Source organism: Lucilia sericata, unplaced genomic scaffold (assembly GCF_015586225.1).
Source record: "Lucilia sericata isolate MDLA Ls3-8-SP2 unplaced genomic scaffold, ASM1558622v1 Contig000055F_arrow, whole genome shotgun sequence".
NCBI classification, from domain to species: Eukaryota; Metazoa; Arthropoda; class Insecta; order Diptera; family Calliphoridae; genus Lucilia; species Lucilia sericata.
The window spans coordinates 360,543-432,631 of NW_023994091.1; the positions used below are offsets into that span (position 1 = coordinate 360,543).

Consider the following 72,089-nt stretch of genomic DNA (forward strand, 5'->3'; position numbering starts at 1 on the left):
CTATATAAATGGTTTTATTTCCTTTTCTTAAGAAGACTCGGCTTCCGGTTTCTATTTTTCTTGTGTTTAAACACAAATTTTATGTTCTTTTAGTTGAAAATGTTTTTCTTGGTGGTTGTTGTAAGTTATGATTAAATATTTTCTCATTTTCTTCATTTGTTTTTTTTTTTTTTTTTTTTTTTTGCATAAATTTTGGAATTTTTATGAGTTACAATTTTATGGTGGATTTATGGTTTTAAAGTTGTTATTTATGTATGAGTAAAAGTATTTTTATTTAATTTTTTTTTATTGTTAATTTTTTTTATTTATGATTTTATTTAATGTAGTTTTTGTTTAATTTAAACATTTTAGAATAGTTTTTAGTTTTAACTATAGTCATCGTCAAAAAAGATAAGGGAAGATAAAATGTTCCTCGAATATTCTGTACTGATCACCGATTTGGTATTGAAAATGCCCAATATCGGTCTAATGTATGGGAGCCGGACTTCATATGGGAGCCATGGTCAACTGAGGACCGATCGGCAGCATCAAATTTATATAAAACTTAGTTTTGACGATTTTCTTGAGACAATAAAACATTTAACATTAGGAGCTCCAAAGCCCTATTAGGAGGGTATGGTTGTATGTGGGCAAGGTGAAATAATGGACTAAATTCAACCATTGGCTAAATTTGACTATGTGTCAAATTATATCAAATTATCTTTAAAAATGCGGCCTATAGCGTACGCATTTACTTACCTTGACCTACAGATGGACAGACATACATACATAGCTTAATCAACTCAGAAAGTTATTCTGAGCCGATTAGTAAACTTTAAAGTAGGACCAACATGTTACAAACATCAGCACCAACGCATACTATCCTCACATTATATTGGTGTAGGGTATAAAAAGTTTTATAGAAGAGATCGAACATCTACATATACATACTTATACATATACATACTTATATACTATCATGGTGTATTGCAATCCCGGGGTAAAGAGGTACTACCAGTACCTCTAGTTTTCCGGGACTATAAACTGGGGATGTCACTTCACTCCTTGGCTAGTTCTTGGTATGATTTGACATGGGGTCTAACAAGAAAACCACATAATCTGGTACTACGGATGGCCAGTTGCCCTCAGGACTATGTCCTGGCTGGTCAGTTGGTTGAGGTTCCTTCGGGATCCACGTATTGGCTGTGGTTTAAACCCAAATTCGCTGGGAGATTAAGTGGCTGTTAAAGGACTGATGTAAGGTAAAGTGCTGTTGCCGAAACAACAGATACCCCACAGAGGAGTGACTGTGGGACTAAGCGTTGGAAATGTGTTGGTGTTAATTGTGTATGGTACGGGATGAATGTGGGGTATGCGGGCCTCACCCACCCGGTTACCTAGAATAAGTGTGTCGTATGTTTTTCTCTTATGAATGTGTCGGATGAATGAGAAGTGTGAAAAGGCGGTGGTGAGTCGTCAGAAAGCTCACCCAGTGGTTGGAAAAGACCACCGTGAGATAGGCCAACACGGCAGGTACTCACGCAAAGCACTTCGGCATTCGTGTATATCTGGAAGGAACTACTTTTTATTTTTCAAGTTGGTGCCACGTCCCCATACAAAGTAAGTATTAAAAGTACTCTACAACTTTGACATCCATATGAACAATTGTAGGCAAAATGGGCGGACTAGATATAGTGGGCGTGGCAGTTCCCATATACATAAAATATTGCATTAGTACATATTTCTGAGAGAATATACATATAAGTATGGGTCCTCAAATTTTGTAAGAGTCCTTTTTGGCGGATTAGCAATAGAGGACGTAACACCCCCATATGAATTACGTACGAAAAATTGTATATCTGAGAATCCATTAGAGATAAAATGCTCAAATTATGCAGGCACAACTTTGACATGCATTTGAACATTAGTGCAAGAAATTGGCGGACTAGAAATAGGGGACGTGATACCCCCCATATGAATTATATACAAAAATTTGTATATCTGAGAATCCATTAGATTTATAATGCTCAAATTATGCAGGAACAACGTTGACATCCATTTGAACATTAGTGTAAGAAATTGGCGGACTAGAAATAGGGGACGTGGCACCTCTTGCCCCTCATATGAATTAAGTACCAAAAATTCGTATATGTGAGATAGAATCCTTATATTTTGCAAGAACAACTTTGACATCGATGTGAACTACAACAAAAAGAAAATTTATTATAAATTTTCTAAAAACATTATTTTCATGAAAATTAAAAAAAAACATAATTTATAGAAAATTTACAATAAAATAACAATTAATTTAAAACTGTTGCTTCTTCTTCTAAATCATTTAATTTCTTTATTTACACAACAAAACAGCACATAATGAATAATGAATCAAAAATATAATATTTAGAAAACATTTAAATCTATTTATAAAAGTCAAAATGCACTTTGCATGACAATTGCAATTAACAATCTATATTTAAAGAAAAAAAAAACTACACTAACAACAATAATAATTGAAAATAATAAAAGCAAAACAAAATTGAAAAAAATAAACAAATATAAATGAACTTTTATATTTTCAAACACAAATGAATAAAAAGAAATGAATGTTCATGTATGTATGTATGCATGTACTTGCGAGTAAGTATTCAAAGAGAAAATGAAAACGTCAACAACATGACCTTCACCCATTAATAAAATGAACTTTCAAATGAAATGGTTGCCGGTTTTGTTTATATTTTGTGTTGATATTTGTTATTGTTAAAAATATGACATGGTATTAGTAAAAAAAAATTCTATCAAAAGTGGTTAAAATGTGCATCATACACCCAGTAAACATTTGCATTAAATTGTATTTTAAATTGCAATTAATTATAACATTTAATATTTAACCAAAGTTGTTATTTTGTGTTTGCTGGGTTAGTTATTTATAACTATTTTATATGTATATTCAAATAATAATATCAAACTATTAAACTATAAAACAATAAAATAGTAGAATAGATTTTTATTTAAATTCCATATTTGATAAAGAGGAAGAAGGGTAAAGCATGAGTTATTTACAAACAATTAAAAAAAAAACAAGAATAATTGTGTGTTTGAGGACAAAACATAAACAAAAATAGAATAAAAACTATGACAATAATTGATTTAAAACAAGTAAAAATAGTGTAGCCGGTCAGAACCGATTTAGGTGATACCCTATAGTATTTGGTTCAAACTTTCAATGGTACATTTTCAAGAGATTTTTTTTATTATAGCTGGCTTTGATGTCTGACCGATGCTCTCTGAATTTTATAGATTAATCGAAGTATTTACGAAATTTCCGAAGTAATACACCTAAGCCGCTAATGAACGTGTTGTGCTATCCTTTTCATGGAAAATTTTAGTAAAAACAAAAACCCTTTATAGTGATCAATGAAGTTATTATCGTTCGATGTTCAGAAGCTCAGTTTCCTAGACGTTATTCCTAAGATTTTTCAAATCAGTGTTAGTGTGGTAAGTTATAACCAGAATAATATAACTCCCAATTTATTTGGATCTAATTTCTGCGAAAGCCTGACAATGACAAAGAACTGTCCTCTCCACATGCTCTACATCTCTCTGGATCTTTGTGCTTCTACCCAACGTTTCATTATTCCAAGAGGTCATATGGGATTCCCTCGCCCATATTTTGAACTTGACATTCGTTGCATCGAATGATTTTGTGTTCATCAAGAGCTCTATTCTCTTTAAAGTAAATTCGCTCTTTCGTTGCCGACTACTTCCATGTGGGCTGGTACCTACCCCTATGGAGTATTCGTTTATAGATTTAAATACTGCCTTAGATTGAACCGCCTTAATTGTCTTCTGGCAGTCAGCTGTTGACCCCTGTTGGCATCAGATATATTCTTATCCAATTCTATCTGAAAGCTAATGTTGTGATTAGGTAGACAGTAGTATATTTCTCCCCCTGAGGGCATGTTACCTTGATGAAATTGCAATCCCGGGGAAAAGAGATGCTACCAATACCTCTAGTCTGCCGGTACTATAAACTGGTGAATATCAAATATATCCTCGACCTTTTCTTTGAATGATTTGACATACGGTAGAACCAGAGAATCACCTAATCTGGTACTACGGGGAGCAGTTGCCCGCAGGACCTTGTCCTGGCTGTGGTTTAAACCCAAATCCGCGGAAAGAGAATGTCGGTTAAAGGACTGGTGCATGATGAAATCTATAATTCGGTATAAGTTCGGTGCTGTTCTTGCTGTCATTAGATACCCCACATAGGAGTGACTGTGGGGTTAAGCGTTGGAAATGGGTTGGTGTTAAGAGTATATGATACAGGGTTACGGATCTTACCCTCTTGTATTCCTAGAGTATGTCGGATGAAGTGTTCTGAGTTGAATGGTGATGGATGGAAGGTGAATTTTCCTTCCTCTTCCAGATATGTTAAATCTGGAGTCTGGATCTGTGTGCATCTATCCGTTGTAAACAGAATTGATGTTTTTTCATCTCAGAAGTGAGGCAACAGGACAGCAATGGTCAGGGATTGTACATGTACCGGCAGAGCCATGTACAAAATTGCCACACTCGTGTAAGATACACAAAGGGGCGTTGGTGAGTCGTAACAAAAACTCACCCTGTGGGTGAAAAATACCACCGTGATATATAGTACCACAGGTCCACTTTGTCCCCCAGTTTAGAGCTTTCCGTGTAGCAACGAATTCCTACGGATATTTGTAAAATATAGTACCCCAGAGTCGTTTTGTTCCCCAGTTTAGATCTCGCGGTGTAGCAACGGTTTCCTAGGGATATTTGTCTAATCCCGATTAGACAGCAATTCGTTAGCACTGTTGCATAAAATAATTACTTCTACTTATTCTGACACCTTAAGCAGAAGTTTTGATATTAACTAAGTCCTCTAGACTGCAGAAGGATCAGGCAATTATCGTTTGTCATTTGATGTGTGAGATCGTGAAATATTTAACATTCTCGATCGTTAACATTTGTATAATCTAACCTGCTTTCTAACAGTATTCACTCCTGCCATATCTAGTAGCTTATCTTGTGGAATATTTACCAAGATAGTCGATTTGTAAGCGAGCATATTATGTCTGAATGATGATATTTGCTCTGATCATGGAGTCAGTCTGAAATCTATAATTAGCATTAACACAAATTGATTTTCTATTAATAAAGATCATCTATCTGTTATTTAGGCCACTAGCAATGCAACTTATAGCCAAAACGATCCTAGTTCGATACAAAGATCAGTGATCATTACTGCTAGTAATATATAGTCAGGTTTACAATATCGGAATACACTTTTCTACTGGATTGAGCTGCACTAAACTCGAATCTTGCATCATTTCATCGATATAGAAATTAATATGATATCTAATATGATGATCAGATCAGTGTTCTGAATTCTTATTATTATCGATTTGATGGAAAAAACTTTAGAAATTAAGAAACCAAAAGATATGTATGTTTTAGTTCAAAACTAGATTTACCTAAAGTAGGGTCTTACTTGTCATGATCAAACGTCCATACAGACCGAAACTTTTGCCACTGTTGATTTGTGCTAAATGAATTAAAATAAATTTTATTTAGATTTTTCGTTTTTTTTTTCATGTTATTTTTTTCATCAAGATAATCAATTTGAAGTGTTGAAATAAAATTATGGCATTATTAAAAAATTAAAAAAAAAAAGTGTATAATTTTTGTTTTTTGCACTTCAAACGGATTGCTACATCATTGAATAAATTGTTCATGTTTGTAAACGTAAAAATATTTTAGATTTTATATTTGTTAACCAACAATTATAATTAAAATAATAATTTCATATTCATTGCATTATTTTGTGCAAATTGCAATTTTCATTTAATTTCATTATTTCGGAAGTAGTTAGATGAAAAATAATTTTTTGTTGTTATATTTTTCCACTTTAATTAATTGCATTTAAAAATAGTGTTTCCATTTTTGTATAATTTTTTTTTTGCGAACTTGAAATCGCGTGCCAGAAATTATCTTTTTTTTAAATATACTTAAGATTAAACAGAGACGTGTTTCAGAAAGGGTTTGATGTCCAATGTACTAATCCATTATCCAATCCATTTAACCCCTTAAAAGTTAACCACCCTGTATCATGTGTAGTACAACGTTTAGCCGAGCTTAACCAAACTGCATTTCTTCTCTTTTTTTAATTTGTTATAATTTTTGTTTAAAATTTATTATGTTTAAAATACAATACAATAACCTGCAAAAAAAAAACACACCAAATATATTTAAAATAAAAGCAATACCCTGCCGGCTTAAAAGTGGTGTGTCATGCATTTCAAATAAAAATATTATTTTTTTTTTTTTTGTTTATATTATTTTTCGTTTGCAATTTTTATCAGACCTAAAAGCATTTTTGTTTATGGTTGTATGTAGTTGTTTTTATTTATTTTTTAATTTTATTTAAGTTGTTTTTTGGCTTCTTACAGAAGCAATTCGAAATAAATTTTTTTTATTTTAAATCTAAATGCAATGAATGTTTTACTTTTTTTATATGTATATTATATACATTTTTTATCTATTTTTAAGAGAAAAATTTTAATTGAATATAAATACATACAATAATATAAACAGACGTTCATACATACATATGTCTATTTATTCGTGTATGTAGTTTTTTATTTGTTATGTTTGTGTCAATGACCCTTCTAGTAGTAGTCCACTTTATTGTTATAAATTGATCTTTATTTATTGTTTTTATGCTCCCCTCTCTGATTTGCAAATAAAAAATTAACATGAAGACAAACATAAATACAATAATTTTTTAACAATTAACGTTTATTTCTATAAATAAATCGTGAAACATTTTTTTTAATTATTTAAAAATATATTACATAACTATTAATATACACACATACCTACGTATATGGGAACTAACTCTTCAATTTGCTCCATTAAGACCACTACAGTTTTCTATAGAAAATTTGCACCATTAAGAGCACAGTTTTCTATAGAAAATTTTGCACCATTAAGAGCACAGTTTTCTATAGAAAATTTGCTACATTAAGAGCACAGTTTTATATACAAAATTTGCTACATTAAGAGCACAGTTTTCTATACAAAATTTGCTCTATTAAGAGCACAGTTTTCTATACAAAATTTGCTCTATTAAGAGCACAGTTTTCTATACAAAATTTGTTCTGTTAAGAGCACAGTTGTCTATAGAAAATTTGCTCCATTAAGAGCACATTTTTCTATAGAAAATTTGCTCCATTAAGAGCACAGTTTTCTATAGAAAATTTGCTCCATTAAGAGCACAGTTTTCTATAGAAAATTTGCTCCATTAAGAGCACAGTTTTCTATAGAAAATTTGCTCCATTAAGAGCACAGTTTTCTATAGAAAATTTGCTCCATTAAGAGCACAGTTTTCTATAGAAAATTTGCTCCATTAAGAGCACAGTTTTCTATAGAAAATTTGCTCCATTAAGAGCACAGTTTTCTATAGAAAATTTGCTCCATTAAGAGCACAGTTTTCTATAGAAAATTTGCTCCATTAAGAGCACAGTTTTCTATAGAAAATTTGCTCCATTAAGAGTACAGTTTTCTATAGAAAATTTGCTCCATTAAGAGCACAGTTTTCTATAGAAAATTTGCTCCATTAAGAGCACAGTTTTCTATAGAAAATTTGCTCCATTAAGAGCACAGTTTTCTATAGAAAATTTGCTCCATTAAGAGCACAGTCATAATGAACTTGTTACCCATTAATTTTATGGCACAAGAGGTTGCCCTCAACTCGACAATTATATTAAAAACAATCGGATTTTGGCATATAACCTAGTCTGGTCACTCTACTATATTCAACTGTATGGGAGAAATTCCTAACAACATGATTACATTCTTTTGACTGAAGCTTCTCACTGCCGATTCAAAATGAGATGGAAGCAGACAATCGGGACATACAAGGGGCTGCAAACTGGAATATACGATGCTAATATTTGAAGAGTAAGTGTTGTTTACACTACATCAAATTTGGTTCTATAATGGCGGGCATCCCCAAATGGGATGGCTAAACATTTCTCAATAGGACTGTATTGGATTCCAGGTCATCAACATATGCCTGAAAATACCATCGCGGACTCTCTTGCTCTTGCATTTTAGTCGTTATGGCGCTTTCAATCTGTAAACCCTCGATTCGTGGTAAGCTGTAAGAGCTTACGCAAAACAGATGGTCGACTGAGGCCACCTGTATACAGACCGTCGTATAATCCACAAAGATCCCGAGCCCTACTTCTGAGAAGATATCTAAAACTTAACTGCTACTGGCCTTTCGGGCCCCCTTGTTAGAAGACTAAACTTACCCAGTAACGACTACGGCAGGAGCTGTCAGGACGAGGAGGAGAGAGTTTCATTCACTTCCTCTGCAATTGCCCCGCCCAGCTGATCATAGATTGAAACTGATAGGTAGCAATTTTCTGCATGACCTAATGGATCTATCAAAGTTAGACATCCACGTGATAAATTCCTTTATTATGGATAGGGATCCAGAGTAATTAAGTCGAAATGTACTAATACGCTGACCGTTTCACTGTTTTCAGGTATCACAAAATGATCAACAAGTGTTTCCCAGTGATGACAGCACTAGGACAACCTACTAACCTATGACTACAGTTCTTTATAGAAAATTTGCTTCATAAGATCACAGTTTTCATAGAAGAGAACAGTATCATAGTGTGTAAAATAACAATTTATATAGACAATGATTGTCCTAAATTATATACATAAATGCCAGTGATTTTTTAATTAACATTAGATTCAAATCAATCAAGTTTAATTTCATTTAAAAATCAACTAAAAGATATTAAAACTGATAGACTTCGAAAGAACAATAAAGTCTGATGTAATTTTTTGATCATTTCAAACAAAACTGACTCATCTAATTTCCAAAAAATTGATCTTCTTCTTATTCTTAAATTATTTTTTGCAGGAAATTCCTTTTAACATACGTGCTGCTTTAATTTGTTTTTATTCAAATTGATTCATCCACTTGGATCAAATTTAAAAATTTTTGTCATTATTGCTGCGCTCTATTAATGTATTGAAATTTACAATAAAAAATTTGCGTTATTTTCCATTTTTTATTTAAACAACTTTATCAAATATGTTTCATTTTCTATTTTTCATGCGTTGTGAGTTTTTTTTTTCAACATAAAATTTCAATGTTATAACAATTTTTGCGTTTTCAATTGTGTAGAGTTAAAATAATTAACTTTTATTTGCAAATTACTCAAATGTATAATTATCTTATTAAATGCTTCGTTGGGCAATCTAAACAACAAAAAAACTTTTAAAACATATTTATTTAGCTGAATATTTGATTGTATTCCAAATTCTCTTTATTTTCATAATTAATTTGTAACAGTAAAACAAAAAAATATAGATTTGACCCAGATTTCCACTGTGATTGGTGGTAATACACTTACAATATTATAATGTAGAGAAAAGACAATATCTGGAATCAATGTTTTAATGTAAGGGTCAGATTTGTAGGTTTTTTGTTTCATAGAGCACAGTTTTCTATAGAAAATTTACTCCTTTATGAGCACAGCTTTCTATTAAGAGCACAGTTTTCTATAGAAAATTTGCTCCATTAAGAGCACAGTTTTCTATAGAAAATTTGCTCCATTAAGAGCACAGTTTTCTATAGAAAATTTGCTCCTTAAAGAGCACAGTTTTCTATAGAAAATTTGCTCCTTAAAGAGCACAGTTTTCTATAGAAAATCTGCTCCTTAAAGAGCACAGTTTTCTATAGAAAATTTTCTCTTTAAAGAGCACAGTTTGATATAGAAAATTTGCTCCTTAAAGAGCACAGTTTTCTATAGAAAATTTGCTCCTTAAACAGCACAGTTTTCTATAGAAAATTTGCTCCTTAAAGAGCACAGTTTTCTATAGAAAATTTGCTCCTTAAAGAGCACAGTTTTCTATAGAAAATTTGCTCCTTAAAGAGCACAGTTTTCTATAAAAAATTTGCTCCTTAAAGAGCACAGTTTTCTATAGAAAATTTGCTCCTTAAAGAGCACATTTTTCTATAGAAAATTTGCTCCTTAAAGAGCACAGTTTTCTATAGAAAATTTGCTCCTTAAACAGCACAGTTTTCTATAGAAAATTTGCTCCTTAAAGAGCACAGTTTTCTATAGAAAATTTGCTCCTTAAAGAGCACAGTTTTCTATAGAAAATTTGCTCCTTAAAGAGCACAGTTTTCTATAGAAAATTTGCTCCTTAAAGAGCACAGTTTTCTATAGAAAATTTGCTCCTTAAAGAGCACAGTTTTCTATAGAAAATTTGCTCCTTAAAGAGCACAGTTTTCTATAGAAAATTTGCTCCTTAAAGAGCACAGTTTTCTATAGAAAATTTGCTCCTTAAAGAGCACAGTTTTCTATAGAAAATTTGCTCCTTAAAGAGCACAGTTTTCTATAGAAAATTTGCTCCTTTGAGAGCTTAGTTTTCTATAGAAAATTTGCTCCTTTGAGAGCTTAGTTTTCTATAGAAAATTTGCTCCTTTGAGAGCTTAGTTTTCTATAGAAAATTTGCTCCTTTGAGAGCTTAGTTTTCTATAGAAAATTTGCTCCTTTGAGAGCGTAGTTTTCTATAGAAATTTTGCTCCTTTGAGAACTTAGTTTTCTATAGAAAGTTTGCTCCTTTGAGAGCTTAGTTTTCTATAGAAAATTTGCTCCTTTAAGAGTACAGTTTTCTATAGGAAATTTGCTCCTTTAAGAGCACAGTTTTCTATAGAAAATTTGCTCCTTTTAGAGCATAGTTTTCTATAGAAAATTTGCTCCTTTTACAGCATAGTTTTCTATAGAAAATTTGCTCCTTTTAGAGCATAGTTTTCTATAAAAAATTTGCTCCTTTTACAGCATAGTTTTCTATAGAAAATTTGCTCCTTTTAGAGCATAGTTTTCTATAGAAAATTTGCTCCTTTTAGAGCATAGTTTTCTATAGAAAATTTGCTCCTTCTAGGGCATAGTTTTCTATAGAAAATTTGCTCCTTTTACAGCATAGTTTTCTATAGAAAATCTGTTCCTTTTAGAGCATAGTTTTCTATAGAAAATTTGCTCCTTTTACAGCATAGTTTTCTATAGAAAATTTGCTCCTTTTAGAGCATAGTTTTCTATAGAAAATTTGCTCCTTTTAGAGCATAGTTTTCTATAGAAAATTTGCTCCTTTTAGAGCATAGTTTTCTATAGAAAATTAGCTCCTTTTAGAGCATAGTTTTCTATAGAAAATTTGCTCCTTTTAGAGCATAGTTTTCTATAGAAAATTTGCTCCTTTTAGAGCATAGTTTTCTATAGAAAATTTGCTCCTTTTAGAGCGTAGATTTCTATAGAAAATTTGCTCCTTTTAGAGCATAGTTTTCAATAGAAAATTTGCTCCTTTTAGAGCATAGTTTTCTATAGAAAATTAGCTCCTTTTAGAGCATAGTTTTCTATAGAAAATTTGCTCCTTGTAGAGCATAGTTTTCTATAGAAAATTTGCTCCTTTTAGAGCATAGTTTTCTATAGAAAATTTGCTCCTTTTAGAGCATAGTTTTCTATAGAAAATTTGCTCCTTTTAGAGCATAGTTTTCTATAGAAAATTTGCTCCTTTTAGAGCATAGTTTTCTATAAAAAATTTGCTCCTTTTACAGCATAGTTTTCTATAGAAAATTTGCTCCTTTTAGAGCATAGTTTTCTATAGAAAATTTGCTCCTTTTAGAGCATAGTTTTCTATAGAAAATTTGCTCCTTCTAGGGCATAGTTTTCTATAGAAAATTTGCTCCTTTTAGAGCATAGTTTTCTATAGAAAATCTGTTCCTTTTAGAGCATAGTTTTCTATAGAAAATATGCTCCTTTTACAGCATAGTTTTCTATAGAAAATTTGCTGCTTTTAGAGCATAGTTTTCGATAGAAAATTTGCTCCTTTTAGAGCATAGTTTTCTATAAAAAATTTGCTAGTTTTCTATAGAAAATTAGCTCCTTTTAGAGCATAGTTTTCTATAGAAAATTTGCTCCTTTTAGAGCATAGTTTTCTATAGAAAATTTGCTCCTTTTAGAGCATAGTTTTCTATAGAAAATTTGCTCCTTTTAGAGCGTAGATTTCTATAGAAAATTTGCTCCTTTTAGAGCATAGTTTTCTATAGAAAATTTGCTCCTTTTAGAGCATAGTTTTCTATAGAAAATTAGCTCCTTTTAGAGCATAGTTTTCTATAGAAAATTTGCTCCTTTTAGAGCATAGTTTTCTATAGAAAATTAGCTCCTTTTAGAGCATAGTTTTCTATAGAAAATTTGCTCCTTTTAGAGCATAGTTTTCTATAGAAAATTTGCTCCTTTTAGAGCATAGTTTTCTATAGAAAATTTGCTCCTTTTAGAGCATAGTTTTCTATAGAAAATTTGCTCCTTTTAGAGCATAGTTTTCTATAGAAAATTTGCTCCTTTTAAAGCATAGTTTTCTATAGAAAATTTGTTCCTTTTAGAGCATAGTTTTCTATAGAAAATTTGCTCCTTTTAGAGCATAGTTTTCTATAGAAAATTTGCTCCTTTTAGAGCATAGTTTTCTATAGAAAATTTGCTCCTTTTAGAGCATAGTTTTCTATAGAAAATTTGCTCCTTTAAGAGCTTAGTTTTCTATAGAAATTTGCTCCATTTAGAGCTCATTATTCTAAAGAAAATTTACTCCTTTAAGAGTTCAGTATTCTATAGAAAATTTCTTCCATTTTGAGCTCAGTTTTCTATACAAAATTTGCTTTATTAAGAGCTCATTATTCTAAAGAAAATTTACTCCTTTAAGAGTTCAGTTTTCTATAGAAAATTTTGCTCTATCAACATCAGATTTTATGGGGTGCAGTTTCTTGTAGAAAGTTTGTTCTTTTTCGTCTTCAGTTTTCTATAGAAAATTTGTTCTATTTCGGTAAATCTTCATCCATATGGGCCCAATTTTTGTATACAACATATTCCCCTTTGCTACTATTGCATCAAGCAAGAACAATTTTGATTTTTTTCCCATATATTATATTCCTGCTTTTAGATCTTTCCCCCTCGCATAGTGTTTCCCTCTTTTTTGGGTAAATGAAAGTCCATTTTATTTTTGTAATTTCAAAAATTCAATTTTTTTTTTATTTTTCTTTTCATATTATCATTCTTTAAATATATTTATGTATATATTTTTATTATTTTTTTTTTAGCAATTTATTATTACAGTAAATTGTTTGTTTTTTGTATTATAATTATTAAGATTACTATTATTATGCAATGTTTGTATTTGTAATATTTAACAACAAATGGTTTATTTTTTTATAAGGTTTCTTTTCATGTTTTTATTATTATTATTATTTTTGTAAGATTAAAGTAAAATAAGTATTTTTTTGTATATAAATGTATAATATTATTTGTTTTTATAATGTATGTATATATATATTTTAAAGGATATAAAAGTTTATATAATGTATAATTATATATTTAATTAAAAAAAAATATGTTTAAATAATAAAAAAAATCAATGCTATTTTTTATAAATTTGTATATGTCACTATTTCTTTTGGGTGATAAAATTATAAAAAAAATAAACTATTGTAAATATATGTATGTATTTTGTTTCGTAGCAATTAAACAGTCTTTGAAAAAAAAAAAACAATTTTTTTTAGCTTTTTGTGGTTTTTGGGGGGTTTGTTTTAGCGGATTTTAAATAATAAAAATATATAGATAAAAATTTATAGAAGATAAACATTGTTTTTTTTTTTTTTTTTGATAATTATACGTTTAAGTTTTAAGTAAATTAATTAATAATAAAAATATAATAATAAAAATATATAAGGTTAACAGTAAAAGTTGTTGTTGTTTTTTTTAATTTATTTTATTTAGTTAAAAATAATAATTAACAAAGTTATGATAGTAATAGGTAAAAAAAAGTAGTTAAATTATAAAGAAAATATTCCATATTTATTTTTTGTATTTAATTTTCATTTTTATGTTTTTTTATTTAGAGGTAAGTTTAAAGGTTGCTTTTGTTTGTTTTCAATTCATTTACTATTTTTGTTTTTTTTTTATTGTTTTTTTTTGGGGATTTTTTCTATATATTTTGGAATATTGTTTTATTGAGAGGATTTGTTTTTGTATAATATTGTAAAAAAAAATTATAAAAAAAAGTGCGAGGATTGTTTTTATATATAATTTTATGTATATATATAAAGGTTGTTGTATTTTTTGGTTGCAATTTGTAACAAAAATATTTTCTTTTTTATTTTATTTTTTTATAAATTATTTTTTTTTCTTTAGAATTTCTATTAGGAAATATAAACCGAGATTTCTATGTACAGTTATTGAAAAAAATTCAAAAAAATCAATCAATCAATAATAATAATTCAATATTTTCTAGTTTTTATAAAATGTTTTTTTCTTGTTTTTTTTTTTTTTTTTTTTTTTTTAACAAAGCTTTAGAAGTTTTTTTTTTTTATAAAAAAATAAATGCTATTTTATATATACAGTTTTTATATTTAAAAAAAAAGCAAAAAAAAAAAATAAAATAAAAAGTTTTTTTAAAACCCCATTAAACCTTAAATTAAAATTCACTTGTAGTTTATTAAACGGGGAATTTAACAGGGATTTGTTTTATAGTTTAAACTTTTTATATTCATTTAAAATCTAGTGTATTTTTTTGAAATCCTTTCAATAGTTTAGTTTCATATATATTTTATATAATAATAATTATAATAAATGTAAATATTATCTGTTTATAGTTTAAAAATATTATTTAAGATTTTTTTTTATATGTATAAGTATATAGTTTAATATGAAAAAGAAACAAAATATTAAAAAAAAAACTTATTAGCAAAAAACATCGACAGTTAATCAGTTGGGTATAAGAACGCCCAACCTCGTTTTTGTTTGCTTAATTTAAAAATGTTAAATAAAAAAAATTCTAAATCAAGTAATAAAATTTAAACAAAAAAAAAACAAAACTTGAGCTTTCCAAATTTTTACATTAAAAAAAATTACTTAAACTAGCCTTAAGCTGGTTTAGTTAAACTAGCTTTAAACTAGTAGTTTGATCAAGTTTTGTTATCCTTTTTTGTGTTGACATCAATCCTAAAAATATTTGTCAATATGCTTAGTTTAAGTTAAGTTTTTTTAAATTTGCATTTTATTTCCATTATACAAAATTAATTATATATTTTAGAATATATATTTATTGTTAAAAAAAAAAAAAATAATAAAAAATTTTATTATTAATAATTATTATTTATATATATATAGTTAGTTATATAATTGAAAAGAAGAAAATGTAAATATGAATTAAAAAAAAAATCAATTCAATTAACACTTTATTATAATAATAATTAAAAATTAATATTTTTAGTTATATATTTATATATATATAAAGTTGTTTTCATTTAAATTTTAATTAAAATATAAACAAAAATAATGCTAAGCAATATTTACTTTAGAATTACATATTAAGTTTAATAAAAAAAAACCGAAAAAAAACTAAATCACTTGTGGTCCAAAAAAAATATTAAACAAAAAAAATAAATGTTCAAAACTTTAGGAAGCATTTTGTAAAAACTAAAATATATTAAAGCCGTTAAAGAAAAGAAAAACTATAAAAAAAATATAAAACCAAAAAAATATATCAATTCAAATCCAAACAAATTAATTCAATAAAAGCACGCGCTTGCGTTCTACTCTCAGGCTCAAAGTTAAAAAAAAATATTATTTTTCCACACTCACTGTCCGTGACTTCACTTTATTTATGACTTTCGTTGTTCACTTTGTTCTAACACTTCACTTTTTGTTTTCATGCCCAATCGTTCAGGCGATCTTCTGTCTATACTCTACTCTTCCACTTCTAGCTTTTTTCTTTTAAGCTCTGTGGCGTCTAGCTTTAGTCCTTTTTCTTTATAGTAACTCCTAAAAGCTTTTAGTTTTTGTAATTAAACTGTTTCAGTTAGTTGCTGGTAAAATTTTTTGTTAAATTTTTGCTGTTTTATTTTATTTCAAATTTCCTTTTTTTGTCACCAGCTTAAAATCTTAAGATTTTTTGTGGCTATTGTTTTTCTTTTTCTTCTTTTTTTTTAATTAAATTATCACAAAAAAAATTATTATTATTAAAAATTAAAAGTTAAGCAAGTAGAAAAAAAAATATTACAAAAGTTTTTAAAAATATATGTCAAAAAAAAAGTTATTATTTCTTCCATATTTAAAATTAACAAATTAAAAAAATAATTCACTTACAAGCTATAATAAAAATTTAAAAAAAAAAACTCAATTTAAATTTTCAAATTCAAAAAAAAAAAGTAAAACTTTTTGTTAATCAAAAAAAAAAAAAAAAAAAAAACTTTTTACCAAAAAAAGCTCTAAATAGCTTGTTAAAAAGCTCTCTAAAAAATAATTTTTTTAAAGATAAAAGCTTTTTAAGCGTTCCAGACGCTTTTAAACAAAGCTTTTCGTTTGTTTTTTTTTTCTTTCTTCTTTCTAAAGGTGACAGTTATTTTTTTTTTGATAAATTTATATCAAACCTTAAACTTAGCTTTATCAATCCACCTGTTGAGCCGCTCTCAACTGGGCTAAAAGTTCTTGTTTACGTCTAAGTTCTTCCTTAAGTTTAGCTTTTTGCTCCAACAGCTGTTGATCTTCACGTGTCAAGGCCTCACATAGTTTGGCAGCCTCACGTAAAATATTCACCTTGGGTGCCCGTTCCTTATCCTTAATGCTGGGTATTTGTTTTTTCAAAGCCTCAAAGAGATTTTTCAAGCCAATACGACGTTGACGTTCCATATCATTATGTAAATTACGCTTCTCAATGGTATCGGCGGTCTCATCTACACTATAATGACGTTTCAATATGCCATTGGGCAATTGTACAGCGGTAACCAAATGTTTGGTTTTCTTGCCACGATGTTTCTTAGTGGGTGGCATGCTGGCCACCGAAGTAACCGAGACACTCAATTCACTGCTATTCAAAAGATTTGAATTTTGTCCAGCATTGGCCAATAAACGTTTACGTGATTTATCATTAGAACTTAAGATATTAATGGGTGCACCGCTAGCAGAATCGGTTACTACTACAGCCATCATTTGTTGTTGCTGTTGTACGTATTTAGTGGTATATTGATTTTGATAGGGTGTGGCGGTCGGTGAGGGGAAACGTGAATTATTGACAGACTTAACCGGACTACTGCTGGCTGGGGTATAGGGGAATTCATAGGAACCGCGACGTGGTGGTATGGTGCGTATGCCATTAGGATTCTTAACAATGCGAGCAGCATTAAATTTATGAGCTACCTTGGTCTGGAGAACACGACGATCCTTATCCGAGGGATTTGTGGGTAATTTTTTGTCATTAATCGAAACAACATCGATTTCTTCTTCTGCAAAAAGAGAGAGAGAGAGGGAAAGAGAAATTAGTATATGTTTTCTTAAAAAAAATAAAGCTTAATAGAAGAGCTTACATTTTTATAAAGGGGAAATTGAAAAATTTTATAAAAAAGGCAAAGTCAATAACTTTTCTTTAAAAACTTTTCTTAAATGACAAGCAGTTTTAACAGACAATCAACTTGTAACTAATGTTACACTTCCAGTCAATACTTAATGAAACAAATATTGTATAAGAGCAGCAGCATATTATGTCATCATTCATAAGAATTGAAGAAGAACAAAAAAAAAAAAAAAACATAAAAAACATGTCGTCATCTTATGCTACAAGAACATGAGAAAGCCTTCTCATACCAAACACCACCCACTTTACAATTTAATCCTACTTTCCTATTCGAACGTTCGTGTACACTGTGAAACAAGTCTTCTGTGGTATGTTGTAAAGTTCATATACACTTTAAGCAATTATTCATTCATAGAAAGCTTTAAGTACTAAACATCATAATTATTATATAACAGCAGGCAGCCAGGCAGGCTGTAGGGTAGAGATTTGGTTTCTTTTTTTGGAGCACACAAGTAAAAATATGTGACACACACGATTATAGATCATTGAAGTAGAAATATGACAAAAAAAATGCAATGACTTTTAAAGCCGATTATCTAGAGAGGAGGTAAAGTAATGTACTTGTTCTTTTTCTGTTTTTTTGCCTCCAATATAGCTTCCTTAACACAATTGTGAAAACATGTTTAAATTATTAAATTATTCTTGCTGTACTACATACATATACATATAAACATAAAACTATATCTATAACTTTTCTAAGTCACTGACCTTTGGTTGGCTGGTGTATACATATATGGGTTGTAAATCTAATGTCAGTCATGTTGTTTGGTGTAAAAGCAAAAATAATAATAATAAAAAAAAAACTAGCAAAAAGTTTATATATAACTGTAATATTTTTGGCGCCCTTTAGACGATTTCTTTTTAGGGCTGGTATAATAAAATCATTTAAAGGCCATAAATCCTAAAAGACAACAACAACAACAATAACAGCAACTATAAATGGTTTACAACTTAAGTTGAAAAAAAAAAGAATTGTAGAAAAGCAACATTTTTAAGGGGCAGAAAAGCAAATTGTTTTTAAAAATATAATATTTAGAAAATAAGCTTAAACTAAAAAAAAAGCTTTTAAATTATTGATTTGAAAAAAGGTAAATGGTATTTATTTAAAAAATTTAAAATTTTTTTGAAGATTTTAAAGAAAACAGCTTTAAACACCATAAGTATTGTAAAAGCTTTTTTTGAAGATTTTAAAGAAAAAAAGGTTTAAACCTAATAAGTATTGTAAAAGCTTTCTTTAAAAATCCTTAAAATTTTAAGAAAAGCTTTATAAAGACGATAATTAATTTGTTTTATGCTTTAAACAAAAAAGCTTTTAGTAATTTCAAGCTTTAAAAGCTTTTTCAAGAGAAATTTTTTAATTTGTTTAAAGTCTTTAAAGAAAAAAGCTTTAAAAGTAATAAGTATTGTAAAAGCTTTTTGAAAACTTTTTAAAATTAAAGTAGCAAATTGTTTCAAAAAAAGCTTTATAGAAGTTGTATTTTGCTTTATTTGTATGTTGTAAATAAAAAGCTTTTAGTATTTAAAAGCTTTTGAAAGCCTCTAGTTTTAAGAAAAGCTTTATAAAAATGTTTCTTAAATTGTTTTTATGCTTTAAAGAAAAAAAGCTTTTAGTAATTTCAAGCTTTAAAAGCTTTTCCAAGAGAAATTTTTTAATTTGTTTAAAGACTTTAAGGAAGAATAGCTTTCAACATATACTTATTATGTAAAAGCTTTTTTAAAAAAATCCCTTGAAAACTTTTGAAGAGTTGCAAGTTGTGTCTAAAAAAGCTTTATTAATATATTATAAATATAAAGCTTTTAGTATTTATAAGCTTTTAAAGCTTCCAGTTACAAGAATAGCTTTATAAAAATGATTTTTAATTTGTTTTTATGCTTTAGAGAAAAAAGCTTTTAGTAATTTCAAGCTTTAAAAGCTTTTGCAAAAGAAATTTTTTATTCTCGGTTTTAAATAAAGAATTTTTATATTTTTTTGTAATAAAAAGCTTTTTTAAAGCTTTAATTACAATAAAATTATATTTTTCTTTTAAAACCCTTATCCCATGACAAGAAAAAGGATATCTACGCCTACTCCTTTGCTTTATAGTATTCTTTTTACTTTACTTTTTCAAGGTTCAAAAGGTAATAAAACAAATAGGCCCAAAAAAAATTTGTATCAAAAAGAATTGTATAACGTCTAATAGGCATATAGAAAGATAGCTAGTTTTGTTGGTGGTGGTGATGGTGGTTGGGTGGCGAAGAGCCTATATAGCTAAATACACTTGACGTTAACAAACAGCAATGCGGCGTCAAGAGCGCTCGACACACTTAAACAGAAATCTTCCGCCTAGCAACAACAAAACACTAAAATATATTTCAAGAAAACGAAAAGTTGAAAAAAAAATTTTAAATGTATTAGTGCTCTAGTCGAAATTGTTGTTGGCTGGCTGGCATTGTTAGGCCTATGAAGAAAAAAATAGCAACTAAAAAGTAATAGATAGAAATAATATAACACAAACAATGTCTAATGCTTAGAAAGCTGAAAAAAAAACATAGCAATAACTAATACAATAGGCCGATCGAGCGTTGTGTGACTAGCCTTACTCAATTTTTAAACCTTATTGGGTTAAGGGAATCTAGTGTTTAAAAGGGAGCTCTGTATGTAAAGAGTTACAGCTGATTTGAATATTTCTTTTGGATTTTTTTTTCTTTCGAATTTTTATTTAAATTTTAATTAACATTTCACAAGTATGCCGTTACGTTTTAAATTAACTTCAACAATTTTTTTGGTATGAATGTCTGTATTTGTTGTTTTAAATTTTTGAAAAAAATTGGAATAAGAAATATAAATTGTATGTGTTGCTAGCCTATGATTTGAATATTAGACAGCAGCAGCAGCAACAACAATATAGAAACACACAATCTTTAGCTACGCATATGTATATTTAGTTGATATATAAAGGCAAACGTTTATTTGATAGTTTTAATCTAATACACTATCGCACAAAAGTAATGCTCCCCTCCCCTTGCCCTCACCAGCCTTCAGCATTACACACTAAGCAGTAACATACATTTTGCGAAACGAAAAAAAAAGCCACAGCAAAGATAGATGAATCAAATAAAAAACGCTAAAAATCAACCTACACACATATTTTGACGCATTTTCTTTAACACTGAGAGAAATTTTTGGAGTAAATTAAGATTTTTGTTAAACAATCAATTGCTTTATCAAGTTTTGAAGGAATTTTAAATTAAATTTAAAGAAAAAAAAGAAAAAATTTTTAAAATTCTTTAAAAAATTTCTATAAAAATTTTTCAAAGTGTATTCTAAAATTCTTAGAGTTAAGTAATTACCCAAGATTTTTTTCCTAAAATTGATTTCTAATAATTTTGCCAGTGTATCTAACTTACGCACTATAACATTTTCTTTTATAACATTTTTAACCAGACCCCCCAACTCCTCCAAATGTCTAAGTGTCCACCACCTGGGCTTTAGTAACACATAGAGCTGCTATAAGCACCAGCACTAGCACCACCAACCTTTAAATATTTCATGCGAATACGCACGAATAACAAAAAAAAAAAAAAACATATGCAGGCATATGTTCTTATCTAAGATTTGCGATAATTTGGGGCGTATTTATTTCAGTTGCTGCCAAAAAAACCGCTCAACTAGCGAACGTCGCAACGGCTGGGCCTTTTTTTAGTTGTTGTTAAATTGTATATATCATTAAATGTTGGCAACTGTTTAAAACAAAAAAAACTAATGGAAAACTTTTATAACCCAGAAATTTTAATTTAAATTGTTTATAGAAATGCTATAAAATACTATAAAACATTTTTCAAAATAATTACTTTTGTGCAATTATGGGCTAATGCTTTATGTTTTAAAGACTCTAAAATAATAAATTATAATATTTAAGTTATAAAGGCTTAATAAATTACCAAAAAATATCATTAATTACATAAAGCATTACCTTGAAATAAAGCAATTAATTAATTGCTAATTGAAAAAATGAAAAAAAAATCAATTTATAAAATTTTTCCAATTTTAGTGAAATATCAATAAGTAACGTTGATTTCATTGAATAATTTTATATTTCAAAAGTAATTCTTAAGTAATGCTTTAATATTTTAAGGTAATGCTTAACTAATTTTTATAAAATTTGGACATTTAAATAACAATTTGATGATTCCTTAGCATTCTTTGAATTTTATTCAAAGAATTACTTACAAAACTTAAGTAATGCTAAAGATTTTTAAGTAATGCTCTAGTGATCTAATAAAAAACCAATAATAGCAAGTAATGCTATGTCAATGCTTATTAATTACTGGAATTTTTAAAGAAAACCTTAATAATAATCGATAAACTTATTCCATGGAATAATTTACATTTTCACAGTAATTGTTAAATAATGCTTTAATATTTTAAGGTAATGCTTAACTAATTTTTATAAAATTTTGTCTTTTAAATAATAATTTGATGTTTTCTTAGTATTCTTTGAGTTTTTTTCAAGTAATTACTTATAATGCTTAACTAATGCTAAAGATTTTTAAGTAATGCTCTGGAAAATTTTAACATATTTCATGATATAAAGTTATGTAATCATTAGAGATCTCATAAAAAGCCAATAATAGCAAGTAATGCTAAGTCAATGCTTATTAATTACTGGTGTTTTTAAAGAAAACCTTAATAATATATCGATATATTAATTTCAATTTATAAAAATTTTTTAATTTCAGTGAGATATTAATAAGTAAACTTGATTCCATTGAATAATTTTATATTTTAACAGTAATTGTTAAGTAATGCGTTATTTTAAGGTAATGCTTAACTAATTTTTATAAAATTTGGACATTTAATTAACAATTTGACGATTCCTTAGTATTCTTTGAATTTTTTTCAAGTAATTACTTACAAAGCTTAAGTAATGCTAAAGATTTTTAAGTAATGCTCTGGAAAATTTTAACATATTTCATGGTATAAAGTTATATAAACATTAGTGATCTAATAAAAACCTAATAATTTCTAGTAATGCTAAGTCAATGCTTATTAATTACTGGAATATTTAAAGAATTTTAAAAAAATTAGCTTAAATATTGTATATATAAGCAATGCTTAAGTAATGCTAATAAACTATTGCCCTAATTTCACTATTTTAAAACTAATGCTAGTAATTACTAAGTAATGCTTACTATTTTCTAGGTAATTTCTTAATATTTCCTTGTCTCTACATACTTTAAGTTAGTTTTCTAACATAATGCGTAAACAATTATCTTTTAAAAATAAAGATTTCAAAGCGAAAATTTCATTTTAAAGCTTAAATTATGTAAATATAACGTACTCAGTGTGTGTGTTTAGTTTAATGGTATTTGCAAGAATTATTATTAAGTTTTTTTTATTTTTGCCTTAATTATATATAATAACATGTGCAAATTGCACAAAAATTGTAATGTATGATGATGGTGGTGGTAAATAAAAACATGTTGTAAATAAAAACATGTTGAAATAATAATAATAGTTGTAGTAAAGTTTTCTAAAATGATATATAAACAACATAATCATTCATGGTATCGAGCAAAAGATAGATAGATACATTTGGGAATTATTTGACCATATATAAAAATAGTTTTTTTGTATACAAACAACTACAACAAAAATTATAATTAATTTAATTACACACTGTTAACATTTTTTTTTTTTGTTGTTTGTTTATATATAAAAAATTTTATAACATTCATTCATATATACAATAATCTAACTAATAAAGAGCAAAGAAATATGATGTGTGTACCAGCAGCTGAAAACTTTGTGGCTTTGTCGAATGTCGTCTAACGCTTTTAATGTGTTTATTTTGTGATTTACACTAAGGCCTAATATTTCAATTAATTTCATTTACTATTTGTTGTTATTATTTGTTTAATATTTCAAATTTCCAACTTTTTAAATTGTTTTAAAAGTTAAATAGCATTTGTTTAATTTACAATTATTTAAATATTTATTTTTAAATTATGTGTGTGTGCGTTCGTTTTTAAATCACATGTTACCGATATAGTTTTTAAAAGATATTTAAACATTATGTTGTTTTATTATGTATATATGTTTGGTAAGCACGTGCCTATTGATAGGTATACATACTCTTTGTCCCCCTTATACTATTTTGCCCTTCGTTGTGTTTTAAATTGGAATTTACCAAAATGTGTAGAAACAAGAAAAAGAAAACCTGTCTGTTCGTAATATTATTTGACTTGACAACTAACAAAAATATTGGTTTTCTTTTTTTAATCTGAACGCATTTTTTTTGAAAGATAACAATATGCTTTTGTTTAACAAGTTGCTTATTTAAATAACTTAATGATTGAGTGAAAAAGAGCTTTTTTTGGGGGGTAAAAGCTAGAGTCTGTGGTTATTCTCTTTTATGCTTAAATAATTGTTTAAGATTTCCTTTATTGGTTTAAATCTAAGTAATGCTTAATCAATGCTTAGCTTTTTAAGCTATTTTATTAAATATATTTGTTTTATTTCATCTTCCAACTTAATTACTTAAGTAATTATAAGTAATGCTTGCATATTTAAGGTAATGCTAAGACATTTTTTTAAATTTTCTTAATTTTTTCTCTTTTTAACAATAATTTCAAGTAATGTGCTTATAATGCTTTTAATTTTTGACACATATTATTAAATATATAACTTTTTTTTGTGTACAGAAAAAAAAAAACTATAAATTACTTCATTATTATGTTACATAAATATTAAACACACTTAAATAATTAGTAGCTAAACAAATAATGGCTAATATAAGCAGTAAGTACTAGTTTGTCTAGTTAACAAAACTGCGGGTGGGTGTGTATACTTTTATAGGCCTATAAAACAAAAAAAAAAAACTATCCCCACATTTTCACTTTTGCTGTAAATGATTGTTGGGAATCCCTTAAGTGCCTAGAGTGGAAAAAACATACCACCAAAGACTACTAAAACTATTTTTTCTAGGGCTAAGTAATGTTATCTGCCACAACGTCCAAAGTTTTCTGAACTTTACTTTAGGTACATACACACACGCAATAGCAAATATTTAGATTCCACAGACATATGTACATATTGTGTTAAAATTAAAAACTGCGTAGTGGTTAAGAGCTTCTCCTGCTTTAACAGTTAGTAGAAGAAATTGTCAAACAGGAAGTGTTTACTAATAGAATTTGTTGCGGAAGTACATAAGTACATGCCATCATCATCATCACCACACTTACAAATGTTAAACAAATATTTATTTTTATACAAATATGCAAAATGTTATTACATGAATATAAAGTGTGTATGTTTGAGTAATAGAATTTTTAATGAATGAAATAGAAAAAATTTTAATTAAAATTAATTGAAATGGAATTTTTCAAATATAGAAAAAGGAAAAATATAAAATTTCTCTTAAGTAGAGGGAAAAAGCTCAAATTTCTCTTTAAATCTAACTCTTGTTGTAATGCCTTACTAATGCCGTGTAATTTTAGGTAATGCTTTAAGTTATTTAAGTAATTTAACTAATAAATAATTAAAATAACATTAAAATTATCTTAATAGTAGTTTACTTTTAATAGCATTTTAATAATTTCCAAATGATCTAAACTATTTTTTCCTAATTAATTTTTACAACTTAAAAAATTCCTTTTATAATTACAATTACAAGTTGCCTGAGCCATTTACTCTAAACGCAAAAGTATGAAAAAAAAAAACTTAGTTACAGAAATAGAAATATAAAAATGTCTCCCATGAAATGAAAATAAAACCAGCAATTACAATGTCTAGTTTCTATATCTTTCTTTTTTTATACAAAAACAAAAAAAATCCTTTCTCTTCTGACATTTTTTAAATATTTTTATAGTTTTTTTATTGTCTATCTTTCTATTTGCTTTGCTTAAGATAAAACACATACCAGCTATATGTGAAAAAAAACAGAAGAAGAAAAAACTCTCGTCAGTCAATCATAAAATACATAAACTACAGCTACAGCTTCATACATATAGTACAACAGTAAGTTGATTGCATTGATGCATTGTTTCAGCTGCTGTTGCAGTAAGTTATGTAGAGAATTAGAGGAGTAGAGTAGGAGGTAGCAGAGATGAGCGTGCTATTGTTAGCTTCCTTCTACTCTACACTAGTAATAAACTAGTTTGCCGCATTTTTAAAGCATTTAGAAGTTGGGGAGTAAGAGGCTCTAGAGATTGCATTGAGAAATAAAAGGAATGCGCCAGGCAACTGCAAAACTCAGTGACAAGCTTGTTTAGAGAAAGAGTAGCTTTTTTTTGCATTATATTTATTTCTAGATAAGCGCGTGTTGTTATTTTTTGCACACGTTTTTTATTTCATTTGCCTTTAAAACAAACAGTGTTCACACTAGCTTCGTTTTAAGCTGAGTCTAAGAGAATTTTGAAATTCTTTTAATTCACATATCGTTGTTATCGTTGTTGTTGTTTTAAGCCAGCCAGACAGACAGACCACCTTTCCTGTATACAGGAAACGTAGATATTTATGTTCAAAACAGTATATGATGGCTGGTTTTGTGGGTTTTGCCTGTTCACATCATACAATTGTTTAGTAGACGACGACTTGTTGTCTTGTCTCGTCATAATGTCTATTTGAATTTTATGGCATTATTTGTTTGCTATTAAATTGTTGTTATTGTTTTCAGCTTAAAAAACTCTGTTTAAAGTTTGTGGCAATAACAACATAATACCGCAAATGAGAAAAGCTAAAACATATTATGCATTAGAGATTGTTGCTAAGTGTCGTTAGTAAAACTGCCTGATGTAAGTAAGTATTGTTAGAGTACGACTGTCTCATGTCCTCCTATCAAATTCCAGTTTTAGTCTTTCTTTTTGCTAAAGCAACAATTTTTTATTATCTCCTCACACCACCAACCTACATTCCTTTTAAACAACCAACAGAGGCCCCTCAAATTGTTGCACATACAAAAAAATGCAGCACAAACACGTGAAGCTATAAAGTGAATGGAATGGCTGCTGTTGTAAGAACGAAAAAAACCCAGCATTTACTAGTGATTTGAAAAGTATTACATGCAACATTTAGAAGCAAAATTTGTTGAACTAAAAAAATTCAGCACATACTTTTGGAGGTCATTTTTAAGTTTTATAAAAAAGTTAAATTGCTAAAAAATAATTAGCAAACACTTGCTGCTAGATATTTAGTATTAAATCTTATCTCTCTCACTCTCTTAAAACTTGTTTTAATAACCGAAATTATACAAATCTTAAAATTATTCTTTTTCTTAAGAATTATAAATAAATTTAAAATTTTTTTCAATCTTAACTTTATCGCTTATGTATTGAAATGCAAATACTTAACTTAGCAACAGCATTAAAATCTATTCATTTTAACAAACTGACATTTAAAATTAAATTCATTCACATCAGTTTTACTACTTTGCTTATTATTTCAAACGAAAAAAAAAGCTTTAGCAAACGGAACTTGTGGTTTTTATTCATTCATAATTTAAAATGAAATTCTTTTGTTTATGTATTAATAATGGGGAAACAAAGCTTTAGAAAGTAAGAAATTGTAATATAGATAAACTATTAATAAAGACATTAGTTTAAAAGTTGTAAACTAAAAGTTGTTAATTTATGTTATTTTTTTATGTATAACACCTACGATCGAATTATAAAACCTGTTATATATTAAAACTGTGCAAAAAAATTGTAAAGCATTACTTTAGAAGTCGATATTTTTACTACATTGCCTAAGCATTACTTAAAAAAGTCTATTTGGTCTTAAGCATTACTTTTTCAGTGGTTTCAATTACTTTAAATTGTTACATTACTTAAGCATTACCTAAAAAAGTATATTTAAAGTTAGGCATTACATGTTCAGTGATTTAAATTACTACATTGACTAAGTATTACCTAAAATAAGTATATTTAAAGTTAAGCATTACTTGTTCATTGATTTAAATTTCTATTTTTAACAGTTTTTGTTAAGTACCTTAAAAAATTCTTAAAGCATTACATAAAATAACCTTATAACTGTTAAGCATTACTTAATTAGTAGTTGATTATAAAAAATTTTATATAATTTACTTTTATGCTATTGAATTTGAGGCAAAAATTAAAAGTTTAACTTAAGCATTACTTAGGAATTACATAATAATAGACATAAAATAATAAAATGTAATGCTTTAGATATATAAAGTAATGCTAAGTAATTACACACACTTTACTTAAACCATTTTGGTTAAAAGTTAATAAACATAGTTAAAAATATAGAGGATACAATTATTAAGTAATGCTAAGTAATTTGCAAGTAATGCATTGCGGTAAATAAACAAATACTTAAAAAAATTTTAATAAAACAAAAATTTTATGTATTTAGCAATGGTTAAGGTAGTTTTAAGCAATTTTTATACTATTTTATTGCTTATATGCTAAAAAATAAATTTGTCTTGACAATTTTTTTTTTAAAATAATAAATATTTTCCAAAGAATTACATTTAATAACAAACAAGAAAAAAAAACTAACCGTTTTTTATAGATAAAAATCCTCCGTTTTAAAGGCATGTATGTATAAAAAAAATTTGCATAATTCCTAAGAATTCAATAATGAATTTAACAACAACATAAATATTCGATACACGCAAAACTACGTAAAAGAATTTCTTTTTCAAAAACAGTCAGAATACCAACCAATAAACCATAGAAGAGGGGGGGGGGGGTAATATGTTTTTGTTGCTTTTAAAACTTGTAAACTTAAAATAACAATGCATTGAAAAGGAGACTAGAAGAGTGGAAGAATAACAAAAATTTTAATGATAATGATGACGACAACAACGCTGGCTATGATGATGACGATGATGATGATGTTGTTGGTGACTTTATAAAAATGCCACTAGCAACAATAATGTTAAGATTTATTGTAAAATATGTAAAAAAACTAGTTTTTTTTTTCTTCCACAAAATGAAAAGACATTAAACATAAAAAAAACTTGGAGATCAGAGTAGTTGGCAATACAAAGCCAATGACTTTTTCTAAAAGACTAACAACATAAAGGCTGGCTGGTTGGCTGGCTAAGCTTCTGATGCTGCTGCTGAGGCGTTTAAGCAAATATGTCGAGAGTAGTGTCTGTTTGCTGGACGGACAGACGGACGGATGGACGGACTCAAGTGTAGTTAAGTTTGTTACCAACTCAACAAACAGGCAGAAAAATTTAAGCCAAGATCAATAGCAAACAGCAATAACATTAAAAGTATGTAAAAATCGTGGACATACTAAGGTTTAAGCTAAAAAATCAAAATGAAAAAAATGTATAAGCATGCGCAACACCTTTAGACAGCAGCAGCAGCAGCAACTCTTGCGCAAGGTTATAATACAGATATTGCCAGCAACAGGCAACCACAACAGCAACAATTGTAAACAATATTGTTTGTAGGTTGGCTGACTGTCTGCTGGGATGGTTGGTTGGTTGGTTGTTTGTAACTTGGTTTAGGGATATTTTTTTTATCTTGTGTTCTTTAACGTAACTCTACCAGCCTTTAAAGAAGATGCTGCTTAAGTTTATGGTGGGAAAGTATGAAATTTATGCACTTTTATCGGTTTTTTTTTTGTTCATTCCTTAGTTTTTTTTCAGCTTTTTTTCTTAGCGACATGATTTTAAAAACCGGTTGAATAAAACGTATTGTCTCTGTTGTAAAGAATGTCTGGAGCAATGACAATAAATTAAATTTTAATTTAAATTGATTTTTCAATAATGTTGTTAAAAATCTGATAAATTAAAAAAAAAAACTGCAGTTTATTTTTTTTTACTTTTGTCCATAAAAAGAATAAGGTCAGGGCTTTTAAGTGTTTTTTATGTGGAGGCAAGGCAATTATCTGGTAATGCTTTAATGATTTATTAGTTTAATACATTTAAATACTTAAATAACTATTTAATGCTTTTAAAATTACCTGGCATTAGCTAATAATTACTTAAAAACTGCCAAAAAATTGTTTAAAACAATGCTAAACTCTTTATAAGGTAATGCTAACCATGTTTAACTATAAATAAAACTTTAAAAAGATTTAGAATTATAGTTCTATAGAAAACCTTATAAATTTCTTTATAAAGTCAAGATTTTTAACTAATTATAACAATTACCTGGTAATGCTTTAACGATTTATTAGTTTAATACATTTAAATACTTAAATAAGTAATTAATGTCTTTAAAATTACTTAGCATTAGCTAACCATTACTTTAAAACTTGTTTAAACTAAGAGAAACTGACAAAAAATAGTTTAAAACAATGCTAAACTATTTATAAGGTAATGCTTACCATGTCTAACTATAAATAAAACTTCAAAAAGATTTAGAATTATAGTTCTATAGAATACATTATAAATTTCTTTATAAAGAAAAGATTTTTAACTAATTATAACAATTATCTGGTAATGCTTTAATGATTTATTAATTTAATACATTTAAATACTTAAATAACTATTTAATGCTTTTAAAATTACTTAGCATTACCTAACAATTGATTAAAAACCTGTCTATACAGTGAGAAACTGCCAAAAATTAGTTTAAAACAATGCTAAACTCATTATAAGGTAATGCTTACCATATTTAACTATAAATAAAACTTCAAAAAGATTTAGAATTATATTTCTATAGAATACATTATAAATTTCTTTATAAAGACAAGATTTTTAACTAATTATAACAATAATCATAAAGAAACATCTAAAATACTATAAAATACTTTATTTATGAGACTTTGAAGTTTGACAAGACAAAAAGGATATATGCATCATGCTGTATTTAGATAATACAACAAACTATTTATTGGTATTGCGGCAAACATCAGATACATTGTGTTTAAATTGAAAGAAAGTTGAAATACTAAACTCTAAAGATACACAAAAAAAGAAGAGAAAAATCAGTGTATAGTATAGCAAAAGATACACAATGTCATTGTGTGAGAAAAAAGAAAACTGACAAAAATTTAGTGTCACACAGTGAGAACACAAAACGAAAGGAATTAATTATAAAACAAAACTGGTATGAAAACAGGTAAAAGAATTAATAAAATGAAAATGTTTTAACTATTCCAAAATGAACATAACCAACAACAAGGACAGGTTGTTTTTATTTAGAAAAAATAACTATAAAATATATATAAAAATAAATACAAAAAATTCATTCAACAAATTGTTGCAGTTTATGTTTGCACATGCCACAATTATGACGCACACTCTATACACAAGTATGGACAAAGTAGACGATGTCGGTGTACTGTTCTTGTTACTAAAACTGAATGACGCATATGCAACAGAAAAAAAAAGTTCTACTATGTGAAACTTGTTCTATGTGGGTGTAGTTTTTCCATTCAATGATAAGAAGAAAAAAAAAACAGACACACAATTTAATAAAAATAAAAAAAAAGTCCAAAGATGTTGTAGTTGAAGTCTGTAGAGGAGGCGATATTATAGGAAATACTTATTGTATGTTTGTATTATATATTTGTATATTGGTTGCTGGTGTTAGATCTCAAGTCATATTGTAAAAAAAATGTAGGCCTACTACTACTATCTTTATACTGCGTAAGTAGGAAAGAACACCTACACATTAGCAGCAGCCACAGCAGTCATGTATGTCGGCTAATGTAATAAGCTTTAATATAATAAAATATATAATTGTGTTTCTCTCTTCAGTTAGTATTTGTACATTAGTGGCACAATGAGACATATGTTACCAGTCATCTGAGTACATAATGGATATGATGATGTTGATGACACAATTGATAAAATAAATCATGTTAGTGTTGTATTAGTTTCTATTTCTAAAGGAAATTAAAGTATTTTACAGAAAATTTAAGAAATGTTAGAAATTTTATAGAGATTTTAAGTTAAAGTTTATAACATTTCAAACATTTAGTATGTTTAATTAGGCTATAGTTAATTTATAAAAGATTTATTTAGTTTTTTAAAGTAATGCTAAGTAATTATCAAGTAATGCTTATGATTTTTTGTTAATTTAGTAACTTTAATTGCTTACACCAAGGATTATTTAGCAATTTAGCTTTTTTAAAGTAATGCTTAGTAATTATTAAGTAATGCTTATAACTTTTTAAACAATTAATAAGTTTTATTTAATTCCCTAAAGTTTGTTAGTAAATTTAAGACACTTCCCATATAATGCCCGGTAATTATAAAGTAATTCTTAAAATTTTTTAACGATTTAATCTTGTTAAATGAAAAATTAATATTTATTAATAACAATTAACAATTTTTTTCAAGTAATGCTAAGTAATTAACAAGTAATTTTTGTAGTTAAAATTAATTAAAAAAATTTAAATTAAAAATTATTAATTTATATAACCTTTCCACACTTTTTCAAAGTAATGCTTATAGTTTTCTTAAATAATTAATAAATTTAATAATTTTTATAATTATTTTAAACATTTTCCTAGTAATGCCGGGTAATTACCTAGTAATGCTTTATATATTTCTTACATTTAACAGCAATAAATTAGTTACAAAATATTTAACAACAAATCTACTCAAATTTTAAAGTAATGCTACACAATGCTAAGGGGTTTTACAGAAAAATTTAATATTAAGTTTTGTTTTCATAACAATTTCAACGATTTGACGACTTTTATACAATATTTGTATAATTAAAACAGGATTTTTTTGCTCCAAACAAAAAAACACATGTTAAAAATTTTAGCATAAAGAAAACTATATTATTAAAAGTGAAATTGATAAAAAAAACATTAAATAAAACCACAAAAGGAAATAATATTGTTTACACATGTTGTGAATTTCAAACAATTTTAATTCACACGAGTAAAATAACACAGAGAGGAGATGAGAAAAAAAGTAACAACAACAGGGATTATTTTTTGCTTAATTGAAATGGTAATGACAGGAAAATAAATATGGAAGGAAGTTTAGGAAAATGTTATAATTAAATAATAAAAAAAAGTGAAAGCTAACAAACTAATTTGTTTTTGTTAAAATTTTACAAAGAATTTTGAGTTCAAATACTAGAAAATGCATGAAAATATCTAAAGCAAAAGAAGAAGTCTTAAGAAAAAGGAGAAGAATTACAACAATATTTTCTTGCTAGAAATAAAGCCTCAAAAACATATTGTGGTTTTTACCAGCATTATGTGGTTTTGTTACAAGTTAGGAATAAAAAAAAAGTTCTAGACATTTTAAAGAAAATTCTATAAAGCAACACTTGCAATACTGTTAAGTCAAGCATGACACACAAGCAAAAAAAAAGAAAAGAATAAAGAACAATTTCATTCAAAAAAAAAAATTCTTCTAGCAAACACTCTAGAGCTGCATAAAACTGACAATATAAATGGGGAGTTTTAGTAGCAGCCGGATAGTATTTACTATCTGGCAAAAACTTTGACAAACTACTCATGTGTAAAGTTGCAACAAGAATCAAGAAAAAATATATGGTTTAACCTTTAAACCAAAAAGATCAACATCAGCAGGCAGCAGACGAAAATGATCATTATCAGGAATGAATGAATGAATGAATGAAAAAAATGAAAAACTATATATGACATTATGTTTGTAAAAAGAAGAAAAACAAATATGATTAAAGTCAAAACTCTATTTAGAGAAGCTGTGGGAGAATTTCTTATTATATTTTTGCAAAAAAAAAGAAAAAAATTAAACATAAAGGGGAAGAAAATGTTGTTGATGATCAAGATGCTGGTGGTTGGCTTTATAAAAGTGTGGGAAAATTAAATATTTTTTAACAAAAAATGTTAATGGGGTACGAAATTCTACGTCTCTTAGACAGAGAGAGAGAGAGAGTGTAGAAAGAAATGTTTAAAATTTGCATATATATACAATTACATCATGATCTTTTTAAACGAAAAAAATAAAAACTATTAATTCTAATCTGTGAAAAAAATCTTATAGAAATTCCCAAATGAATGATAGTATAACTGATGATGATTTCATAAAAGCCACATAGCTTTATAGTTTAATTAAGTAAGCAACACAATTTGTATAATTAATAATTTAGAAAAGAGATGAGTAATCAATAGAAATAACAACTTAAAACAATTTTGTTTAAAAAAGTTATTTAATTTTAATAAGTAATTACCTAGTAATTATAACAACAAGCTTAAAAATATTAAAAAGTAATTAAAAAGTTTTATTTTTAAAGACAAACTCTTAACTATTTAAAATAACATTAAAAATTAAACCCCTAAATTAGGCAATAGTTATAAAACGTACTACAACTCCTTAAAGTATGCTTTGCAAGCCATTAAAATCATATTTTATTTTGCAAAAATTTACATTTTTTATGAGCCATAAAGAGTAATAAAAATTTTGGGTGTGTGTGTGTGTTTGAGTGAAAAAAAATCCATCTATCTATAAAGTGTAACTGTCATAAAACATATTGTGACGCAGTAATTATGTTGTATTTCTTTTTTTGTATAGAAAAATACTAATAATAATAATGATAAATGTTAAATTTTTCTCCCCAGCAGCCCAAAGGGGAGTAAAGGGCTGTAAAGGATTTGTGCATAAACTGTTAGGCATTAAGCACTTAGTAAAATAAAAAAAAAAAAAAAAAAAAACACAAAAGGATCCTTTAACAAGCATAACAAAAAGTCTAAAGAAAAGAGCAGCAGCATTTTAGGAGTTTGTTTATTTGTTTGTACTTTAAAAGCTTAAAGCAAACTGTGAGTAGGTAGTTATGCCAGTATGTGTTTTTTTTTGTTGCAACAATAACAACAAAATCTCAAGTACAGCTGAACAAAGGCATTTGTTAGAACAAAAAAAAAAAAGATAGCCTGGCTTAAGGCTGACAAATACATTTTTAACACATATACACAAAGCATACTTATAAGGGTTTGAAAATTAAAAGGCGTTGTCTAGAGAAAAACTGTTGCTTTTTGTTTAAAATCTTTAGGTTTTAATTGTTAGTACATAATTTAATTAGTTATTAAGGAAATTTTGTTAAATTTTATAAGGTTATTGAACTTATTTGTCTTAAATTATAGTTTTAACCCTAAAAATATGTTGCTTATTAAAGTTTAATCATTTTCACAGTCTACTTTAAGGGTTTTTTGTTTTAAGTTAAAAAACTATGCTCTTTTAACTTAACGTTTTTTCTCTCTCTCGGTCTAATGCTCTTCCCCTGAAATGGCGCCAAAAATGAATTAATGTGTCTGTTGCCAACAAATTACCCCCTCAAAAAAAACCGTTATGAGAAAAATCTATCCCTTTGCAGCTCTGAAACAAGTTTCTAAAGCTCTCTTGAGACTAGTACAAGTGCACTAGTAGCGTCATTAGTAGTACATAGTAAAATGTGTAATTTAGCTTGTTGTTGTTGTTGTTGTTGGCGTCGCCGACCGGCCCCATGTTTTACATCATGGAAATTATTGTTGTTTTTTTTTTGTCATTCTCTCAGTATAATATTGTCTTGTTATTTTCTAACTCATATTTCAGCCAATTTATTTATTTAAAGCAGAGTTGGGAATATAAGCTTAATAGGCAAATAATATATTTAAACTGGAAAGTAGATTTGGTTTTGCCCAAAAAATTTGTTAATTATTTGGTTACAAGAAAATATTTATGGCCTTAGTTAGTTAGAAGAAAATAAGCTTTTTATAAGAGCTTTCCTATTAGTTTAACTTTTTAGTACCCATCTCTGATTTGCACACACGTGTAGCTATAAAATTTTTTTTATCATACTCAAAAATACTCAAGGTCGTACGTTGGCTATAGAAAATATTGCTTGTATGGGTTGTTGCTGCTGCTGCTAAGCTTTTTATTGTTGCTGTTGTTGTTGTTGTAATTGTAGTAGTACTAATAGAGTTTACTTATGGTTGATTGTCTCTACTCTTTATACCGCTTTTGCATTGAGAAATAATGGTACTTTAACCCTGTGTGTAAAAGGCAAAGCTTTTTTTTGGTTGTAAAGGGGGTTTACTTTATAAATAGAAAAGCTTTTGTAAGGTTTTAAGTTTACTTAGAGAGAAAGAGATCAAATTCCAGTTTTTTTCCTAAAGTCAAGAAATTTTTATTTAATTAAAATTTCCTGTTAATTTTCTTTTAAATTTGAATAACATGAACTTATAAATTTATCTTTTAAATAAGAAAAGTACTGCACTATAGGTAAACAAAAACTAGTGCCTACTTTTAGTCGTTTAAACTAAGTTTATGTTATCTTATACTTTGATTTCAAACAGACAACGACACACCCATACAAATGTTTGCCCTGATACCGACTACAACTTGGTCTCTTTTTTTGCAATGAATTGCTGTTGTTGTTGTTTTTTTATTATACTATGATATTTCCGCTCAAATTTCCGTTAAATATTGCTTTTGTGGAGGCTGTATAGTACAATCAGCCTTTTTGTTTGTCTGTCTGTCTTTCTGTCTGTATTGGTTTCATTTTATTTAGAGAGATGGTCTCCTCTTGAATCAAATCTACACTTCCGCCTTTCATTTACATGGCTGTTTGTTCCATTGCAGCTTTAAAAATGTCTTTTTTTGTGTATTTGTTGGCAATTGTAAAAGAGTACGTTTTTTGCCGGCCGGTTTTTTTTTCTTATTATGTAAAAGTTAAACAAGCAACAGAAATTTACAAGTTTTTTAATGTAATTTTGTTTAAATTTTAAGCCTATTTCAAGGGGAAAAGTTTAATTAAGGGAAAATTTAATTAAAAAACCTAGCCTACTTTAGGGCTTATTAAAATTTTATAGTATAAATTTGCTTAAATTTATTAAAATTTTTTAAATTTTTTTATTTAATTTTAATTTTAAATAAAAATTCAAATTCTAGGGAATTTATTTGAAATTATTTTTATTTTTTAGTTGAAATTATTGCAAAAAAATATAAACAAAAAAAACCCCAGAACAAAAATTCTTAAATTTTGTGTTTCAAAAAAAGATTTTGAGTCATTAAATAAACAAAAATTTAAAATTTAAATGCAAAATTTATGGCTGCTGTTGTTGCTATTAAAACAAGGAAATTTTTAATAAAAAAAAGTACAAAGTTCTGAATTTTTTTCTTAAATTTAAAACATTTCTACAAGATGTCATATAAATTATCACAAAAAAAAAGTCACGAAATTTTAACAAAAAAAAAAAAAATCTTGTTAAATCTTTGAAATCTATAAAATTTAGAACACTTGACAACAAAACTAAAACACACAACAACAACCGGTGCAAAATAAATATAAACATTTAGCAATAATAAAAAAAAAGCACAAAATTTAACACGAATCTTATTTCTTTTAAGAAAAAAAAAAATACATGAAATAAAAAGCTAAATAATAAAAATTAAAAATAAATGCAACGTGTCAAAGACAAAAAAAAAACTAAAATATTTACTATACAATTAAAATAAAAATAAAATAAACAACGTAAATAGATAAAAACAAAACAAATTGCATTTCAAGAGAAACACAGAGAGACAGACAAATGAGTGCTTTTATTTAAACTAGTTTAAATACAAACAAAATAACATTTCGCGCCAAAAAAAAAATATGATTCCAACTCTTAAATAACTTAAATTGCAAGTTAACATAACAACAAAACTATAGATTACCGTTAGTTCATTTTTAACAAAAGAGAGTTCCATTTTTTTAAGGTATAACAAAGTTTATACTGCCCGGCATAAAACCTACGCCTTAATTAATATGAAATGCGCAGATGCGCTCATTTTGCAAGTAGACGAAAATAATTGTTATAAGAGCTAAATAACAAAAAAAAAAAACTAAATTATAGAGTAAAAACATTAAGCCGGCATGGCTTGGGGTAGGGTAGTAAATTGTATAGGTAAATACCCTTAGATTTTAATAGAAATAAAGCAGACAGATAGAAAATACTAAATAATAACTCAATTAGTACATAATAGTGACATAAAAACAAAAAACATTAAAGAAAAGCCTTAAAGTAGACTTTATTAATTAAAAGCCTTAAGGTTTAAATATAAAATATTATAAAAAATATTCTAAACATTTAACAAAATGTCTAAATTTCAACAAAATTGCTATTTTTAAACAAAAATCTTTAACAATTTGGGTGTAACCTTAAAATATTTAAAACTTTAAACCGTAAAAATACAATACAACTAAAATAAAAGCATACTTTAAGGCGTAGTAAAAATTACAATGCATTCAGTAAAACTCAAAATTTTGAAACTGCGCATTTCATTACTCTCTTTGGAAAACTAAGCACTCACTTCACACACTCCCCTCCCGCCAATCAGTTTTCCCTAAAACTTTAAAGGTTACTCTAAAAGGCAGAAAAGAACACAACGTGGTCGTAAAGACGCCTTAACTTAAACTTTTAAAGAAAACGCCTAGTAATATGCCACAAAAAGAAAACTCTAGAACAAAAAAGGCGCCAAAAATTTAAAGAATAGAATTTTGCAATTCATTTAAAGAAATTTCGCCATAATTTAAAATGACTTTGCTCTTTTTTTCATTACATTTATAAAAGTGGACTTTTGAACTATTGTATTTTTCTTGTCGTCAAATGTGTAAAATTGTTGTAGCCTACATTTAAGGGGGGGCAGCTGTTCAGAAAAAAAAAAATTATATATACACTGCAGCACTTATATTCAAACAATTTCACAATATTTTGTAATAAAAAATAAACACTCGTAAAGAGAATGTTGTTTCCACAAATGAATGACGTTGAAAGCAAAAAAAAAATCCAACAAAAAAAAAAGAAGAGTAATTATCAAGTCTTTAATAAATACAAAACTAATAATAATAACGATAAGATTACAAGCGCCAAAGGAAAAACGACAATATGTTTAGAAATTTCCCCTTTAAAAAATAAACTCTTTTAAATCACAACAAAAAAAAAACATAAATAATAATAAACAAAATTTGACTTGACCAACTCACCAGAATCCGAGGGTGTTTCCAAATTTGTGCTCAAATCATCCATGCCATCTTTGCAGCGTGTATAACTATGATCCCGATGTTGCATATAATGTTGCGTACTACTAATATTTGACGATTGACTTGATACCGGCGACACACCACCAGCTCCATAGCTAATTTCATCCAATAGCGAAGATGAACTTGAACCCATTGTTGATTCTTCATCGGAATCAGATTCGGAGGAACGCATTGAACCGTTATTGTGAGCCGAATGATAACTACTGAAACCACTCGAACTACTACTACTCGTCGTCGTGGGAGCTTTTAGATATTCGCCGGTATTTGTGGGACTATTATTGATGAGATCCAAGACTTCGGTAAAGGAGTAATTTCTACCGAGACGTGTATCGATTTGTTTTTTACTCGTATCCTGTAGTTCTAGCTCAACACTCTTGATAAAGACCTCATCTGGGGTGAGAGGATTTGGGGTTAGAGAAATGTTATTGCTGCCCATGACACAGGCTCTTAGGTCGACATTATGTTTGAATTCGGTTGTAGAGCAATCATCATCTAAACTGTGTGGTGTATCGGGACGTTGATAAAGTAGGGAAGTGTTTGCACTGGAGGTGTTAGAGCTGGCGGAGGTGTTAAATAGGTTAGTAGAGTGTGTAGATATTATGTGGTTGCTGGTATTAATGGCATTAGCTGAGGGCAATAGTTGATCACCACGTTTTGTTATGTGTAGGGTACCGCGCGTCTGTTGCTGTAATTTCTTTTGTTGTTGTTGTTGCTGGGATTTGCGTAGTAAAGAGGTGCCGGGTGGTATATTGTTAATATTTGCCACATTCGCCGTACTTACTAGCATAACAGGATGTGGCTGTTGTGTTGACGTTGTTTGGGCTGCGGCTACTGTAGGCGTTGTCTTGCTATTTGGTATTTGGTGATGAGCCAACTGTTGCTCAACATCATCTGTAGGTTCTTGTTTAATCTGTACTATTTCCTGTTTAAATTTCATAGGATTTACTTTCTTAGCTGTAACCACGGTGGGTGCATGCAGCTCTTCTTTTTCTACTTTAATTTGTAAACTAGCGGTTTTGGGGCTGTTGCCGGAGGCAGCGCCACCCATCACAGCGGCCAATGATACTCCCGAACTAATGTCGCTGGACATGGAGGAGGCGGATGTAGAGAGAATGGTAGTGGGTGGTGCTGTCCACCACATTAAATCTGTATTACGTACTTCGGTCTTCACATCCAAATCTAAATCCATAATACTGCCATACGATGAAAAACCATTGTCTGATTCAATTTTTTGTATATCGCCACAGATGGAGGGTAAATCATCGAATGTCAAATCAAAAGGATCGGGTTGTATTTGATGGAATTCATCGGAGAAGCCATTGGGTGATAAATCACTTAAGAAAGAGCTAATAGGTGAGGTCCCATAAGGACTGCAAAGTTTTGCCATTTTGTCGAGTTGTTCTATAAGGTCCGATTTATCACAAATTATTTTGGGTTTCGTATAATTCTTAACAAGAGAAGATGCCAGATCTTCTAATGTTTGGGGAGGGGGGCAGGTTGTTTGTTATAGTTTAATCAATAAACTGTAAAGAGAATAAGGAAATAAAAAGAAAAATATTTAGTTTTTTTGTTTTGCAAATGGTTTTTTTTTTACTAAAAACTAAATTATAAATTATTTTGTGTCTTAACGCGGTAATTGTGTTTTATTTTTCTTAAGTTTTCTTCTTATTGTTGTCAAAATATTAGCAACAACTATGAACATAATACTTATTGAGTAATTTCTCTTGTTTCTTTTTTCAGTTACAATTAACACTTTATCAACTTTTACACATAAACACATACATTTGCCTGTAATTAAATGGACTAAGCTTAACAATTGCATTCCATACACAAACAAAACAATAGAGAAACAACTGAAACAGTAGAAAATAATAAACACAGTAAGTGCGAGCATATTTTAGTGATGATGTGTGAGGGGGGATTACTCTTGTTTGTAAATGTTTCTTTTTTTTCTGGTTCTTGTTCTTGCTTATTGTTGTAATATGTGTGGGCGTATTTTAAATAGCAAAATACAAATGATAGTTTGCCATTTTTCTGTTTTGTTTTTTTTTTTTAATATTTGTGTGTTGTTTTGTGGGCGTTTAGTGGTATTTTGTTGTAAATTACTGTTATTTGTATGTATTTTATTTTGCTATTTATTGTTGTGTTAAGCTATTTTGGCGCCATATTAAGTAAAAAAAAAATTGCTCTTTTATCAAAAATTTAAATAAATTTGAAGAGAAATTGAGAATATTGAATTGTAATATTACATTAAATATAGAATTTGTGTTTTTTTTTTTTGTAAAGTAAACAAAAACATTGTTATTTTTATTATTTAGTAAGAAAATGTTTACTAAGTTTGATTTACATTAAGTAGGGAAAGGGGAGATTATTACAACAATTAGTCATATTATTATTTTATTTGTTTATTAAAATAAAGAAAACAAGTTTTATAAACAATTGAGATAAGTTTTGTATAAATAAAAAAAAAACAAATTCCTAGAATTTGTAATTTGCAAAAAAAGTTAAGTTTACAAGAAATTATGAATCAAATATTTATAAAAAAAATAGTGAATGAGTAGGTAGGTACCTATTTTTATATTTCTAATAATAGATTACATTCCTCTATAGTAGTGCAATTATTTTTAAAAATTTTAAAGAATTTAATTATTTCTTCAAATACTACCTATACCTACAAATTTGTTTTGAAACTTATTTATTAAAAATTTTTAAAAAATAACAAGAAAAATCTTGAAAAAATCGAAAAATTTAAAAAGTTTTTTTCAAATCTTTTATAAAAAAGTAGAAAATTCTTACAATTTGGAAAAAAAAACATTAATTAATTAATAAAATTTTAATTTTCCACATAGATATTCATTAATATAAAAAATTAACTCTTTTAAATCACTGCTAAACACGAAAAATTAACACAACTCATAAAATTTTAAAACTAAAAAGCCACAACAACAATTGATATGCAAAATAATAAACAAAAAAAAAAATACATAAATTGCAGAAGAAGAAAAAAACAACAAATCCCTTTGCACAAAAAAAAACTAGTTTTTATTTATAAAAATTCAGCCCAAAAAAATGCCGGCAAAGTTTTTTGTTTTCTTCTTATGTTTTCCTAAACAAGTTTTCTTTAATTATCTCTTTTTTCTTAAATTTTTATCCATACACATCTATCTATCATCTTCTGTGGTTCATTTTATTTGAAAAATATTTAGGGAATGTCATTTCATTTGTTTTGTTCTTTTTTTTTTTTCTTGTGCATTTCTTATTTTTCGCCATGTTTTTTTTTTATATTTGAAAAAGCTTAAGAGAGTTTTGAGTGATTTGCGCAAGCAATTTTGCAAAGAGTGCAACGCAGCAGCAGTGTAAACAAACACATAAACGTAGTGCAAGTTAAAGCAACAAATCAAAATAATGCAAGTGTAAACAAACCGCTTAAAAAGCGTAAAAGTGGAGAACATTTTTTTGTGTAATAAAATGTTTACATGGGGAAACTTTGTTTTTATAAATTTTTTAATAAATTTAGCAATTTTAAATATTTTTGGAAATTTTTTTCCTTTTTGAATGTTTTAACATTTTCCCTTAAAGTTCAAAAGATCACTAAACAGAGTGCAACTCAGTTCTTAACTTATGCTCTGTTATTATAACATGTAAACAAATTTTGCTACTAAAACAGAATTCACAAAAACTAGACGTCATTTTTTTTTGACGACAACAACAATTCAAAATAAAAACGCATCATTTTCCGATTAAAGATAAAGAGTTGATTGACTCTTTTTAACAAAAAAGAGAAAATTAATAAATTGATTTGTTTACGTTTTTTGTTTATAACTAAACAAAGTTATTGTTGTTGTTATAAAGTATTTTTGGTGTTTTCTTTTAAAGCTATTTAAGCAAAAAAAAAAAGTGCCGTTAGAATGCAGTTGCAGTGTTTTGAAAAAGAAGAATGCACAGTGGTTGCGATAGCAGGAAAAATTGCGTAACATTTTGTATGTAAAATTTTAATTTTGATTAAAAAAAGTCATGAAATTTAATAAATTAAAATTTGTTAAACTAATGGAATAGAAGTTAGGATAGGCAAAACCTAAAATTTTACCTTAGTTATTATGATGAGTGCCACCGAAGAGCACAACAATTACAGAAGACATATTTGATCCATAAAATCTTTCGATAAGTAAAACTTTTTTAATTTTGAATGCACAAAAATTCAATTTAAATTGAGATTTTGAATTGCGAAAACTGAAACTAATAATACCTATTCATTTCATACATAGGTATTCAGTAAAATTCAATTGATAATGAGTTTTTTCATTTCGAATTCGGAAAATAACAAAAGAAAATCAATTAGAAATGTGATTTTTCGATGTAAATTCGGAAATGTACAAGTGAAAATTGGATTTTTTATATAAAACTTGGAAAATAACAGTTACGTTATAATTTCATACATTTCGAATCGAAATTTAACATAAATTGCGTAAATTTTGTTTCATTATTTTCTTAATCAGGCCAATTATGCACAATAATTTCCCGGCAGTTTATTCCATTTTGCCTGCTTTATATATGGGAGTGGGAACAAACACTCCATGAATTTATTATTCAGAATAGTCCTAATTATCTATTGTTTTTTCCGAACTTTGGGATTTCTGATTTTTTTTTAAATTCAAATGAAAAATAAATATAATTTTCTACGTCTATTTATTGAATTTGAATTTCCAACGCATAAATTTTTAATTTGAAATATTATTTGCCGAATTTCGAATAAAAAAATTTAAAAAGCACTTTTTTGAAAATCAATTTAAAAAAACTATTTACAATCGAATTACGGTTCAAAATTGTGTATTTAACAGAAATAAAATTTTTAAAAGTTTTGATAATTTTTTAAACTAAACTTTCTAGATAAAATGACGAACGACTGCACGGAATTTTTAAATTAAAAAAAATAAATTTTTTGCGGGAAAAAATTTATTTTTAAAGTTTCAAAATATTAAAAAAATTTAAATTAATAGTTTTTGAAAAATTATTTAACAAACATATTAATTAAAAAAAATTAGATAAAAAAATAACAATTTCTGAATTAAAAATTTGAAATTTTGGAAAAATAAACAATTTTTAACACAATTTTCTTTTTTAAAAAAAAAATTTCAATGAAATATTTACCTTTTTTGTGTCTTAAATTTGTTTATATAAATCCAAATAGTATGTCGTTAATATAGAGTAATCCTTTTTTTATAGTTGTTGTGAAATTGTTGTAGCTGGGGTCAAAATTTGTATTTTTATAGTTATGTCAAATATTATTCTTATTTTCAATAAATTTTTTTTTAGAAAAGATTTCAAATCTTTTTGCCTTTTTTTCAGTTGTTAAAGTAATTACTAAAAAAGCACTAGGTTTACACTTTTCAAAAGATTTTTTTATGAATTTTATTTTTAAATTTATTTTTCAAATTTCAGCAAAGGCTTTTTTCAATCCTTTTTAGTGCTTTTTTTCTTGTTGCTTACTGGTATTCAATTCCAAGTTCTCTTTTTAGAGATTTTTTTTCTTTTCAGGAATTTTTATATTTTGTAACTTTTGTATTTGTTGTTAATTATTAACGGTAAAATTCACTCACAAAACAATTACAATACACTGAGAAGAGCAAAATTTTTTTTAATTTGCTTCGAGAAACCAAAATTTCAATTTGGTTTTTTTTTCAACAAAATTTCCAATATTTTTCTTTCTTACTTCCAGAGAAGAATTTTATTTAAATAAAAATATTCTTAATTGTAAATTAAAATTTCTTTTATAAATATTTTTTAATGACAACAATTTATTGTTGCTGTTGGTGTTGTTTATAAATAATAAAAATTGCAAAAAATTGCTTAAATTTGTTGGTTTTGTTGTTAAAATATGTTTTGTTGGTTCCGTTGTCAATAACTGCATGACCAACTTGTTCCAAAACGATTTTATATTTTTGTTTGTTTAAACACTTTTCTTTTTGTTTTTTTAATAAAATTTTTCAAAAATTTTCCGACCGTTATTTTATTTTCAAATTTTTTAAAATAGAAAAATTTATTTAAATTAATTTTTACGCGTTAATCCCACCGTTTATTATTGCGGTGTGTTTGACGTTTGTGTGCTTTTGGTTTTGTGTATGAAAAGGAAATGATTTCTTTCGGTTTCAAGTTTGTTGTTAAAATATTTTAAGTTTTGTGTTGTGTTATAATAATAATTCTTTACACTTTGCTTTTTTTTTGTTACTTTCTATCTCTAGAATTCTTTCTGCTTGTAGTAGAAAAGCACTTTTTTTTTAAATTCCTCTTAAATATTCTATTTGAGCTCTGAGCGCGCGTATCATTAAATAATGTAAAAACGACAAATGTCTCTTTATATATATAAGTATGTATAAAAATTTTTATATTTTTTTTCTTCTTCTGTAAGTTCAAACTATATATTGAACTATAGACACGACCGTTCACATGAAAGTCCCAAAGTGAAGTGTTTAAATGAACGCGCCAAAAAGTGTCTACAACCAAACGTATCGACAACACTGTGTGAACAAAATAAAAATCTAATAAAAACTGAGACTAGCAGAATTTGGTGAAAGACAAACATTTTAATAAACCAAACACACACAAACTCAAAACACCACTCATTTTAAAGAGTATACTCTTACCTAAACATCCATACAAACATACTCAAACACACAACAAATACAACAACACCAACCACAACATAATAAAAGTTACTACATTCGTTTTAATTTTCTTTTCTTCTTATGCTTTACTATTTTTCATCAGTTTTACTTAATGTATAGTAGTTTCTTACATTAGCACATAAATGCCGGTTATTTAGAGACCGGAGAGATTTGAGCATTGAGCACAACTAATTTAAAGAGTACAATTTTATTTTCAAAAGAGAGTAACGGAATTTATTGTTAAACTAAAATTTATTATTCTATTCAAACTGAGTCGATTTTAGTCAAATTGAGCAGATTTAAAGCAAAATTTCAACAGATTGCACGATGGGGCAGCTATAATAAAAGAGACTTGCGGCAATCAAAAATGAAAACTGATACTTTGTCTTTTCTATAGTCTTCTAAAGTCTAGTCTATAGTCTAGTCCATAGTCTGATATATAGTCTAGTCTATAGTCTAGTTTATAATCTAGTCTATATTCTAGTCTATATTCTAGCCTATAGTCTATTCTATAATCTACATAGCCGATAGTATAGTCGATAGTCCAGTCTATAGTCGAGTCTATAGTCTAGTTTATAAACTAAACTATAGACTAGACTATAAACTAGACTATAGTACTATGTAGACTAGTATAGTCTAGCCGAGTCTAGTCTATAGTCTAGATCATAGTCTGGTATATAGTCTAGTTTAATCTATAATCTAATCTATATTCTAGTCTATAGTCTAACCTATAGTCTTGTATATAGTCTTGTCTATAGTCTAGTCTATAGTTTAGTCTATAGTCTAGTCTATAATCTAGTCTATAGTCTAGTCCATAGTCTGATATATAGTCTGGTCTATAATCTAGTCTATATTCTAGTCTATATTCTAGCCTTTAGTCTAGTCTATAATCTATATAGCCGATAGTATAGTCTCTAGTTCAGTCTATAGTCGAGTCTATAGTCTAGTCTATAGTCTAGTCTGTAGACTAGTATAGTCTAGCCGAATCTAGTCAATAGTCTCTAGTTTAGTCCATAGTCTGGTATATAGTCTAGTTTAATCTATAATCTAGTCTATAGTCTAACCTATAGTCTAGTCTATTCTATAGTCTAACCTATAGTCTAACCTATAGTCTAGTATATAGTCTATTCTATAGTCTAACCTATAGTCTAGTCTATAGTCTAGTCTACAAAAATTTATTATTAAATTAGACTTGCGGCAATCAAATATGAAAACTGATATTCTGCCTTTTCTATAGTCTAGTCTATAGTCTAGTCTATAGTCTAGTCTATAGTCTAGTCTATAGTCTAGTCTATAGTCTAGTCTATAGTCTAATCTATAGTCTAGTCTATAGTCTAGTCTAGAGTCTAGTCTATAGTCTAGTCTATAGTCTAGTCTATAATCTAGTCTATAGTCTAGTCTATAGTCTAGTCTATAGTCTACTCTATGTCTAGTCTACTCTATGTCTAGTCTATAGTCTAGTCTATAGTCTAGTCTATAGTCTAGTCTATAGTCTAGTCTATAGTCTAGTCTATAGTCTAGTCTATAGTCTAGTCTATAGTCTAGTCTATAGTCTACTCTATAGTCTAGTCTATAGTCTAGTCTATAGTCTAGTCTATAGTCTAGTCTATAGTCTAGTCTATAGTCTAGTCTATAGTCTAGTCTATAGTCTAGTCTATAGTCTAGTCTATAGTCCAGTCTATAGTCTAGTCTATAGTCCAGTCTATAGTCTAGTCTATAGTCCAGTCTATAGTCTAGTCTATAGTCCAGTCTATAGTCTAGTCTATAGTCTAGTCTAGCTAGTCTATAGTCTAGTCTATAGTCTGTCTATAGTCTAGTCTATAGTCTAGTCTATAGTCCTAGTCTATAGTCTAGTCTATAGTCTAGTCTATAGTCAGTCTATAGTCTAGTCTATAGTCAGTCTATAGTCTAGTCTATAGTCAGTCTATAGTCTAGTCTATAGTCTAGTCTATAGTCTAGTCTATAGTCTAGTCTATAGTCTAGTCTATAGTCTAGTCTATAGTCTAGTCTATAGTCTAGTCTATAGTCTTCTATAGTCTAGTCTATAGTCTAGTCTATAGTCTAGTCTATAGTCTAGTCTATAGTCTAGTCTATAGTCTAGTCTATAGTCTAGTCTATAGTCTAGTCTATAGTCTAGTCTATAGTCTAGTCTATTAGTCTAGTCTAGTAGTCTAGTCTATAGTCTAGTCTATAGTCTAGTCTATAGTCTAGTCTATAGTCTAGTCTATAGTCTAGTCTTATTAGTCTAGTCTATGTCTAGTCTATAGTCTAGTCTATAGTCTAGTCTATAGTCTAGTCTATAGTCTAGTCTATAGTCTAGTCTATAGTCTAGTCTATAGTCTAGTCTATAGTCTAGTCTATAGTCTAGTCTATAGTCTAGTCTATAGTCTAGTCTATAGTCTAGTCTATAGTCTAGTCTATAGTCTAGTCTATAGTCTAGTCTATAGTCTAGTCTATAGTCTAGTCTATAGTCTAGTCTATAGTCTAGTCTATAGTCTAGTCTATAGTCTAGTCTATAGTCTAGTCTATAGTCTAGTCTATAGTCTAGTCTATAGTCTAGTCTATAGTCTAGTCTATAGTCTAGTCTATAGTCTAGTCTATAGTCTAGTCTATAGTCTAGTCTATAGTCTAGTCTATAGTCTAGTCTATAGTCTAGTCTATAGTCTAGTCTATAGTCTAGTCTATAGTCTAGTCTATAGTCTAGTCTATAGTCTAGTCTATAGTCTAGTCTATAGTCTAGTCTATAGTCTAGTCTATAGTCTAGTCTATAGTCTAGTCTATAGTCTAGTCTATAGTCTAGTCTATAGTCTAGTCTATAGTCTAGTCTATAGTCTAGTCTATAGTCTAGTCTATAGTCTAGTCTATAGTCTAGTCTATAGTCTAGTCTATAGTCTAGTCTATAGTCTAGTCTATAGTCTAGTCTATAGTCTAGTCTATAGTCAGGTCTATAGTCTAGCATACTATACAAGGTACAATGATTATCATATTTTGCAATCAGTTGCTCTTTGGGCTCCAACCTGCACTTCTGCCTGCCTTCTATACAGCCGCGAGAAGAATCCAGAAACTAAATCTCAAAAATTAAACTATACTTATAGACTTAGACAGCCTTGCATCAAGCAAGGCTCTTAACTCCAATGTTATTAAGTCGAAATTCTTATCAAATATATTAAATCATTGGCACAACTGACACAACATCGCGTTGAGTTGATATGGGTTCCAGGTCATGAGGGCACCGGGGAAATAAAATATCTGATGAATGTGTAACGAAAGGGTCGTCTCTAGACTTAACACTTGCGCAAGAGGATATTCATACTCCCCTGACGACCCAATCAAAATTGATAGATGACTTGGCATTGAGTGAAACGGAACTCAAGTAGTCAAATAACATTACTTGTAGAATATCGAGACTGCTCTGGCACACTCTGATAACAGATAGGACTATCTTGTCTCTTAGTAAGAACTCGATTAGTCTTCTAACTGGTATAATTACTGGGCACTGTATGATTGGACAGTATGGAACGGAACGTATGGGCTACCCACATTATAGCTACTGTGGAAGCTGCTTGGACGAAGAAGAAGTGGAATCGGTACAACACCTTCTATGTGACTGCACATACTACTCTATCTTGGTAAAGCTCTTTTCCATGATCTTGACTGTCTCAGAGATGCGTCACTAGTAAACGTGATCGGTTTTATTAGAAACACCGGCTGGTTTTCACGGAGACCGAACGAACCAAGTAGTCAGCGAAATTAGGGAGGGAAACCACTCTCTTAATACAAGGGAAAGGTAATTCTAAGGGTATCATAATGAGCGAACAATCCACGTAATCTATAGACTAGATTATAGACCAGCACAAATATACGCTATGAAATCGATGCCAAAATTCTTATATTGTTCAGAAACATGTAAATATCTTGTCCATGAGTTTATACGACGTATCATATAAAATATGTATATATTTGCATATTTTGGTTTCCCTGTTTATGAGTATTTAGGCAATATTCCCAGAGTCACTTGTTTCATGGCTAAATTAATGTTGTTGTAAAGATATGTAAGTCGAATATCAAATTATTATACAAATTGATGAACTCAGATAGTGAAACACTTTTTGAAATTAAATCCAAACACTTTAAGAAAGATTTCATGCATCATCGCACGATTTTAAGGAAGATACACTGATTACATGAAAAGGTTGGCAAAACAGGTCCGGTTGGACAAATGTATACATATGTATTACAACATTTAATCTAATGCATATGGCTATTGATCTATCAATAAACATTTCTTTGTTAAAATTTTTAATTTATTGATATTAATCAAATAAAATTGAAATTTTTTCATTATTCTTTCATTATTTCAAAAAGTAGTATTTTTAAATTTTTGAGCTCTTACTAAATTTTACAACCCAGCGGTTAAATACTCAAAATTCACTCGTATTCTCTCATAAATAAACATTTTTTATCCTGTTCTCTCTTCGGTACCATTTTTACTCACACAAATGAGTGTAAACAACACATTTTCTTTGCACTCACACAAACTAGATGGCGAAACAACAACAATGACAAAAGTAAACAATCACTGAGAGAAATTCTAATTGATATTTAAGTAGACAAGAAAAAAAGCTCATTTTTAAATACTTTACTACACTTTTTGAAATTGTTTATAAAACTAAACTGGGAGGAAAAAGCTCAATATTTACAGATTTTTATGAAATAATGGAACCAAATACAAGATAATGTTTCTGTTTTCGTTGACGTTGATTTCTTTATTGCAAAATTATATGAAAAAAATAATGACTTTAAAGCTTTTTTGGAGAATGTTTTTTTCGAATTTCATGAATCAAATAAAACAACAATTGAAAAAATGATTAAAATCACATTGATAGTAAACATTGGCAGTTGCATGTGATTTAATTAAATTGTAAAAAAGGCAACAAAAAAATATAAATAAACTTTAATGATTTGTTTACGTTTTGTTGCTGTATTCCAATGCGATTAGATGTTGTTGTTTCTCATGATGAATTGCGCTTTAGGTGTAGAGTGTAGACAAAGAGATAAATGGAAATAGTAAATACCTAGTTTGTGTTTTTTCTTTTTTGCATGAATTTCTACAATACTGCAGTGAACTTTAAGAAACGTAAATACATAGTAGTAAAGTAGCTATAGTAAACAATTAAATTTCTATTATTAAATTGAAAGTCTTAAATAAATTATACCTATTATTACTTTTTATACCCTCCACCACCATCAGTGGTGATAGAGGGTATATATAACTTTGTCATTCCGTGTGTAACACCAAGAAATATTCATCTGAGACCGAACAAAGTATATATATTCTGGGTCCTTATCAAATTCTGAGTCGATTTAGCTATGTCCGTCTGTCTGTCTGTCTGCCTAAAACACGCTCACTTTAAAACGAAGCAAAGGAAGTAAACCAAATTCATCGAAAATATTCATTGTTGTCCTAAGCAGTTCGGTATTGAAAATGAGCAAAATCCGTTCACACCGGGAAAAGTTATGAATCAAAATTTAAAACAACCTCGAAAAAAATAAGCATTTTTTACACATTCTGATGTAATTTTCTCGAAAACTATGCAAGATAATTTCATGAAAGTCAGCAAACATTCGTTTCTGCACAAGATCTTGACTCCTGCTGAAAATTGCCACAATCGGTCCACAATTTCATATACCTCCCATACAAAAGTACATATTCCCGGAAAATGGGTTTTTTGTTAATAACTTCCGTCACAATATCGATATCTTCACAAAATTTTACAAATTAAAATCCTATGTCAATGGAATTCATTCAGAGCAAAAAAAATTGGATCGGACCATAATTGGACATAGCTCCCATACAAGGTCCCCTCCCGAAAATCACTTAAACGCGCATAACTCATTAGTAAATAAAGATATCTATATAAAGTTTGGAATAAGTATTTCTGATATGCACAGAAATATTACTATGAAAGTTTTTTTGGATCGGTCCATAATTGGTCATAGCTCCCATACAAGGTCCCCTCCCGAAAATCACTTAAAACCACATAACTCATTAGTAAATGAAGATATCCATATAAAATTTGGTGCAAGTATTGCTCTTATATACAGAAATATTACTATGAAAGTTTTTTTGGATCGGTCCATAATTGGTCATAGCTCCCATACAAGGTCCACTCCCGAAAATCACTTAAAACCACATAATTCATTAGTAAATGAAGATAATCATATAAAATTTGGTGCAAGTATTGCTCTTATATACAGAAATATTACTATGAAAGTTTTTTCCGATCGGTCCATAATTGGTCATAACTCCCATTCAAGGTCCCCTCCCGAAAATCACTTAAAACCACATAACTCATTAGTAAATGAAGATATCCATATAAAATTTGGTGCAAGTATTGCTCTTATGTACAGAAATATTACTATGAAAGTTTTTTCCGAACGGTCCATAATTGGTCATAACTCCCATTCAAGGACCCCTCCCGTAAATCACTTAAACGTGAATAACTCATTACTAAAGTAAGATATCCATATACAAGTTTGTACAAGTATTGCTTATATGCACAGAAATATTACTGATAAATTTTTTTCCGATCGGTCCATAATTGGTCATGGCTCCCATACAAGGTCCCCTCCCGAAAATCACTTAAACGCACATAACTCATTACTAAATTAAGATATCAATATAAAATTTGGTACAAGTATTGCTCATATGCACAAAAATATTACTGTGAAAAGTTTTTCCGATCGGTCCATAATTGGCCATAGCTCCCATACAAGGTCCCCTCCCGAAAATCACTTAAACGCACATAACTCATTACAAAATTAAGATATCAATATAAAATTTGGTACAAGTATTGCTCATATGCACAAAAATATTACTGTGAAAAGTTTTTCCGATCGGTCCATAATTAGTCCCCTCCCGAAAATCACTTAAAACTACATAACTCATAAGTTAATGAAGATATCCATATAAAATTTGGTACTAATTATTGCTTATATGCACAGAAATATTACTGTGAAAAGGTCCCTTTCAAAAAAAACACTTAAAAGCTTATTGCCTAATAGTGATGCCCATAAAATATTTGGCATAAATACTATTTTTGTACACATAAATGTTATTTCAAAATTTTTTCACAATCGGTCCATCCTTGGTCATAGCTATCACACAAGGTTTCCTCCCGAAAATCACTTAAACGCACATAACTCATTACCAAATATTGGTATCCATACATTTAGCAAAAATATTGATCTTATATACATAAATTATACTATAAAATTGTTTTACGATCGGTCCATATGAGAGCTATGACAAAGCTCTCATACTAGGTCCCCTCCAGAAAATCACTTAAATGCACAATATTCATTACCAAAAATGATATAGATACAGAATTTTGAAATTTTCTTTATATACATAATTGGTCATAGCTCCCATACAAGGTCCTTTTACGAAAATCTCTTAAACGCACATTACTCATTACCAAATAAAGCTATTGATACAAAATTTGGCACAAATATTAGTTTTGTAAACAAAAATACTATTTCAAGATTTTTTCACGATTGGTTCATAAAATGGGTGCGGTCGGTCCCGTACAAGTTTTCCTTCAGAAAATCACATAAACACTCATAACATATTACAAAATTACGATATAGATACAAAATTTGACTGAAATATAGCTTTTATGTACAGAAATTTAAGGACTAATACTAGGTCCTGCCTTTAAAAGCGCTTTAACCGTATTTAACTAGTTGCAATATCAATTTGTGTAGAACAAAATTATATATATGTATTTTGAAAATCCTTAAATCTTTCACACACACGCATACATGCAAATTACTAGCGCTATTAAAATGTAAAGAAAATGGCGTTTGTAATGTTCAATAAATCTTGGAATTGTAATAGATTTAAGCTGTTTAAATTTGGGATTTTTTCTATTTAAGACATGAGAAAACTTTTTTCTACATATATTTGATCAATTAGAAAAGTATTAATATAAAAGTAGCTGGTGGAGGGTATTTAAGATTCGGCTCAGCCGAATATAGCACTCTAACTTGTTTTATGTACCTATTGCGAAAACTTCCCATTCATTCTATAGATAGACACATCAGGACAGTTTGGTCTAGTCTAGTCTATAGTCAAGTCTATAATCAATTCCATAGTCTATTCTATAGTCAAGTCTATAATCATGTCTATAGTCAAGTCTATAATCAAGTCTATAGTCAAGTCTATAATCAAGTCTATAGTCAAGTCTATAATCAAGTCTTTAGTCTAGTCTATAGTCAAATCTATAGTCTAGTCTATAGTCTAGTCAATAGTCTAGTCTATAGTCTAGTCTATAGTCTAGTCTATAGTCTAGTCTATAGTCTAGTCTATAGTCTAGTCTATAGTCTAGTCTATAGTCTAGTCTATAGTCTAGTCTATAGTCTAGTCTATAGTCTAGTCTATAGTCTAGTCTATAGTCTAGTCTATAGTCTAGTCTATAGTCTAGTCTATAGTCTAGTCTATAGTCTAGTCTATAGTCTAGTCTATAGTCTAGTCTATAGTCTAGTCTATAGTCTAGTCTATAGTCTAGTCTATAGTCTAGTCTATAGTCTAGTCTATAGTCTAGTCTATAGTCTAGTCTATAGTCTAGTCTATAGTCTAGTCTATAGTCTAGTCTATAGTCTAGTCTATAGTCTAGTCTATAGTCTAGTCTATAGTCTAGTCTATAGTCTAGTCTATAGTCTAGTCTATAGTCTAGTCTATAGTCTAGTCTATAGTCTAGTCTATAGTCTAGTCTATAGTCTAGTCTATAGTCTAGTCTATAGTCGTCTATAGTCTAGTCTATAGTCTAGTCTATAGTCTAGTCTATAGTCTAGTCTATAGTCTAGTCTATAGTCTAGTCTATAGTCTAGTCTATAGTCTAGTCTATAGTCTAGTCTATAGTCTAGTCTATAGTCTAGTCTATAGTCTAGTCTATAGTCTAGTCTATAGGCTAGTCCATAGTCTAGTTCATAGTCTAGTCTATAGTCTAGTCTATAGTCTAGTCCATAGTCTAGTTCATAGTCTAGTCTATAGTCTAGTCTATAGTCTAGTCTATAGTCTAGTCTATAGTCTAGTCTATAGTCTAGTCTATAGTCTAGTCTATAGTCTAGTCCATAGTCTAGTCCATAGTCTAGTCCATAGTCTAGTCTATAGTCTAGTCTATGGTCTAGTATATAGTCTAGTCTATAGTCTAGTCTATAGTCTAGTCTATAGTCTAATCTATAGTCTAGTCTATAGTCTAGTCTATAGTCTAGTCTATAGTATAGTCTAGTCTATAGTCTAGTCTATAGTCTAGTCTATAGTCTAGTCTATAGTCTAGTCTATAGTCTAGTCTATAGTCTAGTCTATAGTCTAGTCTAGTCTAGTCTATAGTCTAATCTATAGTCTAGTCTATAGTCTAGTCTATAGTCTAGTCTATAGTCTAGTCTATAATCTAGTCTATAGTCCAGTCTATAGTCTAGTCTAGTCTATAGTCTAGTCTAGTCTAGTCTATAGTCTAGTCTATAGTCTAGTCTATAGTCTAGTCTATAGTCTAGTCTATAGTCTAGTCTATAGTCTAGTCTATAGTCTAGTCTATAGTCTAGTCTATAGTCTAGTCTATAGTCTAGTCTATAGTCTAGTCTATAGTCTAGTCTATAGTCCAGTCTAGTATATAGCATAGTCTATAGTCAAGTCTATAGTCTAGTCTATACTAAAGTCTATAATCTATTCTATGGTCTAGTCTATAGTTTAGTCTAAAGTTTTAGTCTATTTTATAGCCTAGTCTATAATCAAACTATAGTCTAGTCTATAGTCAAGTCTATAGTAAATTCTATAGTCTGGTCTATAGTCTAGTCTCTAATCAAGTCTATAGTCTAGTCTAGTCTAGTCTATAGTCCAGTCATTAGCCTATAGTCCAGTCTATAGTCTAATTTTTAGTCCGGTCTATGGTCTAGTTTGGAGTCAAGTCTATAGTCCAGTCTATGATCTAGTCTAGTCTTTAGCCTACTTTATAGTATATTTTTGACTATGAACCAACTTAGAAATGAGAAAAATAAAAAAAAAACTACCAAACTTGGGAGCTATTCGAATAATCCCCGGAAGAACCCACACTGTTAAGGAAAATATCATTCGAGCCATCCAGGCGATAGAACCAATAACCAACAACAAAGTCGTAGAAAATTGAAATGGCGAAATAATGCAAGTAATTCAGGAATTCGAAAAATCTATTCAATAATTCACAGGTGTTGTAGGGAATTCAATGGTCGTATAATGTTGATTAAATCGTTTGTCTTTTATTTTGTAATTGAAATTTCATCATAGATCTCTAATAAGGAAGACAATGACGACTCCTTCCTTAAATATTATTTATCTTAAAATTTAAGAACTTTTGTTAAAAAAAAGCTTTCAAAATACAAACTGGTTAAATTATATTTATTTACTTTTTGTTTTTGTATGAAGATGACTTAAATTTGTGAAATGATTAGAAAGAGATGGAATAAAACAAAAAAGGAAAAGGAAGAATACACAAAGAATAAATAATAATACATGACCAATACAAAACATTATTGTGAAATTCGCGCGGGTTTTTATTATTAAATTTATACAAATTTTACAGCAACAAATATATATCAAAACAAAACAAAAATGTATGAGAGGCTAAAATAATACTTGTTAATGCAATTTTTTCGGTGATTTTTTTTAGATTTTTTTTTTTTTTTTGCAAAAATTGCGAAAATGTTTTAGTGTTTTTTGTTGTTGTTAGCAATAGTTTGTAGGAAAGAGGTAGAAGAACGGAAAGAAAAAATATAAACATTGGGCTCATGTAGAAAAAGCATGCCAGTGTAATATAATATTTTATTATAAACAAAACAAAGAAAAAATGTAAACAAAGCAAAAAAAAAAGAAAATTTGCGCAAAAATGTAGAAAACAAAAAAAGGTAAATATTAAATTTTGCATAATTAAGAAATATTTTCGCAAGCCTATTAATTTAAATTAAGGTCTGTAATAAAGTTAACAAACCAAAGAAAATCTCGTTTTAATATTTTTATTTTTGCTGGCAAAGAAAATTAAAAATGTTTTAGGCTGAACAAATAGGTATATCTATAGCAAGTAAAGGTGGAAGTACACAACACGCGTTGTACGCGACAACGCTTTATAGGCTTCTGTCAAAAAAGTTGAAATAGTGTATTTTCATTTAACAAGTTACACACTGTAGTTTGTAACGCGTCTGCCGCAATAAGTTCTTTTAACTTTTTACGCATCGGCAGCTGATCAGGGTTGTATTTTGTTTTGTGTAGAATATGAATAAACTAAAATTAAATAAATTCCACTAACAATTAAAGACAAATATTAAAAAATAACCAAAAACGTAAAATTATGATTTTTAAAACAGTCATAGTCTTAAAAGATTGATCAAAATGACGCGTGATCTGTAACTTGCACTTTGTAAAGCGCGAAAAGTTTGAAAAGCGTAAAACGCGTTGCCGCCTTAACGCGTGTGTCATAAATTTAAATTGAATTTTAGAAAGCGGCGTAATAGGACTAACTTCCAGGAACAGTGTTGCCAATTTTTTGTCATAATTGCCTGTCAAATCTTGTTACAAAAACCGCTAGAAACAGTCTGTAAAACTAGATTATAAATTGGGCTACAGACTAGATGATATACTAGACTATAGACTAGACTGTATAACAGACTTTAGACCATAGTCTAGACTACACTTGACTATAGACTTGACATTATGCTAGAAGAGACTTTGGACTAGACTTTAGACTAGACTATAGACCAGATTTTAGATTAGACCATAGACTATGATTTGTGAAAATTATTTTGATTGAAAAAAGTTTAAAATACATACTATATTGAACAGAAAACTTCAAACGTCTGTTTAAAAATCTCCAAATTTCGCAATAATCACAAAAACGCATTTTTTCCTGAAATTGCCATTTAAAAAACGTCAGATTAGACGGATAAATGTCAAATTGGCAACAGTGAACAGGGTATAACTTTTTTGTATTTCTAAACGTCAGCAGGGTTGTGCCGACCATTGGTAATAATTTATCTAAAGTCGGCATTCTAAAATTCAAAAGCTGCCCAGTAGAAACACGAGATTTTCTGTTAAGGTGAAAGTACACAACACGCGTTGTACGCGGCAGCGGGTTATAGGCTTCTGTCAAAAAAAGTTGAAATAGTGTATTTTCATTTAACAAGTTACACATTGTAGTTTGTAACGCGTTTGCCGCGAAAAGTTCAGCAACTCTCAACTTTTGACGCGTCGGCAGCTGATCAGGGTTGTATTTTGTTTTGTGTAGAATAAGAATTAACTAAAATTAAATCAATTTCACCAAGAATGAAAGAAAAATATTAAAAAATAAACAAAAACTTAAAATTTTGATTTTTAAAACAGTAATAGTCTTAAAAAACATTAAAAGAAAGATCAAAATGACGCGAAGTGTGTAACTTGCAGCTTGTAAAGCGCGAAAAGTTTGAAAAGCGTAAAACGCGTTGCCGCCTCAACGCGTGTTGAGCTTTTCCTTATAAAATTATGTGTATAATAGTTTTTTTCTATAGAAAAGTATGTATGTGTATAACAATTTTTTTTACAAAAGATTTTGAGTATAACAGTTTTTTCAATAGAAAATTTTATAAATAAAGGTGTTCTCTATAGAATATTGTCCGCATTACACTTTTCTTTATAGAAAATTGTGAGTATATTGTCTTCCTATAGAAAATTATGTGTATAACAGTTTTTTTCTATAGAATATTATTTCTATAAAAGTTTTTTCTACAGAAAATTTGCATACAACAATTTTTTTCTATAGAAAAATGTGTAAATAATGGTATTTCTATACAAAAAACTGTTTTTCTGTAGAAAATTGTGTGTATAAAAGGTTTTCCAGTAGAAAATTATTTGTATAACTGCGTATTATAGAAATGTATGCTAATAGTTGTGTGCATAGCTGTTTTTTTCTATAGAAATTATGTGCATAACAGTATTTCTATACAAAATTTATTTCGACTTCGAATGTAATGAAAGACCATAAGAATTACTTCTCTCTCTCACTTTTAAAGTGTTACAAACTGTATAAAACAAAATCAATAGAACTTCGTTTTTGTTCATTTTCGTTCTACAACCCTGGACGTTTATTTTTGTCGTCCAGTCTTCTTCTCTCATTCTCTTCAAATTGACAATTAAATTATAATTGTTTTTACTTGTTTTGTTTTTTTTTTTTACACATGTCTGGCAAAATGAAGAGCAAAAAACCCTGCGAACAAAACAAACACACCAAAAATATTTACCGTTAATTTAGGCAACAAAGTTGCATTTAATTATATGTTTGGTGTTGTTGTAAATCTTTCAAAACAAACAGGGCAACTGCATTAAAGAGTGGGTTGCCATCTCATTGTAATTACTTTAAGCCAAGGGCTTTATACATATTCCCCTGCCATACTTTAGTGATTTGAAGCAAAACCTGGGGTCCTTTTTGTCGTCCGAAAAGCAACAAAAACTACCAGCACTTTTTTGCTAGGAAAAAGTTTTTTTGTTTGTTGTCATTTTGACAACAACAATAAAAACTTAAAAGTGATTGTTTAACAAGTTATCACAAAAAACCCTTTGGATTTTGCTGTAAGTGGTTTTCAAAAACACAACCACAAAAAGGGTTCTAAATTTTTTTTTTACACAAAAAAGGTCAATGTCCTGAAATGACCACCACTCTGTTTATTTTTTAAATACAATATGCAAAAAAGCAAGACATAAAATAAATAAAAGTAGCAGTAAAAAAACTCAATGTTTGTCTGTCTGTCTGGCTGATTGAAATAAGGACAAACTGTTTATAAAGGTGGCCCATAAAAATAGATTAAAAATACCTAAAAGTTTGTTTATTCAAACAATTTCCAACCTCTACACACTCAACTCAACAAAAAATCACACAAACTTTTATTTTGCTGCAGAATATTAACACATCATTATGTCAGCGTAAAAACTATGCCACCCTACTAAACATCCATCTGCAATCTGCTTTGCAGATTTGTAAATTTTGAATCAATCATATAGTATTTCAAGCATCATAATTGTTTAGCAAAACAGGTTATAAATACTAGGGGTAGTTTTTCTTTCCATCTCACATTATAGGTATTTGGTAGTAGTCTAATGTGTACAATAACAATTCTGGTATGTGTATTATATAACACACATGTTGTTTGTGAATATGAGGGTATTGATTTGTATATATTGTTATATTGATACTTTTATTTAGGTTTTGTTTTGATTTCTAGACTGACAACCAACCAACCTACCTCAAGTTGTATTTAATTGAACTTTACTGTGAAAATTATTTTGAACCAATATTATTTGGTTGTGCCTCAATTTTGAGTTGCATAGCCAATTGAAACGTAAAATAAGTTTGCTATAAACGAGGCATGGAAAATTAATTTTCAGTAGTTTTTCCAATTTATAAACTTTTAATAAGTAGTCCACATACTTAGTAGTCTATAGACAGTCTATATGCTACAGAATAGTCAATAGTCCAGTCTATAGCTAGTTTATGGTCTAGTCTATATTCTAGCCTATAGTCTAGTCTAGCCTACAGTGTGGTCTATAGTCTAGTCTACAGTCTAATCAATAGTTAAGTCTGTATAGTCTATAGTCTAGTCAATAGTCTAGTCTATAGTCTAGTCAATAGTCTAGTCAATAGTCTAGTCAATAGTCTAGTCTATAGTTTAATCTATCGTCTAGTCTATAGTCTAGTCTATAGTCTAGTCTATAGTCTAGTCTATAGTCTAGTCTATAGTCTAGTCTATAGTCTAGTCTATAGTCTAGTCTATAGTCTAGTCTAGTCTAGTCTATAGTCTAGTCTATAGTCTAGTCTATAGTCTAGTCTATAGTCTAGTCTATAGTCTAGTCTATAGTCTAGTCTATAGTCTAGTCTATAGTCTAGTCTATAGTCTAGTCAATAGTCTAGTCAATAGTCTAGTCAATAGTCTAGTCTATAGTTTAATCTATCGTCTAGTCTATAGTCTAGTCTATAGTCTAGTCTATAGTCTAGTCTATAGTCTAGTCTATAGTCTAGTCTATAGTCTAGTCTATAGTCTAGTCTATAGTCTAGTCTATAGTCTAGTCTATAGTCTAGTCTATAGTCTAGTCTATAGTCTAGTCTATAGTCTAGTCTATAGTCTAGTCTATAGTCTAGTCTATAGTCTAGTCTATAGTCTAGTCTATAGTCTAGTCTATAGTCTAGTCTATAGTCTAGTCTATAGTCTAGTCTATAGTCTAGTCTATAGTCTAGTCTATAGTCTAGTCTATAGTCTAGTCTTACCGTCTTGTCTACCGTCTAGTCTATAGTTTAATCTATCGTCTAGTCTATAGTCTAGTCTATAATCTAGTCTATAGTCTAGTCTATAGTCTAGTCTATAGTCTAGTCTATAGTCTAGTCTATAGTCTAGTCTATAGTCTAGTCTATAGTCTAGTCTATAGTCTAGTCTATAGTCTAGTCTATAGTCTAGTCTATAGTCTAGTCTATAGTCTAGTCTATAGTCTAGTCTATAGTCTAGTCTATAGTCTAGTCTATAGTCTAGTCTATAGTCTAGTCTATAGTCTAGTCTATAGTCTAGTCTATAGTCTAGTCTATAGTCTAGTCTATAGTCTAGTCTATAGTCTAGTCTATAGTCTAGTCTAGTCTATAGTCTAGTCTATAGTCTAGTCTATAGTCTAGTCTATAGTCTAGTCTATAGTCTAGTCTATAGTCTAGTCTATAGTCTAGTCTATAGTCTAGTCTATAGTCTAGTCTAGTCTAGTCTATAGTCTAGTCTATAGTCTAGTCTATAGTCTAGTCTATAGTCTAGTCTATAGTCTAGTCTATAGTCTAGTCTATAGTCTAGTCTATAGTCTAGTCTATAGTCTAGTCTATAGTCTAGTCTATAGTCTAGTCTATAGTCTAGTCTATAGTCTAGTCTATAGTCTAGTCTATAGTCTAGTCTATAGTCTAGTCTATAGTCTAGTCTATAGTCTAGTCTATAGTCTAGTCTATAGTCTAGTCTATAGTCTAGTCTATAGTCTAGTCTATAGTCTAGTCTATAGTCTAGTCTATAGTCTAGTCTATAGTCTAGTCTATAGTCTAGTCTATAGTCTAGTCTATAGTCTAGTCTATAGTCTATAGTCTAGTCTATAGTCTAGTCTATAGTCTAGTCTATAGTCTAGTCTATAGTCTAGTCTATAGTCTAGTCTATAGTCTAGTCTATAGTCTAGTCTATAGTCTAGTCTATAGTCTAGTCTATAGTCTAGTCTATAGTCTAGTCTATAGTCTAGTCTATAGTCTAGTCTATAGTCTAGTCTATAGTCTAATCTATAGTCTGGTCTATAGTCTAGTCTATAGTCTAGTCTATAGTCCAGTCTATTCTCTAGTCTATAGTCCAGTCTATATAAATAGTCTAGTCTGTAGTCTAGTCTGTAGTCTAGTCTGTAGTCTAGTCTATAGTCTAGTCTATAGTCCAGTCTATAGTATAGTCTTAGTCTGGTCTCTTCTATAGACTAGTGTAGTCTAGTCTATAGTCTAGTCTATTCTATAGACTAGTATATTCTAGTCTACAGTCTTGCCTATAGTATAGTCTACACCCTAGTCTATAGTCTGGTCTATAGTCTAGCCTATAGTCTAGTTTATAATCTAGCGTATAGTCTATTCCATAGTATATAGTCTAGTCTATAGTCTAGTAAATAGCCAGTCTATAGTTTAGTTTATAGCCTAGTTTAGTCTGTAGTCTGGTCTAGACTATAGTCTAGTTTGTGGACTGGCGGAAAATTAGTTTAGTACTTTAAAACTTAAAAAGAAAAGTGCCATAGTAAATTGAATAGGGATAATAAGTTTGCTAGAGGAAATTGTTTGCAATAGCAAATTCTTGTGTATAACAAGTTTACTACAGCAAATTTTTATGGATAACATGTTTAGTATAGCAAAGTGTTATGAATAACGCATTTGCAATAGCGAATTATATTGGATAACGTGATTACTACAGCAAATTATTAAGGATAACAAGATTACAATAGCATATCGTTATGGATAATGCATTTGCAATAGCGAATTAATATGGATAACATGTTTACTAGAGCAAATTGTTAAGGATAACGTATTTGCAATAGCAAATTATTACTAAAGCAAATGGTTACAGATAACAAGTTTACAATAGTATATCGTTATGGATAACGAATTTGCAATAGTAAATTAAGATGGATGACATGTTTACTTGAGCAAATTGTTACAGATAACAAGTTTTCTATAGCATATGCAATGGCGAATTAAGATGGATAATTAGTTTACTAAAGCAAATTGTTACGGATAAATTGTTATGGATAACCTATTTACAATAGTAAATTATAACGGATAACATGTTTACTAGAGCAAATTGTTACGGGTAACAAGCTTACAATAGCAATTTGTTGCGGATATCAAGTGTGTTACGGATGACATGCTTCTTAAAGTAATTTCATCTATTTACAAGATTACTATAGCAAATTGCTTTCGGATAACAGATTTGATTTGGTAAATTGTTAGGAGTAAAAGTGCTATCCCACTGAGAAGGCCTCTTGTCTTTGGTAAATTTAAAAAAATTTATTGTATTTTTAGATGCTTTCTGAAACCGAAAATTATTAATATTTATAACTAGACTCTTGCGAATCTAGTAATTAAACCAAATTAAGGAAATAGTAATTTAATTTCAAAATTTTTGCAAAAAAACTAAAATTTTTTTATAAAATTCAAGTACATATAGTATTAAATACAATTCATTAATATTTTTAATCAATAGTGTACAAAATACAACAACACGTAATAATAACAAAATACGTTGTATTAAATTGTTTATACTAGTTTAAATTAACATTTTAAATTGTTCAATATTTGATAAACAAAATTGTATAAATAATAAATGAAAAACTTTATTTAACGTACCACCACCTGTGGTAGTAAAAATTAAACAAAACAAAAAACTAGAAAAAATAGAAAATGTATTATAAAATAATAAATTCAATTATTTACGCAGTTGCAGTGCTCAATACTTAAATAATTCAAAACAATAGAAATTGAAAGAATATTTATTAAACATTTTAAAATACAATTTATAATAAAATACTTAAAACATTTTGTAAAAGAAAACTTGCCACACGGGTGGAGGAATCAGTGGAATCAGTGTTAAAATTACATTTTTCTAATAAAGGAGGCCATCGTTTTAGTGCAAACGTCAAGCAAATTTTAGGAAATTATGATTAATAAATTAAAAAAAAAAGTTCTTTGTTTCATCAAGTTGTAAATTTACAACATTGTTCAAAATTATATATTGAATTTTGGCGCCTTTATAGTTATTTTTTTGTTGTAAATTTTTACACGCGTATTGCGCAATTGATGTAATTTTATTGCGTTTTTCTCGATTTTGTTGCACTTGATATTTATTTTTATGTTTTTAGAAAATTTTATCACTATTACAACTATTAAATGAGCCAAAAGAAAAAACACTTTTTGTTGCCTAAAATTTACTAGAAGAAATAAGTAAAAGTGTTAGATTTTCTTGGTTCAAACGAATTTCTAAGGCGGTATTTTGTTTTAAAATAACTATAGTACAAACTAATTAGAGATGTGGTAACTTTATATTATTGTTTTGCCTTCAACAAGCTGGCATCACTGGTCTTTAAGGTGTTGGTAACTCTCTAACGAGTTGCCAACTTGTTATATAAACAAAAGTTTAACCCAAACCTTATCACTCAAACACTCTAAAACATAACTTTATCCGCTTATTACGCTTATTAGCACTAAGTTGACTGTTGAAAACTTAAATTTAACTCTTTGTTACCAAACAAGGCTTATAACTACAATACATCCTAACACAACCTAAAGTACCCAGATTGTTTAAATAAAGAAACCACGCGCTTTCATTTTTTCTCTTGCTTTTCTTTTCTAAACAGACACATTTTGTGACAATTAGACATCTGTGTGTAAAAATGTTTGTATTTAAAGGATTTTTGTAGATATTTTTAAAATATTCTAATATTAAATTTAAAACCATTCGCACAAAATAGCAATTCGCAACAACGTCAAGAATAACGAAAAAAATCGAAATTTATAGAAAAAAGAAAAGTTTTTTTTTTTTTCATTTTTAATTTGACAATGAGTGAAAAGATTTGAATACTAAGATTTTTCAAAATCTTTAAAATAAATTGCTACATTGTGAATCATATTTTAGGCGGACAATGAGAAATTGTCTATGAATTTGTTCTGGGAATTAGGAATGTGGATTTATTAGTAAAATTTTAATATTTCATTTCAAATAATAAGTTTGCAATGGTAAAATTTTAGGGAAAACCAGTTTGCTATAGGCAATTGTTGCCAAAAACTATATATGAAAGTTTGCTATAGTAAAATGTTACGGATAACATGTTTACTATAACAAATTGTTATGAATAACAAGTTTACTATAGGAAACAATTACATATAACAAGTTTGCTATGGTAAAGTATTATATATAACAACTTTACTATAGCAAATTGTAACAGATAACTACTATGGCAGATTGTTAGAAATTACACATTTACTATAGCAAATTGTTACAGATAACTAGTTTAATATAGCAAAATGTTGGAAATATTAAGTTTATTATAGAAAATTATTATACATAACTACATACATGTAATATGAACTGATCACATATTTGCTATAGTAAATTGTAACAAAAAGCAAATTTACTATAGCAAATTATTACTGATAACCATGATTAGTTGTTACAAATAACCATATTTGCTATTGTAAATTTACTATGTATGTTTACTAGAGCAAATTTTTACAGATAACAAGTTTTCTATAGCTAAATATTGCAAATAACAAGTTTACTATAGCAAGTTGTTGTAGATAACATATTTAGTTAGTTAGTTAGTTTGAAAGGAGGATGTAAATATATACATCAAATCCGAAGAAATACACCTAGGCCTCTATCGGGCCTGTTGTGCGGTCCTTAGCCAGTGCTTCAGGTGGGAATCGAACCCACCACCTTCGGTCTACCAGACTAGAACACTAACCACTAACCTACCGGAGGCCACGTATTTACTATAGCAAATTTTTAGAAATAATAAGTTTTTGCTATAGTAAATTGTAACAAAAAGCAAATTTACTATAGCAAATTAGTACTGATAACAAATTTGCTATGATTAATTGTTACAAATAAAGTTTTTGCTATAGTAAATTTACTATGTATATATGTTTTACAGATAACAAGTTTACTATGGCTAAATGTTACAAATAACAAGTTTACTATAGCAAGTTTTCACAGATAAAATATTTACTATAGCAAATTTTTAGAAATAAGAAGTTTTTGCTATGATTAATTGTTACAAATAAAGTTTTTGCTATAGTAAATTTACTATGTATATATATTTACTATAGCAAATTTTTTCAGATAACAAGTTTACTATAGCTAAAAGTTACAAATAACAAGTTTACTATAGCAAAGTGTTGCAGATAACATGTTTTCTATAGCTAATTGTCTACTATAGAAAATTTTTACTAATATCATGTCTGATATTGCAAAATTTTACAAATGACACATTTACTATAGCAAATTATAATAGATAACATGTTTGCTATAGCCAATTGTTGCAAATAACTTGTTTACTATAGCAAATTTTTACAGATAACATGTCTGTTATTGCAAAATGTTACAAATGACACATTTGCTATAGTAAATTTTTGCACATAACATGTCTGCTATAGCTAATTGTTGTAGATAACTAGTTTACTATAGCTCATTTTTGCAGATAACATGTTTATTACATCAATATATTATAAACGACACATTAACTATAGCAAATTATTACAGATAAAATGTTTGCTATAGCAAATTGTTGCAGATAACTAGTATATACTATAGCATATTTGTATAGGTAAAGCAATTAATATAGCAATTTTGTACACATAACTAGTTTACTATAGCAAATGGTCCCAGATAACACATTTACTATAGCTAACTGTTACCTATAACACTTTAACCATAGTAAATTTTTGTAGATAACAGACTTGTTATAACAATTTGATACAGATAGCATAGTTGCCATAGTTAATTATATAATTATGTTTGCTATGGTAAACAAGTTTGCTATAGCAAATTTTTATAAGTAACCATTTTACTATAGCAAAAAAAGTTTGCTACAGCATATTTTCTAATTGACAAAAGATGGCTATGCAAACCGTTTACAATAACAAATTTTTATGTATAAATTTACTAAATATGCTACCAAAAAAAAAAAATAGTTACAAATTTACTACATCAAATTTTTACAAATAATAAATTTACTATAGCAAAGTAACCACTAAAAATTAAACTTTGATTTAACTTCAAATGACAATAAAATAAATTTCTAAGCGAATCTATATCTAACAAAATGTATGACTTAATCTTAATGGATTTTATAGCAAAAAAATAAATATAAATAGTAAACAAATGGAAAAAAAAGTTAAAAAGTTGCAAAATACATCAACAAATTTGTTGTTTAATAACTTAATTTAAAAAGCAAATAAAACAAAAAACGACATAAAAAACAACAAATTGCTATCAACTGCAAAAAAGTACATACTAAAATAAATAATATATCAAAACAATAGTACAACAATAACAAAAAAAAAATAATACTGCAACGAAGTGTTTACACTGGTCAAAAGCTAAAGAGCAATTTTGCTATAGTAAACTAGTTATAAGTTCAAAACAATTTAGCAAATTTTGTAAAATTGCAAATGATAAAAGTAAATCTTATTACTTTTATTAGGTGTTAGCAATAAACACTTAATAGCGACTGCTAGCTACACTGTTGCATTTTTGCAACACTCATAATTTTAAAATTACTAAACAATTTGCAATATTGCAATAATACAATGACTTAACAATTGCATTTATGTGTTTTATTTTCAAAAACCTTTATCAAAGCTACTGCTAGTGTAAACAGCTTAAAAATTCAATAAGTAAACCAGAAGGAAAAAAACAAAAAGAGACAAAAAGAACCGTAAGTGTTGTATAAGTACTATAAATAATAAATAATTTGTTATTGTAAAAAAAAGCAACAATAATTTGTAAACAAAACTCTGGAACAAGTAGAAAAATCAACAAAAACAAATGACAAGCATAAAACTATTACAAACAGACGAACGAACGAACTGCCAAGAGGAAAGGACGACAACATAAACAATAAATAAATTTTGCAATACGGAATAGCAAAATAATATTTTTTGTATTGTGTAAACAAATAAAAAGTATTTAAAATTCTACTGGACTCAAAAAATTTAAATTATAAATAAAAATTTCAGAAATTTCTTAAGCCAAAAAAAGAGCTTGTCATTTTTAATTTATATTGTAATGTAAAAAAAAACAACAAAAACCTTGTTGCCATTTTGAAATATAATTAGAATTATTGAAGGCTTGTTTACTAAACTATTTGCAATAAGGTCTTCTTTTTTTCTTCTAAATATGGCAACCTTGTTCCCAATAAATACAACAAAACCAGCGAGCAAGTGAATGAGTGAGTTGTTAGTGCATCTGGCATGTTCGTATTGTTTACAAACATTATTTATAAATAACTTTTTTTTTCAACACACATACACGCAGAATGCTTTACTTTACAATGTAATTAGAAAACTACACCAATGTAAATATTTACTAAATAACTACATATACAGTATTGAAAAGTGGACTACAGTCGGTGAGAAGAGGTATAGGTAGGATTCAAATATGATGAGTAACGAACTTTGAAATAATTTTATGAAGGGGATCTCACATGCGGGATAGGGTCAATTGTGGACTTAATTGAGGGTGGAAAAGGGAAAAGTTCATTCCCCTAGCTCTTTTCTTTCGGATTAATATCAGCAGAGAGATAGACGGAACATGGCTAGATCGTTCTAGAACCTAATAAGGACATAGAATAGAATGATTTGGCCATCTAGCCTCTTCGCCATTTAATATAGAAAATAGTGAGCAAGTTATCTAATTAATGTCAGGGTCAGTTAAGGCCAAGAGTTTCAAAACAATGACTATAGACTAGACTATAGACTGGACTATAGACTAGACTATAGACTAGACTATAGACTAGACTATAGAATAGACTATAGACTAGACTATAGACTAGACTATAGATCTAGACTATAGACTAGACTATAGACATACTATAGACTAGACTATAGACTAGACATAGACTAGACTATAGACTAGACTATAGACTAGACTATAGACTAGACTATAGACTAGACTATAGACTAGACTATAGACTAGACTATAGACTAGACTATAGACTAGACTATAGACTAGACTATAAGACTAGACTATAGACTAGACTATAGACTAGACTATAGACAGACTAGCACTAGACCTATAGAGAACTATAGACTAGAACTATTAGAGACTAGACGAGAGACTAGACTATAGACTAGACTATAGACTAGACTATAGACTAGACTATAGACTAGACTATAGACTAGACTATAGACTAGACTATAGACTAGACTATAGACTAGACTATAGACTAGACTATAGACTAGACTATAGACTAGACTATAGACTAGACTATAGACTAGACTATAGACTAGACTATAGACTAGACTATAGACTAGACTATAGACTAGACTATAGACTAGACTATAGACTAGACTATAGACTAGACTATAGACTAGACTATAGACTAGACTATAGACTAGACTATAGACTAGACTATAGACTAGACTATACTAGACTATAGACTAGACTATAGACTAGACTATAGACTAGACTATAGACTAGACTATAGACTAGACTATAGACTAGACTATAGACTAGACTATAGACTAGACTATAGACTAGACTATAGACTAGACTATAGACTAGACTATAGACTAGACTATAGACTAGACTATAGACTAGACTATAGACTAGACTATAGACTAGACTATAGACTAGACTATAGACTAGACTATAGACTAGACTATAGACTAGACTATAGACTAGACTATAGACTAGACTATAGACTAGACTAGACTAGACTATAGACTAGACTATAGACTAGACTATAGACTAGACTATAGACTAGACTATAGACTAGACTATAGACTAGACTATAGACTAGACTATAGACTAGACTATAGACTAGACTATAGACTAGACTATAGACTAGACTATAGACTAGACTATAGACTAGACTATAGACTAGACTATAGACTAGACTATAGACTAGACTATAGACTAGACTATAGACTAGACTATAGACTAGACTATAGACTAGACTATAGACTAGACTATAGACTAGACTATAGACTAGACTATAGACTAGACTATAGACTAGACTATAGACTAGACTATAGACTAGACTATAGACTAGACTATAGACTAGACTATAGACTAGACTATAGACTAGACTATAGACTAGACTATAGACTAGACTATAGACTAGACTATAGACTAGACTATAGACTAGACTATAGACTAGACTATAGACTAGACTATAGACTAGGACTATAGACTAGACTATAGACTAGACTATAGACTAGACTATAGACTAGACTATAGACTAGACTATAGCTGACTATAGACTAGACTATAGACTAGACTATAGACTAGACTATAGACTAGACTATAGACTAGGACTATAGACTAGACTATAGACTAGACTAGGACTAGACTATAGACTAGCCTATAGACTAGACTATAGACTAGACTATAGACTAGACTATAGACTAGACTATAGACTAGACTATAGGACTAGACTATAGACTAGACTATAGGACAGACTATAGACTAGACTATAAGACTAGACTATAGACTAGACTATAGACTAGACTATAGACCTAGACTATAGACTAGACTATAGACTAGACTATAGACTAGACTATAGACTAGACTATAGACTAGACTATAGACTAGACTATAGACTAGACTATAGACTAGACTATAGACTAGACTATAGACTAGACTATAGACTAGACTATAGACTAGACTATAGACTAGACTATAGACTAGACTATAGACTAGACTATAGGACTAGACTATATAGACTAGACTATAGACTAGACTATAGACTAGACTATAGACTAGACTATAGACTAGACTATAGACTAGACTATAGACTAGACTATAGACTAGACTATAGACAGACTATAGACTAGACATAGACTATAGACTAGACTATAGACTAGACTATAGACTAGACTATAGAGTAGACTATAGACTAGACTATAGACAAGACTATAGACTAGACTATAGAGTAGACTATAGACTAGACTATAGACTAGACTATAGACTAGACTATAGACTAGACTATAGACTAGACTATAGACTAGACTATAGACTAGACTATAGACTAGACTATAGACTAGACTATAGACTAGACTATAGACTAGACTATAGACTAGACTATAGACTAGACTATAGACTAGACTATAGACTAGACTATAGACTAGACTATTGACTAGACTATAGACTAGACTATAGACTAGACTATAGACTAGACTATAGACTAGACTATAGACTAGACTATAGACTAGACTATAGACTAGACTATAGACTAGACTATAGACTAGACTATAGACTAGACTATAGACTAGACTATAGACTAGACTGTAGACTAGACTATAGACTAGACTATAGACTAGACTATAGACTAGTCTATAGTCTAGTCTATAGTCTAGTCTATAGTCTAGTCTATAGTCTAGTCTATAGTCTAGACTATAGACTAGACTATAGAGTAGACTATAGTAGACTATAGACTAGACTATAGACTAGACTATAGACTAGACTATAGACTAGACTATAGACTAGACTATTGACCAGACTATAGATTAGACTAGACCGAGAACTGTAACATATCAGTAAACATGTAGGGTGCATCAGAAAAAAACATTGTTGCACTAGATAAGATCTAGGAATGAAAAATATGAAATTTTATTAAAACAAATATTATAATACAGCTTTTTTCTATTTTTTGCAATGTAATAAAATACATATTTTGTTAAATAAATGTTTAACAACAAAAAATAATTTTGAGTGAAAAGGACATAGAAAACTAATTGCAACAGATGATGGGCAAATACTGACTACAAAGTTACAGTTGAGTGAATGTATGAGTGACACTGTGTGCATAAGGTGCGAGTGGGTGGTGTATAAGATCTACTAATTACGTTATACGTTTTCTTGTTAAAACAAAATTAATGTTACTGCAGTGCAAAAATATTTTACTCATAATCAAATGTATGTAGTTACGAACACACACATACTCAATTTTTCTAAAAGATAAATACTGATTGTTTACTTTTTTTTTTGGTTTTTGTTGTTGTTTTTTTTTTTTTTTTTTTTGTTATTGTAAAATTTATTTACTGATATATAGATACATGAGTAATATATATCATCATATAGGGTTTATTGAAAAAAATTTCACGGGAAATTGTATAAGGATTAGAGAAAAAGCTTACTACACACAATAGACGATAACTTGGAGAAGACTACCAAATCCATCATATTTTGAATAATCCTAAAATATTTCCCAAAATGTATCATATCACCAATTTCTGCTAAATTTAAAGAATATTTCCTCAAATACTTTAAAAGTAAAGAATTTATTACTATATTTGCAACGGGAATACCTTTCATCGAAACCCCTAAACAAGAATCCCATTATAATTAGACATTGCATTCTGTGCTCGCTCTATACTATAGTGTCTATAGTATAAATGAAATTTGCACGTCGGTTTGCGACCTGGTCTACGTCATTTCATGTTTCTTTGTTGCTGTTTTTTCTCAGTCTTCTATTCTATAGAGTCTATAATATTTTTTTGACGTTAATTAAGTTTCATGTGTTGTAGGTTAAGGTTTATTTTTGTGTTCTTTTTTTATATTTTTGCACAATTTTATTTTTATTGTGTTTGAGCATCTACTTTTTTTTTAGCAATTTGTTTGTTTATTTCAATATTAGAAAAACTAAATTATAAATACATAGTTAAAATGTTATAAAAACTTACCATTTAATAGCCATTACAGTTC

At 28.5% G+C, this 72,089-nt stretch overlaps 1 protein-coding gene across 1 annotated transcript; it reads right to left on the minus strand.

Moving 5' to 3' along the window:
- Window positions 1–16,507: 16,507 nt before the first annotated feature.
- LOC119616068 (myc protein) lies at window positions 16,508–44,923 on the minus strand. Its single transcript, XM_037972214.1, has 3 exons — window positions 43,553–44,923; window positions 38,347–39,928; window positions 16,508–17,359 (listed from the first exon to the last, which is right to left on the minus strand). Exons 2-3 carry the CDS (start codon window positions 39,788–39,790, stop codon window positions 16,524–16,526), a joined length of 2,280 nt encoding a protein of 759 aa, XP_037828142.1. The 5' UTR covers window positions 39,791–39,928; window positions 43,553–44,923; the 3' UTR covers window positions 16,508–16,523.
- Between the last annotated feature and the right edge of the window lie 27,166 nt (window positions 44,924–72,089).

What these genes read in the sequence shown, in the direction of transcription:
- LOC119616068 (XM_037972214.1), bottom strand. Translation starts at nt 39,790, where the DNA reads ATGGCAAAACTTTGCAGTCCTTATGGGACCTCACCTATTAGCTCTTTC. An exon ending in GGAAACACCCTCGGATTCTG is followed by an intron (nt 17,360 to 38,346) that starts GTGAGTTGGTCA and finishes CTCTTTTTGCAG; the next exon opens with AAGAAGAAATCGATGTTGTT.